The sequence below is a fragment of the Chiloscyllium plagiosum genome, unplaced genomic scaffold (assembly GCF_037043375.1).
Source record: "Chiloscyllium plagiosum isolate Xiang-an unplaced genomic scaffold, Cpla_swu_hap1 HiC_scaffold_29, whole genome shotgun sequence".
Lineage (NCBI taxonomy): Eukaryota > Metazoa > Chordata > Chondrichthyes > Orectolobiformes > Hemiscylliidae > Chiloscyllium > Chiloscyllium plagiosum.
In genome coordinates this window covers 26,219,352-26,291,440 of record NW_028270167.1, presented here as the reverse complement: position 1 = coordinate 26,291,440, position 72,089 = coordinate 26,219,352, and the positions used below count along the sequence as shown (strand labels likewise).

The following is a 72,089-nucleotide window of genomic DNA, read 5'->3' as shown; positions in this document are numbered from 1 at the left end:
TTTCAGTAACATTAAAGTTCTGTACTACCAAAAAAACTAATCTATCATTTCGGAATAATAATTACTACAAAACTCAAGACCAACTAAATGCAACAGTATAAATTGTTTGCTCGTTTAAAACAGTTCATTGTCTTAAGTTAGATTTACATTAATGAATGTCAAGGACAATAGTAGTCTCTTATGCAGTATTTGTCACTATGTTCAACAATATTTCAATGTTTTATTTTACAATATCATCAGAACAGCTTGAACTTTGAATAGGTCACAACAAACCACTTGCCTTCCTCTACATTTTTTCCACAGAGCTGGAGTGAGTCTCAAAGGTCTGCACAGATTACCAATAAATGATTTACTCACCTTAGAGAAAATGGAAATCAGCTTTCAGGAATGGTTTTCACATTGTTATGGCAACAAGCATCATATATATATATAAAAAGCAAGCTAAATTCAATCAAGTTAAGTTATAGTGGTGCTAAAGAAAAGCGAAAATAAAAATGGTATAAGGTGAGTCTTTTAGAGACAGATAATGGAAAATGTGAAAGCAGCAGTGTTAATGGATGGTGCTGGGATGGGAGAAAATGGAACACAAGTATTTGTTCTATTTCTGCAAAACATTAGGCAAAGCAATCACATCAGAGGAGCAGCAAAAGATGTCTTCCATCATTTCTCCAGTTAATGACTGCTGGAAATCTTTGAGAATCAGATGAGTAAAGTGTTGATCCATTTCTGACATCCATTGAAAGAAAAAAAATCTCGTCTTGTCTCAAAAAAAAGAGGCAATTTGTTTTATCATCAGGCACAATATTCTACAGCTTTAAAGTGCGGGCACTGACAAGAATTTCAATTATTTAATTACAAGGAAAATGAAAGGACTTAAGTGTTGTAATTTCAGGCTGCTGTTTCACAGAGCAAACTAATGTGTGCTCAAATTGGAAATGAAGCAAAATATGGAGAAAATTAAAGAGGCTTCTACTTAAATTGTGGGATCACAAATGGTGAATTAGTTTCTTGATATATTCATTTAAGTGTTTAAGTGGAAGGTTTTGTTGCTAATGTAGTAGAACGACATGGCAGGAAGTCTTGTCTGTGTGCCATTTCCATTAGTTCTAAAGGCGAGGTTGAAATTGCTGTCTGTTTAAAATGAATTTTATTGGAAATACAAGAATTGAACTGTAAAGACAGAGAAAGCAAAATTGGAAATATATTTCCCTTTGTTAATTTAATCAAAAAGCAGATGTGACTGAACTAGTGAGCAAGACCAGAAATAACCTCAGAGATGCAGTCAATATCACATCTTCATCATAAAATAAAGGAAATCACTAAAAATGTATTTTTATTGGACCAATTAAGATCTTGTTAATGATAAATTGTTGTCCTACTCAGATGACGTTATAAAGCTTGAGCAATAACGTGCCATATGTTTTCTGTGATCATGCAGTGATTTAAACATACAATTGAGTATAATCCATTTGTGGTTCATAGTGTAATGATCCCAGCATGGGGGACATCAACTCCAGACTAGGGAGACTTGGCAAACAGCTCTGTCCTGTTCTGAACTCCCTGAGACTCACCATAACAACTGACACTTTGTACTCCAACTCTGATGTCATCATCCGTGTGCTTTGAATTGAACCATACTTAATGTAGGCTTCTTGGGCAAGATCTTAATATTCTCCTCAGCATTTGGTAATCCTTTGATTTGAACACTGACTGGTTTCAATAATCTCAAAACTCAACCTCTCTCAATTCTATTCTCTGTTTCTTTTTCCATTTTAAAGCTATTTTACTGGGGTGAATCTAACAGTTTTAGGACCGGGGGAGTGTTATTGATTACAAAAACCTAGGGGTTCAGGTACATAATTCCTTGAAAGTGGTGTTATAGGTAGATAGGGTGGTGAAGAAAGGCATTTGGCAAACTTGCCATCGTTGGTCAGAGCATTGAGTATAGGACTTGAGACGTCATGTTAAGAGGATATGCTTGAAATGTCGACTCTCCTGCTCCTCGGATGCTGTCTGACTTGCTGTGCTTTTCCAGCACCACACGTTTTGACTCTGATCTCAGCATTTGCAGTCCTCACTTTCTCCTATAGCTATACAAGACATTGGTGTGGCCACTTTTGGAGTACTGTGTATAATTCTGGTCACCCTTATATAAGAAAGATGTTATTAAACTGGAAATGGTGCAGAAAAGATTTACAAGAATGTTACTGAGTCTAAAGGGTTTGAGTTATAAGGGGAGGCTTGGTAGGCTGGGACTTTGTTCCCTGGAATGTAGCAAGCTCAGGGATGACCTTACAGAGGTTTATAAAATCACAAGCGACATAGATAAAGAGAAGAGCCAAGGTCTTTTCTCCAGGGTAGGGGAGTCCCAAAACTGGAGGGCATAGGTTTAAGGTGAGAGAGAGAAGATTTAGAGAGTCATAGAGTCATAGAGATGTACAGCATGGAAACAGATCCTTCGGTCCAACCTGTCCATGCCGACCAGATATCCCAACCCAATCTAGTCCCACCTGCCAGCACCCGGCCCATATCCCTCCAAACCCTTCCTATTCATATACCCATCCAAATGCCTCTTAAATGGTGCAATTGTACCAGCCTCCACCACATCCTCTGGCAGCTCATTTCATACACGTACCATCCTGTACGTGAAAAAGTTGCCCCTTAGGTCTCTTTTATATCTTTCCCCTCTCACCCTAAACCTATGCCCTCTAGTTCTGAACTCCCCGACCCTAGGGAAAAGACTTTGTTTATTTATCCTATCCATGCCCCTCATAATTTTGTAAACTTCTATACGGTCATCCCTCAGCCTCCAACACTCCAGGGAAAACAGCCCCAGCCTGTTTAGCCTCTCCCTATAGCTCAAATCCTCAAACCTTGGCAACATCCTTGTAAATCTTTTCTGAACCCTTTCAAGTTTCACAACATCTTTCCGATAGGAAGGAGACCTGAATTGCACGCAATATTTCAACAGTGGCCTAATCAATGTCCTGTACAGCCACAACATGACCTCCCAACTCCTGTACTCAATACTCTGACCAATAAAGGAAAGTATACCAAACACCTTCTTCACTATCCTACCTGCGACTCCACTTTCAAGGAGCTATGAACCTGCACTCCAAGATCTCTGTGTTCAGCAACACTCTCTAGGACCTTACATTAAGTGTATAAGTCCTGCTAAGATTTGCTTTCCCAAAATGCAGCACCTCGCATTTATCTGAATTAAACTCCATCTGCCACTTCTCATTAAAGGGGAACTGAGGAGAAATTTCTTTACACAGAGAGTGGTGTGTATATGGAATGAACTTCCAGAGGACAAGTACAATTACAACATTTAAAAGACATTTAGACAGGTACATGAACAGGAAAGGTTTAGAGAGACATGGGCCTAATGCAGGCAAATGGAACAAAGTCAGTTTAGGAGACCTGATCGGTGGATGGGTTGGACTGAAAGGTCTGTTTCCTTGTTGTATGACTCTATCACTCAGTGTCAGTTTTGTTTAATTTGACAGTGGCTTTCTCCCCACACGGCCTATCAACTTTATTGCTACGTCTTACCAAACTCACCTCATTATCTACTTACCCCAGCTGCAATGCACCTCTCTCACTCAATTCTAGCCCCATTCTATCATCTGCTGTTCCTGGGAAACCTTGTCACTCAGCAGATATCCCCAACAGCCCTGATGTCTCAGCTATTTTTAAAAAAAGTTACTCAGACAAGCATCAGCAGTCTGGCATTAGCTTCTTTGGCAATTTAATGGCACAGCAGCCACAACACCACAATGCTCATGGCACATAGTTGACGTGGCTGATAGTCCCTGACACATAGAATTCTCTTCTCTCTCCCCAATTGCTGCTTAACCTCCAAGCTACACAGTTTTCATGTCCTTAGTCACACCTGTCTAAATACGCTCTCTGTCCTCAATGCCCACTTTAGAGCTACATTGACTTTGACCAATAGGGAACATCTCATACAAGGAAGTAATCAGACAATTCCAAACATCAGCCTTACTGACTGCCAGCAAAAGTGAACACAAAGTAAACAAATAGACATCGCTGTTCACCCCAACAATGCAAAAGAAATGCTGGATAATGACCAACAACTATTTCACAGCCCATGATTGTCAAATCCAGTTCTCATCTTCTGGACTGGGTTCCGATCAGGTCCTGCCTGGATTGTAGTGCCCCGTACAGCTGATATCTGTCACTCACAAGGAGACATGACCTCCCCCTCCCCAACACCCCCATGTCCTCCTTAGATAGCTGCTTCTGTTTCCCCAGTTCCTCAGTATCTGGCATAACACCTTTTCCAATTGTGCAGAGCACAATGTGCCTGGATGATGCAGCACACTCTGTCTCGAATAGATTGTGGATTCCCCCTTGCCCCACACAGACTAGTCCAAGCAACAGAACCACATCTTCAGCAGCTCCTCTGCCTGCTCCAACATAGCCTTGGTCAAAGTATGAGTGGAATTATATCTATGCTCAGTGTTATTCATGGGTTTGAGCAAGTGTTAGTAGCCCTGGTTGTACTGGGTGCTTCTTGACCCCAATAACTAGTCTTGTAAAGCTCCTGAGTCCTCAGCAAACTGCCGAGAGGTCTCCAGAATGTAGGAGTCTTGGCAGCTGCCAGAAGAGTGGACAGCCATCTCCAGGAAGTCGTAACGGTGCTCACAGATTACCGAGGCATGAATGGAATGGAACCGCTTTTGATTGATGAATTCCACAGCATTGTGATAAGGCCTTGTCGGTATCGTCGATGGCATTCTGCATGTGGGAGAAGCCAGGTATACTTCCAAGTGCTACTGTTCCAACTGTAGTACTGCCCTCGTCTTAGGGAATCAAAACGATCCAATGTGATCTTGCATAGATGGCGTTAGTCACTGTCCTGAAGCATTTGTGGATGAACAGCTGAGAGATCCCACATTAGTCACCCATTGTTTTCTGGAAGGAGCAATACGCTTGGAAGTTCCACACATTGTCACCTTCACAGCCACTGGAAGAGAATGGCCTCCCATTCCTGCAGCCCTCAGGTTCCACTCTTGCATCTGATATAGCTCTGTCACCAAGTTCCAGGACATATGGAGCCTGTCCTCCCATGATCCTACCGAGCTCCCATGGTGATTTGCAGTCCACACATTGCCTTTGCTTTGATTTGCAGAAGTAACTTAAGACTTCTTCACATGTTTTTAGTGTCTTTTCCATGATCAGTATGCATGATTATGCAATTATGCAATTATCACCCACATTTTTTCAACCTATCCACCAGTTTCCAGTTCTAGTAAAGGGTCTTCTTAGGAAACATGAACTTGGACATTCTCGTCACGGATATTGAAAAAAAGGTGTCGAACATTTTCAAGGTTTCCTGCTTTTATTTCAGTTTAAGTTTTGATTGCTACAAAAAGCAAAACAACTAAAGAACTTAAACTTCCCCATCCTTAAATAATACCTCCCATGGACATCCATAGTTCTTCCTTAAAGACATACAGAACTGACACCTAGTAAAGACCAACTGGACTATCAAGCCTGCCCCACGGGCAATATTGTTTGAAAGATCACAACTAAACACTTTTCCCAACAGCCCAAACCCCACCTTCTCTCCCTAAAATACCATTCCTTCCCTGAGATAGGTCATTTTGTGAGAGAGGGGAAAAATAAAAGAACCTAAGGTCAAAGTAGTCTGTATTCCAAAAAATTACTGTCCAACTCCTTCAGGCTCTCAAAGTCTGTCCAGGAGATGATCTAAACTAAATATTATCCAAACCTTGACACATTAATGTCTCATCATTGATTAGATTTCCTTCAGTGTGGAAACAGGCCCTTTAGCCCAATCCTGCAAAGAGTAACACCCAGACCCATTTCCCTCTGACTAATGCACCTAACACTATTTTAGCATGGCCAATTCACCTGACCTGCACATCTTCAGACTGTAGGAGGAAACCCACACAGACCCAAGGAGAATATGCAAACTCCACCCAGACAGTTATCTGAGGCGGGAATTGAACCTGAGATCCTGGTACTATGAGGCTGTAGTGCTAACCACTGAGCCACAATGCCATCCCAATCTACTGAAAATGAAATCCAGAAGTTGTTTAGTTCCAAATCACGCTGGCAAGTTGTGAAACTAAAGTAAATAAAATAAAAAAATAAATTAACAAATAATAAAAAATGAAAAATAAACAAAACAATAAATCTATGGTTACAACTAAAAAAAATCATTAAATCTGCCAGATTGTTATTGGAACTGAATTTACTTAATAATGTCGTTCTGGAAAAGAACATTGTCCCCACAGCCACCCACCAATCCCACCCCCCCACCAAACCACGTCACCCCCCCACCCCCACTCCCCACCTTACCCAGCCCCCTTCTTGCTTGGCTGTAGGCTACAGAACAATCAAGGATGGGGAGTAGATGTTGCTGCTGTTACTGTGTTAACTTATAGTTCAAAAATGAGTGTGACCTCCAGAGATAAAAGTGATTTTTCTCAACTTAGAAGGAACACTAATGAAGCTTCAAGGTTCTTAAAGGTGATGAATGTACTGCTTGACCCATTGCGTTTGTTCCTGAGACTGTCTCCTCTCTCTTTCATTGACTTGGGATTCTGTGCCTCTGAATTGGCAAGCAGCTTGAAATGTAAAGTGGTATGAAAATGTAGCCAAATGACCAACACTGATTGGACCACTTGATGTAGTTATCAGTCAGGCACAGCACATGACTCACTTTGGTTAGTGTTCAAAATCATCCCTCCCACAAGACTTTTACAGATTATTATTATGTTTTGCTTACACGTCAGGTTCAGTTAGTAGCATTCTCACCACTAGGTCTGAAGGCTATTGTTTCAATTCCCACCTCCAGCAGAATTGTGTACAGATCAACTATTTACCACAGTAATGAGAAGTGCTTTCTTTAGGCCGAGACCTTGTCTACACTTAGGGTGCAATTATCTCATGGCATTGCTTCTTCAAAGAAGCCAGTGACTTCTGATTTTAAAAATGATCTGAAAATTCTTATTTTTTTTCAAATCTCTCCATGGCCTTGCCTCTTCTTATCTTGTAACACCACCATATCTACAACCTTCTGAGATATCTATATCCTGTTAAATCTGGCCCTTTATGTGTTTCCAATGAAAAATTCTTCACCTTTCAGTGGCCATGCCTTCAGCTATATGGGCCTCAATCTCTGCAGATTTCTCCCTCTACCTCACCATCTCTCTATATTGTTTTCCTCCTTTAAGACACTCCTAGAGAATGGAGTATACAAATAAGGAGGTCTTGCTAAAGATACACAAGTCACCAGTCAGATCATACCTCGAATATTGTAAACAGTTATGATTCATTTATCGAAGGAAAGACACATTGGCATTAGATCTGGATTAGTGGTGCTGGAAGAGCACAGCAGTTCAGGCAGCATCCAAGGAGCTTCGAAGCTCCTTGGATGCTGCCTGAACTGCTGTGCTCTTCCAGCACCACTAATCCAGATCTGGTTTCCAGCATCTGCAGTCATTGTTTTTACCACATTGGCATTAGAGGCAGTCCAGAGAAGGTCCATTATGTTGATTTCGGGGACAGAGGAATTTTCTTATTTGGAAAGGTTGAGTAGGTTAGGCATGCACTCATTGAGGTTTAGAAGAATGAAAGGAGGCCTTATTGAAACATAAGATTCTTAAGGAGCTTCATAAGGTAGAAGTGGAGAGGTTGTTTGCATACGTGGGAGAGTCTAGGACCATCAGGCATGATCTCAGAATATAGGGGTTGTTTATTTAAAACAGCAATGAGGAGCAATTTCTTCTGTCAACATAGAATAAATATGTGGAATTTTTACCACAGAAGCTGTAGAGGTTGAACTGTCAAGTATAGTTAAGACTTGAGATTTTTAATCAGTAAGGGAATCAATGGACAAGGCAGGAATGTGGAGTTGAAGAATATCAGACTAGCCAAGATCTCATTGAACAACAGTACAGACTTAAAGGGCCAAGTGGCCTACTTCCACACTTATGTATAATGGTATTAAAAACTTTCTCTTTCTCCAGGCCTTTAATCATCAAGCTTAATATGTCTATCCATTCAGAGTCGATCTATCTGGTTTAATATTTAAACAAAACTTGGCAGTTCACTGTAATTCAGAATTAATGTGTGCATTCTGCATGGCAATGTCTCTTTCAATCAGAGTCCACTTGCCAACTAATCAGAACTCTCTTCTTGTGCAGTAAAAATATTGTTTTTTTCCTTGAATTGATATTCTTGTGAGTTGTCCTGATGAGGGAAGGTAAAAGATGTATCTTTTCTCAACAATATTCATGTTCTTTACTACTATACAACTTTTAATATCTCCTTAAATAGCTTAGAAAGCTACTTGGTGAAACTCCCATGAAGTACGTTGGGATGCTTCATTACATTAAAAGTGGTTTACAAATACAGGTTGTTGATTACGTTCTGATTTAGACTATTTCAATGTCACTTTTAAAAAAATCACACAAAAGATTATTTGCACTCATCAGAACAATTTGCAAGAATACTAATTCAAAGGAAAAAATAAAAGTGAGTTGGTAGTATTATAACCTTCCTAATGAGTACAAGAGAGAAAGCTTAATAAAAATGTTCATTTTGTTTCCCAAGGGATATTCATATTTTTGATGACTCCCTTCACTTTTCTTCTGCCCTTTGTCCATTATCTCTGTTACAGAAAGCATTTGATACCGAACATGGAATACTTTCAGGTAAGAGTCAAATATTGTTCTTAGCGCTAAAGGGATCAAAGGGTATAGAGAAAGTGGGGCTGAAAATGTGTTGCTGGAAAAGCGCAGCAAATCAGGCAGCATCCAGGGAACAGGATTCCTGAAGAAGGGCTTTTGCCCGAAACGTCGATTCTCCTGTTCCCTGGATGCTGCCTGACCTGCTGCGCTTTTCCAGCAACACATTTTCAGCTCTGATCTCCAGCATCTGCAGACCTCACTTTCTCTCCATCGAGAAAGTGGGAACAGGGCTGGATGATCAGTCATGTTAATATTGAACTATGGAGTAGGTTTGAAGGGTCAAATAGTCTGCTTCTGCTTCTACTTTCCCTGTTTCTCGGTTTTTATTACATCCATGAAGACACATGTAAATTTTACTGTGTTAGAAACACTGCAAAAACACAATGCATTGCTTTTGATGCTAATCCGAAAAACAAACATAATTTCAACACATTCAATCATGCACTTAAAGCTTGTACTTCCAAATAAACCTGTTGGACTATAACCTCGTGTTAAATGATTTTTAACTAGAGAAATAGAAACATTGAGAAATATCAGTTGAGTGAACGTATCCTTCTTCTCAGTAAAAAAGCTGAGACCAGATATGTCAAACCATTGAAATCATTAAAGGTCTGATTAGGGATAGTCAGCACAGATTTGTGCATGGGAAGTCATGTCTGACAAATCTTTTAGAGCTTTTTGAAGAGGTAACCAAGAGGTTAGATGAGGGTAGGGCAGTGGATGTTATCTATATGGAACTTAGTTAGTCCTTTGACATAGTCCCGTATGGTAGGCTAGACATCATGGGATCCAGGGAAGCTAGTTAATTGGATTCAAAAGTGGCTCGATGGAAACAGAGAGTGCTGATTAAAGGTTATTTCACAGATTGGAGGCCTGTGAAGATTGCTGTGCCACAGGGGTCGGTGCTGAGACCTTTATTATTTGTGATATACATAAATGATCTGGATGTGAATATACAAGAAATAGTTAGTAAGTTTGTGGATGATACAAAATTAAGAGATTAGGCTCATGATGGGGAAGGTTATCAAAAATTACAGAAGGATCTTGATCAGATGAAGAAGTGGGCTGAGGATTGGCAAATGCAATTCAATACAGATAAGTGTGAGGTGTTGCAATTTTGAAAGTCAAACCAATGTAGGACTTATACAGTAAATGGTAAGGTACTGAGGAGTGTTGTGGAACAGAGGGACTTAGGAGCACAAGCCCATAATTCATTGAAAGCAGCATCACAGGTAGACAGATTGGTGAAGAAAGCATTTAGCACACTGGCCTCCATCAGTCAAGGCAGTGAGTATAGGAGTTGGAATGTTATGTTACAGTTGTATAGGTCATTGGTGAGGCCACACTTGGAGCATTGTGCACGAGTTTGGTCACCCTGTTATTAGAAAGACTAAAAAGAGTGCAAAGAGAATATTGTCAGAACTAGTAGGCCTGATTTACAGGGAGAGGTTGGCCAGGATTGGATTTTATTCCTTGGAATTTAAAAGAATGAGGGGTGACCTTATTGAGGTGTATAAAATCATGAGGGGCATAGATAGGATGAATGCATGTATTTTCTTTTTCCCAAGGATGGCGAATTAAAAACTGGAGGACATAGGTTTAAGATGAGAGAGGAAAGATTTAGGAAGGACCTAATGGGCAACTTCTTTATGCAAAGAGTGGTGCATGTATGGAATGGGCTGCGAAAGAAAGTGTTGAGGCAGGTAAATAGCAACATTTTAAAAACATTTGGATAGGTATATAGATGGGAAGGGTTTAGAGGGATATGGACCAAATGCAGGCAATTGGAACTAGCTGAGTGGGCATCATGGTCAGCATGGACCAGTTTGGGCTGAAGGGCCTGTTTCCATGCTGTATTACTCTATGACTGTATAACTCTACATTCAAGCAATAACAGTGAGGCATGTTGCTAGTGAATTTCAGATGAAGCCTGATTTAAATGCTTGTCCATGTTTCACTATTGACATTAACAAGTTTGAAAACTACAACTTGGTAAACTCAATTGATGCCACATCAATTGATATTACTGTATCGCAAAAGGTACTCAGCCCTGGCAAGTACATTGATAACACAATCTAGGATGCTGGCCTTTTATCTTAATGTTATAGCAATAAAAACACAGGAAAGGTTTGTCTTTTGATTTCACAGAGCAATATTGGATTAAAAGACATTATTTGAAGATACATTTGGCAAATGCAGGCTTATTAAGTATGGTTCAATTGCAAGCTATCTGATTTAAAACCTGGGGAGAAGTATGAGCTAAACTGTAAATAAAATAAAGAATAAAATAGAAATAAAATAATTGGAGTCAAGTGTGCTCATTGGCACCTCACGTTTATTTTTTGTTCATTTTTTTCAGGCTTCGATTTGTTTCTATACTTTCGTCTAATGCTTATAATGGACTTACTTCTTCACTTTGATCTTCAGAACTGTTACTATTGCCAAAAGAAAAGGCCCAATAACACAGGTATGAAAGAAGGAAGGGGCTCCTTGGTTATTTGACGGAGCAAACTTTTCATTTTTCTTTCTGATTTAAACACATAGATTTCTATATAGCCCACATTTTTTAACAATGAAACATAGAACAGCAGATACTGGAGATCTGAAACAAAGACAGAGTTAACATCTCAAATCTAGTGACTCTTCATCAGATAATTTCTGCTCAGTGTTACCTCTGCTTTCTTCCCACAGATGCTGCGAGACCTTCTGTGTTTTGCCAGCAATTTCTGTTTTTGTTTCAGATCTCTGGCATCTGCTGTTCTTTGTTTCATTATAGAAAATGCAGGCTAGTTAATCAAAGGTGTATGTGTCTAATCAAAGAGGAATTAATATCAAAACAGCTAATTGAAGTGATTCCCAATTAAAAGCTGGAATGAGCCAGATGTTGCAATGTGAGGGTCACTATGATTTGAGGTGACTGTCAAGTAGTCAGAAATCTATACAACAGAAAGCAGAGTTAACATTTCAAATCCAGTGACTCTTCATCAGATAATCTCGCTTAATGTTAACTCTGCTTTCTTCCCACAGATGCTGCCAGACCTTTTGAGTTTCACCAGAAATTTTTGATGTTTGCATTTTTACAATGTAGGTAATAAAAGAACAATTCCTGTCATGGATAGGATAGTCCAGTGCACTGGAGATGTGCTTTTGACTTCATGAAATTCAGTTCAAATCTTGTTAAATCTGATAATTTGCAAGCTTCTTCTTGAAATTGCTTTATTTTGTAATTGCTCTATTTTGTCTGTAAAGTAATAGTATAGTATCATTGTTTTATCTTGTGCTTTAAGCCAATACAGCTTCCTGCAAGGAGAAACCAGTTTGCAATAGCTTGAGCTATGAGTATTTGCTGTACACTGTCCCTCAGGCTGCTTGCACCTTATCACTAGATAAGGCTCTTCAACTCGTTATATACTATAATACTCTTCTCTTTATATCTGTACATATTAGATTATCAAAAGTAGCTCTCAAATGAACAATTCAAAGCCTCTTTCTTGACTGCAGATTGGAAACTTCCCTCTTTGTGATATTAGACCTGTGTGATCAGTTGCCATCATGATTTACATGAATCTCATTATATCGCAAACACCTTACACAATATGCTGAAGACCTCTTGATTATAGGTGAGCTTGGGATAGATCTTAGCTTTGAGATTGTGTGAAATGGGTGATAGCAAGTCAGCAGCACATTTTACATCTCTCCCAGTTTTGGCCACCATTGTAGAAATATTATACATGAGAAAACATTGTTTTCAAAGTTCAGAGGTGAAGCAGTCAGGCAGTGTGATGTCTCAGGCAGTTTAAACATGTAAGACAAAGTCGAAAATACAAGGCTATATTTCCAGTGCTGAATAATGACCATGTGTAGATATGGATAGTAATACTGGTGAAGATATTTTGGATGGCTAGTTGCACCCATTGCCTGCTTACATTCGATTTGTGAATCTCTTATACTTTGTGTGTGGATAAGAAACCTCATTGCCCACTTATTTTTCTAGTTCAAACTGAGAAGCAACTATATCCAAGTGTCTGCTGCCACCACTTGATCTGTGATTTGGTAATCACACAGTGAACGGGCAATGAAGCCAGCAATGTGCAGCTGAATAGAACTGACTTTATGTGTGTCTTTTTGGGATGAGAATGCCATCATGGCATTTGCAAAATTCCTCTAAAATATCTCTGGGGTCAGTTTAATACATTTATTTATCCATGTAATTTAGATGGATTAACAAACCTGCTAAAATAACCCTCACAGGAATTATGTACAAATAAGGCAAATTCTCTGATAAAATTATGACTGAGAGCTATCTGAACCTACTGATGTACATTGTGAATGCATATTATAACAAAGACTAATGTTTGTTAGCATGCAAGCAAGCTGTAATTAGACACAAGTATTTGTATAATTTTTAAAAATGAGAAATGGCCAATGAATTTGGACCTCCAACAGCATAAAATGGTGATTTTTTAAAATTTTCTTATTGTCCTAAAAGAAAGTGAGAAATTTTATTATAGAGAAAATGTTGAATGTCAACAACATCCTGAGTCTCTTGATAATAATCAGATTCAAACTTCAAGATATTAATAAAGCTCACAAACTGACAGTATTTCCTCCTGACCCTAACATTTAGCGACCTTGCAATTATAAGGTTGGAACTATTGGATATGTATTGGGTATTTATTGTTCTACAAAACTATATTTGCATGTCTCCATGTGCAGGATGAGTGATGCAAAATTCATCAAGTCTTCAGAAGGCTAAAATTTCCAACTGACAATAATACAGAAATACTTAGCACATTTTAAATAGATTAACTCCACCATTAAGAATAGGAGAGAGGATTGTGATTTAAAGAGGTGCAGCATCCATTTACTATGATCACTTGCAGGATTTTCTAGGTTTCACTCTATCCAGAACATTCACTGTCAGAGGAAGATGGAGGCTTTCATTCTATCGCCATCAACACCATTTCAATCAGGCTGTGAATGATGAAAGGTGTTATTCTAATTTACCACTTAGTCCCTGCTGCAGTGACTATTTTATGAAATAATAAATCGTAATTTTCCAGACCCTGTTCAAATCAGGGTTGGAAGCCATACTTTCAGCTCTGATCAAACGAGGAAATACATAGCTTTTGAGGGTTCTGCATTGAACCTCCAGGGATCTGAAAAGGCTACTAAGCTGAATATTCAGCCATGATCATATTAAATAGCAGAACTGGCTCAAAGGGCTGAGTGGCCTACTCCTGTTCCTATTTTCTAAGGGCCATGAACATTCCCAGCTGAAACAGTGAAGACCAGACCAGGAATGCACGCAACCAGCAGTGGAGCACACCAGCACTGAAACCATACCCCTTTAAGTAGCACTTGCTTCCATATTCCAAGATATACAGCTCCTGAACATCCACTTTGACAGATGTTGAGAAAAGGCAATTGTATGCAGTAAGGGAGGTTTTATAGTGCCAGCTAACTGGGTTATGGAAGTGCCAGATTACTGGAGGAGCTAGGATGCCAGCTTGGTGGGGGTAGGGTGGCAGGTAGGTGACAGTAGGTAGGGTATGGGGAATGGGATGCTAAGTGGGTGAAAGGGCAGGGTGCCAGGTGTGCAGGAGTTTAAGATGGCAGTTAAGAGGGTGAGTGCTTAGTGTAGGACAGAGGGTGGTTTGAGCCAGGAGATTAGAAGTTGGTGCCTGTCCCAGTTTGGAGATTGTTGGGGCAAGTCATTTCAGGTCAAGTCCAGAGGCAGGAGCTAGAGTGTTGTTGAGTCTGGGTTTGATCAGGCTGGACGACAGCATGGGGAGGAGGGAGTGGATTTGGGTCTGGAGAAGATTTGTTGGCCTGGTATGGAGTTTGGTTATGGTGGGGTGAGGGACTGGAAGGTGAAGTTATTCTGAGTGATTATTGGAGGACACGCAGTCAGTCTGAGTGCTTGGAGAGGGAAATCAGTTTCATAGTTAGCCGAACATTAGGGAAGGTTTTAATCCCTCTAACTTTCCACGGTTAATGGTGCCTGTATTTGTCACCAAAAGTTTCACAGCTACGAAGAGTAGAGGCTCCTTTCTGAAAACATATCATGAATGGACCATTTATGCATCCATAAAAATATTGAGATGCATTGGAATCTGTATCACAAAAAATGTAGATTACTCTGCATAACAGTCCAATATTTTTATTAGCTATTCCAATTAATTATCATTCTTGAGTTTGGTGACCATAATCTAGAAACAAATTTATCACTTTTTCCTGTTTTTCCTGACAATGTTGGAATCTGTTCATCTCTGAGTAAGAGTTTGCCTGAGATTAGAGATAACTCCAAATCACCATTGTGAATGTGTTAATAGGTACTCAAGTGTTAGACACATTGGTTTAAGTCAGGTAGATAATCTCTTTACTTGAAACTCTTGCTCAATTTGATTTTAAATCCATCAAATAGGAGGAAGGCTCTATATATTCATAACATATACTTTCACAATAAAATTTCATGGACTCATAATTTTGAGAGTAAAAAAAAAACGTTAAGCAATCAAATAATATTTGGTGGGTTGACCAGAATTTCGGTGTAATAGATGTCAAAGTAAAAGAGAGAGTTGGAAAGGCAACGGGATTTAGGGCTGGGATTCTTGAGATTTAGGATGCTAAAAGCAACATCATCCAGCTTTGAATAGAGGAAAGAGGTGTTCGAGATTATAATGGAAGAGATTTGGAATGTCAGGGGATTGTGTGTTTAAGGACCATATATAATAGAGATAGTGAGACTCAAAAGGGTTCAAGGAGGTTAACAAGGGCAGGATGGTAAATGAAAGGGATGATGCAAGCATAAATACAGGCAGCCAACTTTGGATGAGCTAAAGTTTATGCAAGGTGGAAGTTGCAAAGACAGCTTAGGATAATCAAAGTAAGAGTTTGGGAGTTAACAAAGGCACGGACAAGGATCTGGGCTGAGCCAAATTTCTGATGGATGATGTCGCAGAAGTGAAAGCAGGTGGTCTTAGTGATGGAGAGGACATTAGATTGAAACACTAAGATTATGAGCATCTCAAATCTGTCTCTGATTAGAAAAGTAAGAGTAGCACCAGGTGACCACAGATTTGGAGAGTAGAGGAGATGTAACAAAGGTAGTTTAATCATGAGACAAACTGTTATAAAAACCAATCTACTTCACGAATGTCCTTCAGAGTAGGAATATTAGTTATGCCAGTATTACTAGCATTTTATGTCAGATTTATTAAATTAACTGAATTTAAATTCTACAGCTGTCTATGAGGATTCAAACTCAGGTCCCTAAATCATTTATCTCATTCTCTGAATTACTAGTTCAATTACGCTGCTACTGTTCCTGTAGTTTCCCAATCAACATATACACACAATCAAACACTAAATCTTTGAACAATTAACTACAACCCGGTACAACTTACAGTAAGGAATGTCTTAATCAAACCGTATACTACTGAGCCAAACTTCTCAAGAGGTTTATCTAGTTAGCTGTGGTGGTAACCCTACACAAGAATGCTCATAGGTTCGAAGTCACTTCTTGAGAATTTGGTTTCCCACCTACTGTTAAATCCAGTGTCAGTAAAATCTGAAATAAAAACAGAAATATGGAAATAGTCAACAGGTCAGGCAGCATCTGTGGACAGAGAAAAAGGTTGATGTGTCATCAAGCATATGTCAGCTGATGACAGGTTAACTCAGGTTTCCACAGATACTGCAGTGTTTCCAGCATTTACTGCTTTCATTTCAGATTTCCAGTATTCACAATATTCTGCTGTTCGATCACAGATTGGTGAGAAAGGTAGTTGTTCCTGTTTATAAGGTTGGAGGGATCACATAAACCTGGACTACCATGTAATCATCCCAACCTCATCTTCATTACTGTCGTGAAACCCCCTTGCAGGTGTTCATTATCATCTGTTAATCAATAGACTACTTCATTTCCCTCTGGATATTTTTGGGGGTTTGTTTTATCGCTCAGGAGAGGTTTTAATGATGCCACACTCTGAGATGATCGTGCTCCATGATTATTGAATGTGGCATCTTAATTGGTTCATGAAAGCAAATAAACAGGAATAATGAATAATTATACTTTTAATATTTTGGTTGCATGAATAAAATACATAACATTTGAGACTAATTTGTCACTTAAGTTGTATTTTCTGTTCTGCTCTTTGAAACAATGCTTGAAAAGCATGTTAGTGCATATAACTCAATTTACAGACGCAATTAATGTATTAAAGGCTTTATGTTTACTTTTATTTTCAGTCATCTCCTATCAATGCACCTTTGAAGGCCAAAGAAGTTGGCACTAATTAGTTCAATAAAATAGTGCAACATGTGATGGTTAATAAGTGATGCAGCCCATTGTACTGTCCTGAAGCCTAAGATACTACAGAGAGAGAGAGAGAGAGAGATGACAAGGGCTCTTGTCAGCCTTTGATGCAGAAATAAGCTAGATTTCTCAGACAAAGCCCTAGGTTCATCATTTTGAAAAGATGCTAGATTTTGTTGTAGAGTTGAAGCTAGAAGGAAGCATGTTATTCAGTAAAAAGAAATATCAAATTAGTCACTACTGTGAGCATTTTGCTGCAGTTCTTACATTTTTTGCCAGAATATAAAAACATTGGCCTAAATTTGGCATTTATCCAGGATACGTGGTCATGAGTAAGGACATAAAACTTGCAACACTCAGCAGAAAAGCCTTCTGACTGGACCATATTAATGGATGACATCTGCATTCTGGCATTATTGGATAGCATATAAATAGTAATTGTCAAGCAACAAAGACTTGCCAGCAGTTGGATTCTACAGTTTGTATCTGTTCTGCAATAACTGTTTTAAATTATATAATATCTCCTACATTGCTTAAGTATCCAGCCTAAAGCTATGTAAATATCAATCATTGTCTACTTATAAGATGATGTATAATCAAACTCATTTTTATCATACAACATTGATACATTCTTTCAACTCTAGAATATCTTGCCTGCCCTGAAGTAATAAACTATCAAATATAAATGGGAGAAAGTAAGGATTGCAGATGCTGGTGATTAGAGTCAAGAATGTGGTGTTGGAAAAGCACAGCAGGTCAGGCAGCATCCAAGAAGCATTCCTGATGAAGGGCTTATGCCTGAAACGTCGATTGTCCTACTCTTCAGATGCTGCCTGACCTGTTGTGCTTTTCCAGCACCACACTCTCGACTATCAAATATGTGTCAAAACTGACTCAACTCAACTGTATAAATCAATAAATGGCAAGCTTGACTTGGTCAGTACTGCAGGTTCCATTGGAAGGTTCCAGGTTCAAATCCGCATGTTAACCATCTTAATCGATGCAGTAAATTGAAGGTTATAATTGGCCTCTGTATTCTGAGACTGGGACTGTTGCTCTGGCCATGCAGTAACTTTCAGTGGAATGTCATGTATGTGAACATTGATGGGGACAGGATGAAACTTAATTGTGATTCCTTTTTACGGACAAACCATAGAATGGTTACAGCGCAGAAGATCATTCAGTCCATTACGTATGTGCTGGTTCTCAAAAGGAGCAATTCACCTTGTGGCACTTCATGCCCTCTTTCTTTAACCCTAAGAATTCTGTATGTTTAGCCAATAATCTGATTCTCTCATGAATGACTAAACTGGACCTACTATGACCACAATCTCAGATAAACTATTCCCATTCTAACCACTCACTGTGTGAGAAAGTTCTTTGTTCATGTTGCCATTGCTTTAATGGCCAATTACCTGAAATTTGTGACCTCTCATTCTCAATTGTTCCATCAATTAGGACAGCTTCTCTCAATCCATTCTGTCCAGAATCCCATGATTTTAAATACCTCTCTAAAATACCTTCTAACTCTTCATTTCTCCAAAGAGAAATGCCCCAACTTCTCCAACCTATCAATGTAACCAAAGTTCCTCATCTCTGGAACCATTCTTGTGAATTCTCTCTGCAACCTTTCGAATTCCTTCACATCCTTCCAAAAGTATGGTACGCAGAAATGGAAGCAAAGTTCTAGTTGAGGCCAACCCAGTGTTTTATGCAATTTTAAATTTCTGTGAATATCATGTCTCTAAAATTGGATTGTACAGTATCTGTTTTCCAGAGGTGGAAAAATACAAAGATGCAAACACCTTTCATCCCTTTGAACCTGCCCTGCCATTCAATATAATTATGGCTGATCTTCCATCTCAATGTCAAATTCCTGCTTTCTCACCATATCCTTTCTTGCCTTTAATATCTGAAAAATTATCCATCTTCCTCTTGAAAATATTCTGTGACTTAGCCTCCACAGCCTTCCCTGGTAAAGAATTCCATAAGCTCACTACCCTTTCAGTGAAGAAAACTTTCCTTATCTCAATCCTAAATTAACTACCCTACATCCTGATACTATGATCCCTTGCATCCCTTGAAACATCCCCCCTGCATCTAGTCTGTCCACACTCCATTTTACCTTAAGGGTTACAGGAACAGGAGTCGACAATTTAGCTACTTAGAGTCAAAGAGTCATTGAGATGTACAGCATGGAAATAGACCCTTCGGTCCAACTCGTCCATGCCAACCAGATATCCCAATCTAATCTAGTCCCACTTGCCAGCACCTGGCCCATATCCCTCCAAACCCTTAACTGTTCATATACCCAACCAAATGCCTCTTAAATGTTGCAATTGTACCAGCCTCCACCACATTTTCTGGCAACTCATTCCATATGCATACCACCCTCTGAGTGAAAAAGTTGCCCCTTAGGTCTCTTTTATACCTTTCCCCTCTCAGCCTAAACCTATGCCTGCTAATTCTGGACTCCCCCACCCCAGGGATAAGATTTTGTCTACTTATCCTATCCATGCCCCTCATGATTTTGTAAACCTCTATAAGGTCACCCCTCAGCCTCCGGTGCTCCAGGAAAAACAGCCCTAGCCTATTCAACCTCTCCCTATAGCTCAAATCATCCAACCCTGGCAACATCTTTATAAATCTTTTCTGAATCCTTTCAAGTTTCACAATATCTTTCCAATAAGAAGGAGACCAGAATTGCATGCGATATTCTAACAGTGGCTTAACCAATGTCCTGTACAGCCTCAATATGACCTCCCAACTCCTGCCAATACTCTGACCAATAAAGGAAAGCATACCAAATGCCTTCTTCACTATCCTATCTACCCTGAAACTCCACTTTCAAGGAGCTATGAACCTGTACTCCAAGACCTCTTTGCTCAGCAACACTCCCCAGGACCTTACCATTAAGTGTGTAAGTCTTGCTAAGATTTGCTTTCACAAAATTCAGCACCTCACATTTAACTGAATTAAACTCGATCTGCCACTTCTCAGCCCATTGGCCCATCTGATCAAGATCCGATTGTAATCTGAGGTAACCCTCTTCGCTGTCCACTACATCTCCAATTTTAGTTTCATCTGCAAACTTAATAACTATACCTCTTATGCTCACATCCAGATCATTTATATAAATTATGAAAAGTAGTGGTCACAGCACTAATCCTTGTGGCACTCCACTGGTCACAGACCTCCAGCCTAAAAAAAAACCCTCCATCACCACGCTCTGTCTTCTACCTTTGAGCCAGTTCTGTACCCAAATGGCAAGTTCTCCCTGTATCCCATGAGATCTAGCCTTGCTCACAAGTCTCCCATGGGGAACCTTGTCAAACACCTTACTGAAGTCCATTAGATCACATCTACCACTCTTCCCTCATCAATCCTCTTTGTTACTTCTTCAAAAAACACAATCAACTTTGTGAGACATGATTTCCCATGCATAAAGCCATGTTGACTATCCCTAATTACTCCTTGCCTTTCCAAACACACGTACATCCTGCCCCTCAGGATTCCTTCCAACAACATGCCCACCAACGACTTCAGGTTCATTGGTCTATAGTTGCTGGCTTGTCCTTACCACCTTTCTTAAACAGTGGTACCATGTTAGCCAACCTTCAGTCTTCCGGTACCTCACCTGTGACTATCGATGAATCAAATATCTCAGTAAGAGGCCCAGCAATCACTTTCCTTGAGTTTGTTCTGCCTTTCAGTTTGATAGTGACTGATCTTTTATTCCAACTCTGCTGCAAATCCCTTGATATCTTTTTGAGAATTTGGATGGAGCCTGTCTCATCACTAGAAACATCTCACTCAATCTGTAATCAACCTGTTCAGACATGTTATTATGCAGCAATGAAGCAGGTGGGACTTGATCAAAGGCCTCTGGCTCAGAGGTAAGGACACTACCAGTGCAACACAAGATCCCTTGCTCCATCTTTTATACTTTTTATGAGTAACATGACGAGATTCTCATGAGGCAGTGGCCAGTTGACAATTGATAGTGATTGAAAACTGTTAAATGCCTCATTGACAGCACAACTCACTTCATTAAAATTCATTGTTCTACCTTACCAAACTTGCTAAACATGAAACTTGACATGGTAACCAAAGCAGGTATCTGGCAAATTCAGTTTGCTGTTTGCTCCAAATGATCTCCACAATGGACAGCAACCTCTCAGGCCACATTCTATGAGCACTAGCCACTTGCAGCCCACATCCACAGATATGGCACATATTATGTGTCAGCTTCTAAGAACCCTTGTGGCACTTCTCCACTTCTCCAGTTGTACACTTCAATGTTGTTATTCAATGTCGGCAGTTATCATTGCAATGCTGCAGCAAAGACTCTGTGTACCCAGGGATACATAACTAGCTAATGGATTGGACCAGGCTGCATCTCAGGGTTTGCCCTAGCAAACACTTACTCTGAGCCTACCAGGATGTTCATCACACCCCTGCCTTGCCTTAACTTGCCTTGCCTTTTTCTGCATTGCCCTCTCTGCCAAAGAAACCAGTTTCATGTTTCTCTGTCTTGCATTGCCATTCAGCACAAACACAAAGGCAGGAAGCTTGATATGGTTGTCAGCAGACCTCAGTCAAATCAAACAATAGTCTCTCATTTGAGTCGGTCCAATACAGTAATTTAAGGGCAGACCCTAAGACCTTCAGGCTGGTCAGTCAGTATGTGCTTCACAATAAAGCTGAGAAGCTGAATGCTGGGCAGCCCACCACCCGTCTTGACTCTTTCTGTCTTACTGGGGACTATGTCCACGTGGACTGAGAGAGATGCAGCTATTAAGAAAGATGAAAGTGGGTGGCACAGCTGTTGGTTTTGATGCAGGTGAGGAAGTGTTCTGAGTGAGTGAGTAGGGAGTGCAGGTGGCAAGCAGGGTTAGTGCTGTCGGGATTTGGAGTGAGTAAGAGGGCGTGAGGAAAGATGTTGCAGATACGAGTGAGAGTGGGAGAGGATGACACTTGATGGGAGCTGGGAGTAGTGTCAAAGAAAGATTGAGTGTGAGCTATCAGAGAGAAGATGGTGACATTTATGCCAGTGGATTGCAGGAGGTCATTGACCTTCTGCCCTTGGTGCTATTAACTCCTCAAGACATCTAACCTGTGTGGCAGCCTTGGACCTTGGACTCCGCTGCTGGTCCTGGGAGAAGAGGAAGAGAGGCTGTGCACCAGCCCATCCAACACAATCTCCAGGTACTTGCCCAGACAGTGCGGTGCTGATTTCCCGTTCTGCCATGTCCAGGACATATCTGAACTGACAATGCTTGTCTGGGTGCACAACAGGCTTTGATAGAAGTTGGGGCAATGGGGATGCTGGAGAATTCAAAGGCATCCATTGAGTGATAAACTAAAATCAATAAGAGTATATTAAGCTGACAGCACTGGATAGAAGCCTGGTTACAGAGAAGATGAAAATAGGTAAAGGCACCATTTTTGGGGGATTCAGGTGGTTGACTTTGCTCTGGTATATAAGCTAAATATTCTTCTTTCATCATGATGTTCTAATTGTAGAAATGTTATTCTAAATAAGCAATGTATTATTGTAACATTAATGGTTTGGAATAGCTAAATAAGAGGACAGCTGAATAAGAGAAAATAAAATAGAAGATCAGAGTGAAAGCAGTGAAAATGCCATAAAGCAAAATTGTTCTTTCAGTAAAACGCCACAAAAATTCAGTTGAAATCTTAGTAATATACTTTAAAATCAAACAACTTTGATACAGAAGTTCTCAAAATTTGTATCTCAATCAACTGAAATAGAGTTAATTTGGGGCAGCTCTCAGACTAAACAAAAACATCCTCTTCACAAATCCATAGTGAGGTTGACAGATTTAGTTCTAACACTGTGCCAGGAATATTCAATGCTAGTTTTCTGCCTTCAACAGCTGAAAGCGTTTCACCAGTACGTATACATCACATGCTTCTGTCTTATCACTCAACGCAACTACAGCACAAAGACAGCATGGGCTCAATTAAAGCTTTCTGTGTATTGTTGCTATATTGGAATTGCAATACAACATGGTCAGTCTTAATGAGTGGGAGACTGAACATAATATTGATTGTGGAACTAGCCAATTTTCTTTTTGACTTCCTGAGTTCAGACTGTGGGGTTGCCATTACAAAGTGACAACAGACCAATGCACTTAGCACGACACCACCTATTGCTTTACTTTTCATTTTGTTAATTGGTTGACAGTGCCAGTGTTAAGGTTGCGGTGAATGACAGCATTCATAATGACTTCAAAAACTGTGAAGAACAACAACATAATGAAACAAATCACTGAAGGCGATCACACTCCCCCCTATGAGTGCTACTCCTTGGATTCCACAAAAGATAAGAATTAATGTGTCATAGTTTTAAAAACAGTACAGCCCGAATGGTAAAATTGGTTCTCCATTGATGTCAGTACTTACATAATGTAACTTCAATCTACAATCATTTGATTTTACAGTGCAACATAAATTGGGTGAACACATTGATATTCACTCTGTTATTTACTGGCAGGTGAGTTGTATCTACCATTCTACGTAAACAGAGTGTGAATATTTCAATTAGAATTCATGTTTCGGTTCCTGACCTTAATCTAAACCCCAGAGCATTATAACTGCAACATTTTAAATGTTTAGCTGTTGTTACAAGTGCTAAGATGGACCTAGAGTAAAACAGTAGGACGACACCTTCAACTCTGTGCCTAGTCAGATTCCAAGATTGAACCTTAAGCATCATCAATTCATATTTAATTAGCAAAAACATAGGTTTCAGGCTAAGATAGTTTCAGAAAGGAATCAGAGTGCAATTTATATATTATTGACTCTAATACTTTTATATAATCTGGTGTCAAATATTTTTGATGATGCTCATGTTAATGCACGGTTTTACAAAGTGTTGCTATGTTAAAGGTGCTATATAAGTACAAGATGTTTTCACTGTTGGTCGAGTTGTTCCAACACTGTTGTCCACTCCCAGCACCTGGAACTGAAATAAATATGGAAAGTAGTTGTTCATTTCCTTCAACTCTTTGTATTTAATTGACATGGGCAAGTCAAATTGAGTTGAATAATGCAAAGATAATGCACAGATTATATGCTTCTGTGTTTTTTTTTCAAAAACGTGTTTACAAAACCTTTTTGTCTTTGTCTGATAGTAATTAATGTTTTCTGGTATCAAATACTGGCTCCTTTCTAGGGAAATGCAACGTCAGTAGGAATCAACAGTGTTTGGCTTTTTGTGCAGATTCTGATATATGCAGCCTCTCTTGTTCCTGCCTCATCTGCATACCCATTCAACTAACAATTACTATCCATTTGTCTCTTTATTGAAATAAGAAACAAGGACATCTGTGTCCAATTACTGATGGTGTTATCAAAACATGCCAAAGTGCACATAATTTGCCCAACTTCCTGCTTGTTTATATATTAATGCAGATCTTTATGACCCTTATATACACAAATCAAACTTTATCCATGAAACTGCATTGTGCAGACACCATTACAAAATCTTTACCAAAATGTTCTCAAAGTTTCTAGACTATAATTAAAATTCACTATCAATATTTTGCCTACTGTATTTTGTCAAATGAATATGTGAAACTTATATTAGGCACTTCAAGGGGAAGAAGATTGCGAAAGAAGTCATACCGGACTTGAAATGCTAAATTTATTTCTCTCTGCCCATAATTTGCCAGACCTGTTGAGTTTCTCCAGCACTTTCTGTTTTTATTTCAGCACCTGCAGTACTTTGTTTTTCTATTATTATTCAGCATTTGCCTGACAGCATTATTAAAACAGTATACAGAGAAACAGAAGTAATAATTCCACTTAAAAAGGCAATATTTAAATCACAAAATATTTTGATTCAATAATCCCAGTGAATTTGATGTTTAGAATGTATTATTTCACTATAAACAGTTATCAGTTCACAGCTCAAGTGAGTAATTGGGTACTAAATATCTGAATGTATTTCTACAAATCTCTGAAACAAAAGACAAGTTCATTCATTTAAATAAATTGACAATAAAAAGGATTAAGGAATTGGAAATCAGCCCCTACTAAAATTTGCTAGCTGTAAAGGTTCAGTTGCATCATATCTGGCTCTTTTTAAGCACTCTTAATAATGATGCTATGGAGTTAATCGCTCTGAAACCTGAACAGTATATCTAGGCAGTCAATGCAATGCAGAGTTAGAACTGTACTGTTGGAAGTCCCATCTTTAAGTTAAGACATTAAACTGAAAATCTCTCCACACTTTCAACTGGGCATAAAAGTTTTCAGGGCACTATTTTGGAAATTAATAGTATTACCCCTCCATTACCATCCCAGTTGTTAGTCTTCAACCTACATCATTGCAGCAGTTTATTATGGACTATGATCTCATTGCTGCTCCCAGGAGCTTGCTGTGCACAAATTACTCTATGGCAACAGTTACAACATTTTAACTTGCTTTGCCATTGCTGTAAAAGTATTATTTTTGATGTCCTAAGATTGTGAAAGGTGGTTTATGAATTCAAAAAAAGTACAGATTGATCGACAGTACCTGGCTATTATTTTGCAGTTCCTCATGTTACTCACTGAGATCCCAGAATTTTTCTTTTTAGATTGCCTGTAAGTAACTGCCAGACAAGGAAACAATCACACACAAAAACAGGAATTGCTGGAGAAACTCAGCAGGTCTGGCAGTATTGGTGGACAAAGAAACATAATTTATGTTTCAAGTCCAGTGATCCTTTTTTGGAACTTTGCTTACTATGGTTACAACATGGAGTTTAGACACCAAACTGTTTATGTGAGCAGTGTAAGAATTCATGAGAATTATGATGATGACTTTTACCTACCAATATGACCTGCCTGAATGCAGATACAAATAACCAAATAATATATGGTCCATGTTTAATATTTTTATATGGAGCCCAAAGCTTTTTACTCCCACAAAAAGAGAGAACAAGGTCTTGCTTTCGAAAATGTTTGCTTTCCACCATCCAAAATGATATATTTCCCACCTTCTGCTAGTTAATTCCATCAATCAGGATTTATCTCTTTCATCCAATTTTTCCATTCCCTCATTTTCTCATTCTTTCAGCACAAGAGACTGCCTCTATACTTTTCTCTTGGACTGGCCCTGTTCCCATCTTTTATATGAGATATCATATGATACCCATGAATTTATGGTCTGCCGTTAAGTTTTGTCTGCATGTCTTTAATTGAAAAGAAGTTTGAATTGTTCATAGGTCATAGAGTCTCAGAGATGTACAGCACGGAAACAGATCCTTCCATCCATCTCGTCCATGCCAACCAGATATCCGAAATTAATCTAGTCTTATTTGCCAGCACCTGACCCATATCCCGCCAAACCTTTCCTATTTATATACCCATCATCTAGATGTCTTTTAAATGCTGCAATTGTACCAACCTCCACCACTTCCTCTGACAGCTCATTCCATACATGCACCACCCTCTGAGTGAAAAAGTTGCCCATTAGATCCCTTTTAAATCCTTCCCCCTCACCTTAAACTTATGCCCTCTAGTTCTGGACTCCCCGACCCAGGAAAAAGACCTTGTTTACTTATTCTATCCATACCCCTCATGATTTTATAAACCTCTATGAAGTCACCCCTCAGCCTCCAATGCTCCAGAGAACACAGCCCCAGCCTATTCAGCCTCTCCCTAGAGCTCAAACTGTCCAACCCTGGCAACATCCTTGTAAATCTTTTCTGAACCCTTTCAAGTTTCACAACATCGTTCCAGTAGGAAGGAGACCAAAATTGCACACAACATTCCAAAAGTTGCCTAACCAATGTCCTGTACAGCTGCAACATGACCTCCCAACTCCTATATTCAATGCTCTGACCAATAAAAGAAAGCACACCAAATGCCTTCTTCACCACTATCCTGTCAACCTGTGACTCTACTTTTAAGGAGCTAGCACCGATCCTTGTGGCACATCACTGGTCACAGGCCTCCAGTCTATAAAGCAACCCTCCACCACCACCACCTTTGAGCCAGTTTTGTAAGCAAATGGCTAGTTCTCCCTGTATTCTATGTGATCTAACCTTGCTAACCAGTCTACCATGAGGAACCTTGTCAAATGCCTTACTGACGTCCATATAGATCAAGTCTACCCCTCTGCCCTCATCAATCCTCTTTGTTACTTGTTCATAAAATTCAATCAAGTTAGTGAGACATGATTTCCCATGCACAAAGCCATGTTGACTATCCCTAATCAGTCCTTGCCTTTCAAATACATGTAAGTCCTGTCCCTCAGGATTCCCTCCAACAACTTGCCTATCACCGATGTCAGGCACACCGATCTATAGTTCCCTGGCTTTTTCTTACCATCTTTCTTAAATAGTGGCATCACGTTTCCCAACCTCCAGTCTTCTGGCACCTCACCTGTGACTATTGATGATCCAAATATCTCAGCAAGGGGCTCAGCAATCACTTCCCGAACTTCCCACAGAGTTCTAGGGTCCACCTGATCAGGTCTTGTGTATTTATTCACCTTTATGTGTTTTAAGACATCCAGCACCTCCTCCTCAGTAATATGAACATTTTCAAGATGTCACCATTTATTTCCCCATCCAAGGTAATGACACGTATTACACATGTCTCTTCTATGGCCAACACGTTCTGGAGTAGGATTCAAACCAGGAGTTTCTGGCTCAGATACAGGGACACTCCAACTGCACAAATGAAGTCAGTTTTGATTTTCCACATACCTAGGATGTGCTTGGATTGGACAACATGGCTGACCTTCTGCAATTTAACCAAATGAAGCTCCTGGAATTACAAACTGATTTTCTGAGTCCTTTCAGCCACTATTTTGTTCTTCATTATATTTTGAGGACAATGCTCTCTGATTAGTTTGTGTTGTTTCAAAGCTTCAGAGAATATTTTTACTCAGACATCACATAATGTCTGTGTGGAAGCCAAACTGACTGAATATTGTTCACTGATTCCCTGGAAAGCTAACTATAATTGAAACACTCTGAGAGGTCAGCAGAGCACAGCTGAGAAAAAGGCAGATTGTGAATAATGAGGATTTTTTTTATCCACGCAACCTGTCACAAGAGAGGCAGGACATCTAATGAGCAGCTGACAAGCTGAAATTACCACAAGAACGGTACTTAATGGTTGAAGTAGAATGAAAAATTGTGATAACATTTCATGGAGATATAAAGAGTATGGCTATATGTCACAAATCACATATATCGGCTATCATACATTTACTTCTGTGCAAATCTTTTCAGGACCCATTATGCTAAGAATGTCAGTTGTACATTGTGTCTTGAATAGACACTCGAAAGAACTATTGGTATGCATTTAGATAAGATATTAATTCTAAAGTCTCTTTCAGATGACCATAAAAGATCTCATGGTGGTCTTTAAAGGAAGAGTAGCAGGGACTTCTCCAGAATTCTGGCCAATACTTATCTCTCAACAAAACCCTCTAAAACGGTTTATCTGATCCTCGTCACATTACTCTTTGCGGAGCTTGTAACAAGTTGGCTGCTGCATTTTACAACTTTAGAATAGAAGCACTTCAAAAGTCCTTCATTGGCTGTGAATGGATTTGGGCCTTCCATGATAGTTTTTTTTTCTATCATTAACTCAGTAATTAAACAAAACATATTGATTACAATGTTTTAATGAGGTTTTATAAAATGACACTGAGGGAATTATTTGCAAAGTGTATACCCAATTTTATCTGCAAATAGACAATGAATAGAAACCTACCTCATCATCAATTTATTTAACACACGTGATTCAGATTCTCAATGTCTATGTACATTCAGCAAATTCCTGCCTTCACAAACTTAGCTTTTGCTAATCGCCTGTTTTTGTGGCAACTCATTGTAAGAAACACAATGGTTTCATGTGATACATTTCTGACGTTTTGTAGTTAGCTCTGCTGACCCAAACACTGCAAATCTGTCCACTATGATTTTGTGAGATATGGCTTGCCTGCTGTAGAATTGTTTCAGAGACCGGATCAACATAAACAGCACTTTGAAAGGTACAAGTTATTTTATGCATTTTCTCATCAAATTAGTAGATAAAAATATTTTAACTCTTTTTACTTAAGAGTTTTTGAAAAATTTTCAATTACATTAACAGTCAATCATTTAAGTTAAAGTGAATTGTTTTAAAGTGAGAATGTGGTATATTTGAAAAGAATATAAGGGAGCATTTTTTTCTGTTTGTATATTCAGCACATAGTGCAAGTTCAAATGTTGCACTGAGGCAAGGTATGTATAAGACATACAAGAATAGCTTGAATTGCAATTTGAATAATAAAATGAACAATTATATTGATCATATTATTAACTCCAGAAGTAATTTTAAACAATAAATAGTTTTCCTTTATTTAGTCCAGATTCTGTCTTATTTGGAGTTTGCTTCACTCAGTGGACTACAGGAAGAAATGAATTCCTAAGTTTGTATCGACACCACAGTTTATAAAGACTGACTTATAAACTGATCAGCCCAACTCTAGTGGTTAGCCTGTGAAAGCCCATTTATTTATTAGGTTTCAGTTGCCCTATTATTAAAACTTCTTCTGCACAAAAGTTTTTAAGATAACTCAGCATATTCCCTAACTCCTGGCCTTCACAGTCCATCCCCGATAAACGAATATCTATGCGCTTTTATGTAACTAACAGAAATATTTTGTACTATGATTGAAAAAGGAATGAAAGGGAACAATATCACTTTAAAGAAAGTTATTTTGATTGTAGTACTTCAGTCATTATTCTGAATTTCATGGTTACTTTATTATGTTTAAAGTTATAGAATGGTATAACATAGATATTACTACCTTCTTACGTCCCATGACCATTTTTCAAATTGGTCAGTCATTTCTTAATATGCATTGAGGCTCATTAAAGTATTATGTCCACCTTTGATTTCTTTTGAAAAGATGTGATTTTCCATGTTATGTTGTAAACTCTATAGCCAACAGCAATAAAGGAATAGAATGTTGTTATAATACTACAGATCAATCCACCAAACATAACTCGCTGTCTGGTTTGGTGGTTGAGGAGGAAACACTCAAATCATTTAAAAGGAACCCAAATTAGCACCTGAAGTGCAAGGCTATGGACCAGGTCCTGGGAAGTGGGATCGGAATGGGCAGCTCATTTATTCAGCCACCACAGACACATTGGATTGAGTGGCTTTTTTTCTGTGCCATAACACTTGTACAGTTCAATGGTTCTAAAGTAATGTGTTTAAAACCATGTGAAAAAGAAGCAGATCAATTCTGCCCATATAATGCAGCAAAATCATAAAAACCATAATCCGATTTACAATTACCAGTAGCTGCAGAGTAAATCTTTAGTAATATTTTATGTGATAATGTCCTGTCAAAGGTTATTTAAAGCATGAGATTATAAGGTAGAAACTATATTGATGAGAATATTTTCATCATTTGAATCAATTATTTGCTTTTGAGTTTTGAATCTGATCCATACATTTCATAAAATATTGATGAAAATATGTTGTATTTGCAAGATATTAGTCGCTTTTAAATCAACAACATCTTTAAAAAGTCTCTGTGAAACACAGTGTTATTTAATCAAAGGTCAATATTTATATTTATATCTTAAAGTTCAATGGATCAGGATATCACATGGATACTGTTGTCATCGCCATTGAAAATATGCATATCAATCTCTGCCATCAGTATCTGTACACTTTTCCACTCTCAAAATCATTATCTGCAGATACTGGAATCCAGAGTAGACAGGCAGGAGGCTGGAAAAACACTGCAAGCCAGGCAGCATCAGGAAGTGGAGAAGTCAACATTTCAGGTGTAACCGTTCTTCAGGACCGGGGGTTGGTGTAGGAGGAGTTGCAGACGGAGGGAGGGTGGTGAAGTGGGGATAGGTGAAGACAGGTAGAGGGTACGACCTGGTTGGTCAATGGGAGGAATCCGGTAGGTGGCTGGGAGGAGTGGAAGAGAGGGGCAGGAGCTGGGAAAGGAGTCTGGGGATGGAAAGGGAGGTTATTTGAAATTGGAGAACTCAATATTGAGTCCTCCAGGCTGTCGGCTGCCAGGAGGAAGATGAGGTGTTGTTCCTCCAATTTATGCTTGGTTCATTGTGGCAATGGAGGAGGCCAAGGATGTTCATGTCAGAAAGGGAGTGGGAAGGGGAAGTAAAATGGGTGGTAACTGGGAGGTCTGGTCGGCCCCTGTAAGCCCCGTTGAGATGCTGATCGAACTACTCCCTAAATTTAGGTTCGGTCTCCCCAATGTAAAGAAGACCACATCAGGTGAACCTGATGCGGTAAATTAAGTTGGAAGAGAGGTAGGTGAACCTCTGTATCACCTGGAAGGACTCTTTGAGGGCCCTGGGTGGAGGTGAGGGAGGTGGTATACCGGCAGGCTTTGCATCTTTTCCTGTTCCGGGCAAGGTACCTGAGGGTTAGGGAGACTGGGGGCAAGTGGCACACACCAAGGACCGGTGAAGGGAACGGTCCTTGCAGAAGACCGAGAGGGGTGGGGAGGGGAAGATGTTCTTGGTGGTGGGGTCTAATTGGAGTTGGCGGAAGTTTAAGGATGATGTTTTGAATGTGGAGACTAGTAGGGTGGTAGGTAGGGACAAAAGGGATTCTGTCTTTATTGCATTAGGGAGGAGATGTTTACAGCAGTGGAATGGGGAATGGAGGTGGTGTGGTGAAGGGCTATCTGGTTAACAGAGGAAGGAAAGTTGTTCAAAATAGGTGAACATCTGGAATGGAAATGTCTCTTCGTCCAAACAGATGCAGTTGAGGTGGAAGAATTGGGAGAACAGGAAGACGTTCTTGTAGAATACTGGGTGGGAGGAGGTGTAGTCCAGGTAATTATGGGTGTCTGTGGGTTTATAGAAAATGTCCATCTGGAGACTGTCACTGGAGATGGAAATGGAGAGGTCAAGAAAGGGGAGGGAGGTGGCCGAGATGAACCAAATGAATTTGAGGGCGGGGTGGAAGTTCTGGGCAAGTCAATGAACTGCTCCAGTTGAGCCTGAGTACAGAACTTTGCACCGATGCAGTCATTGACATAACGTCAGAAGAGTTGGGGTACAATGCCTGTGTATGTACTGAAGAGGGACTCTTCAACGTAGCTGACAAAGGGGCAGGCATAGCTGGGACCCATCGGGTACCCATGGCCACCTCAACCACTTTGGTTGATGGTTCAAAGAAGGGGTTAATGAGCAATTTAAGAGTCATATCCTATCACTTTTGGTATTTAACTGACAGCAGGAAGGGCAATCACCTTGCATCCAGGCCAAACAGCGAACCCTAGTAGGATTGCTTAAAGACCACCAGGTGGCTGTGCTGGATAGAGATGGGGATCCCTCATTCAAAGACATTTTGTGCTTGCTTGAGGGACCTGGCATTAGAAACCAAGGCAATCTTTGGAAATCCAATCTCTTGTCCTTAGCTGAATGCATAACCTTCAGTTAACATTGGGGTCCTGGTGGCATTTCCTATGGTGCGCGGCTGACAGATTTGCTGGTAGGTCTCTGGTAATGGGATTTCCATCCCGGTCACTTAAATTCCTGTGGGTCACTTTCCAAAAAGGATGCAACACCCACCTCTCATCAATTCTGTAGCCAGACAGCAATACCCCCGAGGCCTGGTTTCAATACCAGACAATGTGCCCATACTGACAATAATAATTACCCCAGCCCTCGACTTTGTGGTAATTTGGGGGCAAACCCCAATATTTCAAAGCCAGCATATACTTTGACAGTTGCAGAAAGGAATCAGGACATAAAGGGTTACCCTTGATATGCTCACAGCTCTAATGGTTAGGAAAAGTGGATAATATTCTATGAAACCAAGAGAAACACTATTTTTCATTGCAATAAAGTATTGGGCACACTAAAGGAATTTGCTACATGCACAGTTAACTTGCTGACATTTGTGGAAATTGAAATCACTCAAAATATATAAAGTTAATAACAAACTGTACCTTTTGTTTTCTACTTCCTCTCATAGGTTGCATCTCCAAAACAAAAATGTACAGTTTCATGGGAGGAGGCTTGTTCTGTGCTGGTGTGGGCAATATCCTACTAGTTGTTTCCACAGCAACGGATTACTGGATGCAATACCGCCATTCTGGCAGTTTTATGCACCAGGGATTATGGAGATATTGTGTGCCAGGAAAATGCTATCTGCACACTGACAGCGTTGGTAAGGAGATCAAAAGCAGACAAGAATAAGTTCATAGTAAAGCAAATGAATACACTAACTTAGGAATGCCATAAATGCATTTCTTAAATCTACCAAGGATTTGTGCTGAAGTAGAAGGGTCATTGAATACGACTCATGGATATTTGAGATTTTGTTTGTACATAAAGAATGGCAATTTGTGTTCAGGTTACTTTAAGCTTCTCAAACCAGACAGGACATTTTTAGAAGGTGATTGTTTTGTGAGTCAATATAACATAATTATAGCATTCCTGCTGGTCTGGTTGATAAAGGCTACATCCAAAGCATGTACCAGTTTCAGCTCCAAGGTGTGCTGATCACAGATGATAACTACTTGAGTTATGTCTTTAAAATTGTTTCAAAGGTAGTCACTGAGTAGGAGACATATTTAAAAAGAGATAGAAAACACACAGAAATGAACGTACAAACAGAACTGGAGATATGCCTGCTCGATCAAGCCCACTGTATCAGTCACGGTATCATCACTTGAATTGTATTTAACAATTATATAGAGATGCAAAACACATTAGAAAAAGATAATTGAAGACAAGCAAATAGTCACAGAGAAAGAAAAGAAAGTATGTGAGATTTACAAAGAGAGAAGGGGAGTCTAGCAGGTGCAATGCAAGAAGAAGATTAGGAGAGACAGAACAATTTCAAAATATGAAGGTAAGACATCAAGATGAACAATAAACATAGTATTTTTTCATAACTTATATATAATGCTGCAATACATTAATCAGTGAAATCAATATTTATATTTTAAAGTACATTATTATCCATTTCCCAATATCCAATTTTGCACACATAGATATTTGCAGAAAATCACAATCAGTCCCCACTTTGTTCAACCAGCAACTTACTTACACAGATACAAAATCAAATCATAGTGTGTACATGTCAGGTAATATTTTGCATTTGACTCTTCATCAGAAATTACAGTTTTCCTGTTCAAATACTGACTTGCCAACTTCACATTTCTTGAACTTCATTCTCTCTTTTCCCTCTCAAATTATCTGTACAGTCCTGATCATTTAGATTTTCAGCTCAGCCTTTGAATTTGATCAGTTAGGGAGTCAGAGAGTTATACAGCATGGAACCAGAACTTTCAGTCCAACTCATCTGTGCCAATTAGACATCCCAATCTGCCTCAGTCCCATTTACCAGCATTTGGCCCATATTCCTCTAAACCCTTCCTATTCGTACACTCATTCAGATGACTTTTAAGTGTTGTCATTGTACCAGCCTCCAATATTTCCTCTGGTAGCTTGTTCCATACACACACCACTCTCTACATGAAAAAGTTACCTCTCAGGTGCCTTTTAAATCTTTCCCCTCTCACCTTAAACTTTTGCCCTCTAGTTTTGGACTTACCTACCCTGGGAAAAAGACCTTGGTTATTCAACCTATTCATGTTCCTTATGATATTATAAACCTCTATAAGGTCACATCACAGCCTCCAATGCTCCAGGGTAAAAAAGCTCCAACCTTTCATTGTAGCTCAAGCCCTCCAGTCCCAGCAAAACCCTTGTAAATCTTTTCTGAACTCTTTCAAGTTTAACAACATGTTACATATAGCAGGGAGGCTAGAATTGAATGCAGTATTCTAAAAGTGGCCTCACCAAAGTCCTGTACAGCTGCAACATGATGCCCGAATTACTACAGTCATTGCACTGTCTAATGAAGACAAGCGTGCCAATGCCTCTTCACCATCCTGTCTACCTACAACTCCACTTTCAAGGAACTATGTACCTGCACCCTTAGGTCTCTTTGTTTAGCAACACTCCTTAGGGCCTATCTTTAACTATATAAATTCTGTCCTGGTTTGCCTTGTCAAAATACAACAGCTCATATTTATCTAAATTAAGCTCCATCTGCTATTTCTCATCCCATTGGCCTATCTGATCAAGGTCCCGTTGTACTCTGAGGTAACCTGCTTCACTGTCCAATTTTAGTACTATCTGCAAACTAACCATGTCTCTTATATTCACACTGGGAACATTTACATAAATGACAAAAAGCAGTGGACACAGCTTGTGTCACACCACTGATCACAGGCCTCCAGTCCGAAAAGCAATCCCCTACCACTACCCTCTGTCTCCTACCTTCAAGACAATTTTTTATCCAAGTGGCTAACTCCTCTCAGATTTCACGTGATCAAACCTTACCAACCAGGAAAAAGTAAGGACCGTAGATGCCAGAAACAGAGGTCAAAAAATGTTGTGCTGTGCTTAACCTTACTAACCAGCCTACCATGCCAAGCCTTGTTGAATGCCTTGCTTGAAGTCCATGTTCTTTGAAAGAAAAGTCTATGTTAAAATGCTGAGAACTGTCTGACTATTGGGTCAAATCTTCAGGTCTCCTAGACTGGACATATTTCTGAAGTTGGGTATTAGACGTCTGCAAAACTGTGTGGGAATTGCCTGGGAAGTTTCAATTATCTTTAAGGCCTTGCTCTGAAGTCTCCTCTACAAACATTTCCAATTCTGACATAGAGTCGGAGACTTCAGATTGTTCCAATACTTTTATCTGAATACTTACCCATGAAATGTTAGACAGAAAATAATCAAGTATAACTCCTTGGTAGCTCCAGAATTAACATCCAGATCAATCACAGTGGCCTTATGATTACACCTTCCATCCCATCAGCCTGCTACCCAGTTGACCCAAATGGACAAATCCCTGTCAATTCTTTCCCCATCTACCCAACTACACTCACCCCGACACAACCCTGTTATCCTAAGTAACTCCCTGAGATAATTACTCCTCCACCTACTGAACCTCAACCTCCACCTCCACCTCCACCTCCCACCATGATTAACTCCCCCTGACTGCACAGCCAACTTCCCAACCCAGCCCACCACCTTACCGATGTATTCATCTGTCTACTGTCTCAACCCACTTAACCCACCTCACTCACCTCACACACCATTTCAGCATCTATCTTTCTCATCCATCTATCCACTCACCACACCCTCCTACCTACCTCAGCCATCCTACCAACTTACCCACTCACCTGCCCATTCACTCATCTATTCACTAATATTCAAGAACTGGACATTTGGATGTACAATATGGCACCAATTCCTGCAGCAAGCAGTATATCCACTAAAACATTGTTTCCAGATGGAGAAGGTGCTCCACATTTCTGGAAAAAAACAAGCTTTGGAGGTCCCGGAAGAAATGCTGAGATGCATTATCTCTGGGGAATTTCCAAATAGTGCGGCATTCTAACAATGATTGTCACTTCTCAGAAGATCGGAGTCATTCAGTATTGTGTGAATATGTGCCTGTAGTTCAACAGAATAAAATAATTCTACTGTGGATTGAAACAGTTTTAATTGGCAAATAATAGAAGAATAGAGGAATTAAAGCACAATAAATTCACTGCTTAACTTACAAATATACATCTAGTGGATAACAATTTACTTGCCTTTCTAATTTATTTTTTATATTATTAAGTGGATTTATTTCTACTAATGGATCACAGTAAATTACTATTTATCCAAATTAATTATAATACAGAAAAAGCAAGAAATACTCAGCAAGCCAGGCAGCCTCCGAGAAAAGAAACAGAGTTAAATTTCAGACTGATGACCCTTCCAGAGTTTATAACCAGATGAAACAATCACTTCCTGGAGAATGTTGCTTGTTGCACTCAACATCTTTCAACATTTTATTATAATAGTTGAAGCATGTTCAGGCTCTGGTGTTATCAGAGGTGTTTTGCTTGCACTGTCTAACTGTTGAGGCATGCAATTGTATTAACATGGTAAAATTTCTAACATTATCATTAACTATCATTAATTCACTTGATAGTTTAATAGGGGTCAAAAGCCATCCATTTCAATAGGTTTGTAAATAACCGGTCTGTAAACTGACAATGAAATCCTTTGTTTATTTCAGTTTTTTGCCACTAATGGTTATGGTATTTAAACAGACTTTATTCTGATGCATAATGATAATTAACTAATACTTTCCTTTGGCTTTCTTGGTTTATTCCAGCTTACTGGGATGCCACTCGAGCATTTATGATCTTGTCCCTCCTGGCGGGCATCATTGGCATCATTATTGGCATCATGGCATTTATGCAGTACTCTTCTTTCAACAAATTTGATAAGACGTTCGCTGCAGGTGTCTTGTACTTTATTTCATGTAAGTACTGTGAATGATTTCAAGCATCATAGACCCATGAAACCATTTAATTTTCTTCAATATGTCTTAACTGTTAGCCTCATTATGCCTCTCCTGTTTTTTGTGTGGCAGGTTTGTTTGTGTTGCTAGCCATGGCCATTTACACAGCTGTCACCGTGAACTATTATGGTAAACGGTATGGCCATTGGCGCTTCTCTTGGTCTTATATCGTTGGATGGGTGGCTGTGGTGCTCAACTTCTTTGCAGGTAAGACATTATCTTCTGTGAGAGAAGAACTTCTGAACCATCTGTGCAGCTTCTCTCCTTCTCTGTGCGAATAGTGTTACAATAGATTATCAAAAGCAAAATCACCCTTGAATTAAGGTCATTGTTTCACATTAAAACTGCATTCTATTGCTCTTTCTTTCTCATGTAGGAGCTAAGTGTGAGTGTGGTATATTCTTTCACCAGCAAAAGAATACCACAGCCAAGTCTACCCTTCATCTGACCAAACAGTTTATGCAGATAAAATATCACCAGACAGAAAAAAGGAGAAGCAGCTCTGGCTAGATCTTACCTCCCAAAGCCACTGAGGTTAAGTATGCCAACCAGCTGAAATCAGTTAACTTGACAAAGAATGGACACTGAAGACTTTCTGACGTGTATGGCACAATTCTACACTGGACATATATAGGGAGAGCTTCAACAGTGAACTTTTTTGAAAAAGGCTTGTTAGAATCAGATCTCTAAATAAGAACAGATACAAAGAAATCATTATCACCAAAGTTTCCTCTCCTTTTTGCTACTTCCTAAAATATCTCCTTTGTCAAATAGTAGGGCACCAACAATGACATAAAGATGGATAACAAGGCATGATATGGCAATGTATTGCTTTCTGAGCTAGTAAATTGAACCAGCAGGTTGGTATGGATCCATCAGTATGGATTTAACCAATCTGTTAAATCCAAAAATGTTCAGGTCCGCTTCACTCCCTTAGTCAAACCGAAATGAAGTGAAAGATTTCCTTCCTCAATGTGACAGACCGTGAACTGGAAAATTTGGTATGAAGGCTGTGATTGACCAGGAGAACCAAGAAAAGCCAGAAAAAAGATTGGAATGATCACAGCTGAGTTCAGATCTCTGACTTCCTTCCTGTTAACAGAAGTCCCTTTGCAAGAATACTTTGCGGTCTCCACACTTTCTCCAGTACTCCAAATGTTGGTTAAATCAGGCAGTGTTGATATGTTTTGTAAGCTCCATGTTTCTCTGAAGGGTATTAACAAACACAATGGCTTTTTCCACAACACTGCAGCTGCTTTGTAATGTCTTGGTCACTTTCAGGTTCGTTGGATTGAATTTTGTCATTTATCTGGAAGTCAGGGCTGCAAGCAGGAGAAAGCCCACTTTGCTGGGTGGTAAAATACTAGAATCATATTGTTACTGCCAGCACCAGCCATAGGCCTGATGGCTCTGTAGCATCAGTCGCGCTACTAGGCGAACATGAGGACTGCCGATGCTGGAGATTAGACTTGAGAGTGTGGCACTGGAAAAGCACAACAGGTCAGGCAGCATTCAAGGAGCAGGAAAATTGACATTTCAGACAAAAGCCCTTCATCAGGAATGAAGTGAGAGATTTCCTGATGCAGGGCTTATGCTCAAAATGCTGATTTTCCTGCTCCTCGGATGCTGCCTGACCTGCTGTGCTTTTCCAGAATCACACTCTCGACTCAGTAGCACTACGGGCAATCATTGCTGGGTCTGCAACTCTTGTGAGACGGCATTTCAATTGCAATGCGCTCTTAGAGAGAAGCAGCGAATTCCTGTGGGGAAGCTGGGATCAGTAAGTGCATAGATCAAGGAGGCAGTGGAACTTATGGATACATTATGAATATACAAAACTTAGGAGTAGGAGTAGGCATTTCAGCCTCTCAAGCCTGCTCCATTGATCATACCATCATGACTGATTTGATTGTAATCTCAAATCCACATTCCTGCCTAGCCTTGATTACCTTTCAGCCCCCTGTTTCACAAGAAACTGTCAACCCTTAAAATATTCAAAGACTCTGCTTCTTCCTCTTTTTTAAAAAGAGATTCCCAAACAGTCTTTCAAAGAGAAAAAATTTCAGCCTGTCTCTATTTTAAACAGCAACTCCTAATTTTTAAACATTGGCCCCTCATTGGACAGTCTCCCATCAAAGGAAATATTTAACCCGAATACTCTCCCCACCTTCCTTGTCAGTAGTCTTGAGACTTTCAAATGTTTCAATCAAGTCACCTTTTACTCTTCTAACTTCCAGAGAATATTAGTCCAGCCTCGAATAGAATTGAATAGAACAGAATAAAATAGCCTTTATTGACACATGCACTCAGAAGTTTGTAATGTTGCCTCTCTGTACCATTTTAGTTACAGAGTACCTAGTTACAGATACTTTATGTGTTAGTACAGAGATTTTTAAAATGGTGAGCATGCGAACTGAGTTTAGAGGTCCAGAATGAGAACAGAAGTGACCATAAAATACTTAAGTTCCAGTTCCTCCCCAATATGAGTCAGTACCTGCTGGTTCCAGGGCACAAGGCCATGCTGCCTCATGTGGCCCTCAGTCCAGGACTTGCTTGGATGCCATTATACCTCAGGCTGCTTGCTCTGCCGTCACACCAGTAATCTGCCCATTCACTCTGCTGTACCGGTAATTGGCCCACTTGCTCTGCCACACTGGTAATCGGCCAGCTTGCTCTGCCACCGCACCAGTAATCAGCCACCTCGTTCTGCTGCACCAGTAATCGTCCCACTCACTCTGCCACACTGGTAATCAGCCAGCTTGCTCTGCTGCGCCAGTAATCGGCCAGCCTGCTCTGCTGCACCGGACATCAGCCAATTCGCTCTGCCATTGCACTGGTAATTGGCACACTCGCTCTGCCACCGCACCAGTAATCTCCCTGCTCGCTCCGTCACACCAGTAATCGGCACACTCACTCCACCATTGCACTGGTAATTAGCACACTCTCTCTGCCACTGCACTGGTAATCAGCACGCTCACTCTGCCATTGCACCAGTAATCAACCTGCTTGCTTCACTGCTGCACCAGCAATCGGCTGCACTACTCACTCTGTAACACCAATAATCAACCTGCTCACTCTGCCGCTGCACTGGTAACTGACCCACTTGCTCCGTTGCATTGGAAAGCGACCTGCCTCCTTTGCCACCGCACCAGTAATCAGCCCGCTCACCCTTCTGCAGTCTCTGGACTGGGCTTGCTTGCTTGCTCTGCTCTGCTCCTACACGGGCTCCGATTACAGCCCGACTACCTTGCTTCCACTGTTCAGGCAGGGCATCAAAATTGGGCGGAGGAGTGGGTGGGAGAGCAGGAAGGAAAAAACTACAAAGAGGAGAAAAAAAAGGAAAAAGAAAAAATAATTTGGGCAGAGGAGCTCCAACCAGAGCATCCTGCTCTGCCACACTCTCGAAGATCTCTGTTTCAGGTCTCCAGAACAATTGTTAATTCTTTCTAACCTTTTCTTCTAAGACAACCCACTCATTCCAGATATTAGTTCAGTAGACTTTCTCTGAACAGCCTGCAATGCATTTACATCCTTCCTTAAATAATGTGACTAATTGTGTACACTGTAATCCAGATGCAATCTCATTGGTCCAGATAATTGAAACATCACCTCCTTATTTTCCTATATAATTCCCCTCGTGATAAATGAGAACATTCTATTCACTTTTTTAATTGCTTGCTGAACCTACAAAGTCACCTTCTGAATTCTTGCACGAGGATACTGTGAACTTTCTGCATTTTTTCACAATTTCACTAATATGTTTTAGTTTTATTTTTCCTACAAAATGGACAAATTAACATTTTTTCACATTATACTCTATTTGCAACATATTTGCCCACTTACATAACAAACCTGTATTTTGTTGTAGTCTCCTTACCTCCCCATTACAACTTACCTTTCAGCCCATCATCTAAATCATAAATCACAAACTATTGAGGTTCCAGCACTAATCCTTATGGTACACCACTCATTTAATGACACTTAGCTGAAAAAGACCCATTTGCACCTACTCTCTTCCAGCCAAACTTCTATGCATGTCAAAGTGCTCCCTGTTCACCATGAGTTTTCTTTCCACAATAAACTTTGATCTGACACCTTCTGAAGTGACTTCTGAATATCAAAGTACAGTAGATCTACCAGTGCCCATTTGGCCACAGCATGTTTCCTCCTTAAAGAATGCAATAAATTGGTTAAATCTGATTTCCTTGTCACAAAATTATGTTAACTTTGCTTGATTATATTAAACTTATCAAAGTGTCCTGCTATAACATCTTAAGAATAGCTTCAATAGCTTATAATATCTTGCCTATGACAAATGTTAAGCTAACTATCTTATAATTTCCTGCCTTTTACCTCCCGCCCTTCTTCAGTAAAGGTGTTACATTTGCTATCTTCTGATCTAATGGGACTGTCCCTGAATCAAGTGGCTTTGGAAATTTAAAACCAACACCTTAACTATTACTAGCCACTTCTTTTAAGACCTTGGGATAATGTCCATCAGGATAATGTCCTCAGCACTTTGTCAGCCCATAGCTCCAACAATTTACTCAGTACCACTTCATTGTTAATTGGAACTTTCCTCACTTTTACCCTTCCTTCCCTTCCCTGATTTATCTCTTTTGAGATGTTAATTGCATCCTCTGCAGTGCAAAATACCTGTTCACTTCATCTGTCATCTCCGTACGTTTCAGGATTAATTCTCCAGTCTCACTTTCTATCAGACCAACATTCACTTTGTGAATTCTTCTCTCTTATAAATGTTTTTAGAAAAGCTTACTATTGGCTTTCTTATATTTCTGGCTCGCTTTCTCTCATTCTCTAATTTCTCCCTTCTTATTCATTTTTGTTATTCATTGCTTTTCTAGCTATTCCATACAATCTTCTTCTAACCTGCTAACTGTCTTTATATATTATATGCTTTTCCCTTTTGTACTATATTTAACTTTCATATATTGGAATGCATTATTCTGCATATTCTGAAATATCCCCGGAAACATCTTCCCCATCACTATTGACCCATCCTTTAACTTAATTTGGCAATATACTTCAGCTCACTCCACTTTCATGCTCACATGATTGCACTTTTTTTTCAAAAAGAGCCCAGCAACTACTATTCTCTCCCAATGCAAAGTTCAATCATATTGTTGTTGTAGCTACCTTGAGACACCTACACTATGAGATTATTAATTAATCTTATCTGATTATTCAATACTAGGTCTCATACAACCCACTCTCTAGGCAGCTCCAGAACAAGCTGTTCTGAGAAACTATCCTGAAAACATTCTTCAAACACTACTCCCAGGCTACCTTCGCTCACCTGACTTTTCCAATACATACATGATTGGAATCTTCCATGATTATTATCATGCATTGAATGAAGAATCAGCGTACTGTGTTATTGGGAGGAGGCTTACCATTTTAACGGTTGCCCCTTCATGGACCATCAAGGAGAGCTTCCAGAACCTACTGAAAGGTCTCCGGGGATTGCCTGATGGTCTCTCCATGTCACATGGGCCCCCAAATCAAAATGCCAAAGATATGGCAAGTGTCAATAAATTGGACACGGAGAGTCATAGAATCATAGAGATGTACAGTATGGAAACAGACCCTTCAGTCCAACCCATCCATGCTGACCAGATATCCTAACCCAAGTCCCATCTGCCAGCACCCGACCCATATCACTCCAAACCCTTCCTATTCATATACCCATCCAAATGCCTCTTAAATGTTGCAATTGTACCAGCCTCCACCACTTCCTCTGGCAGCTCATTCCATACACATTGCACCCTCTGCGTAAAAAAGTTGCCCCTGAGGTCTCTTTTATATCTTTCCCCTCTCACCCTAAACCTATGCCCTCTAGTTTTGGACTCCCCAACCCCAGGGAAAAGACTTTGCCTATTTACCCTATCCATACCCCTCATAATTTTGTAAACCTCTATAAGGTCACCCCTCAGCCTCCGCAACTGCGGGGAAAACAGCCCCAGCCTGTTCAACCTCTCCCTTTAGCTCAAATCCTCCAACCGTGGCATCATGCTTGTAAATCTTTTCTGAACCTTTTCAAGTTTCACAACATTTTTCCGATAGGAAGGAGACCAGAATTGCACGCAATATTCCAACAGTGGCCTAACCAATGTCATGTACATCCGCAACATGACCTCCCAACTCCTGTACTCAATGCTCTGACCAATAAAGAAAAGCATACCAAACACCTTTTTAACTATCCTATCTACCTGCAACTCCACTTGCAAGGAGCTATGAAACTGCATTCCAAGGTCTCTTTGTTCGGTAACACTCCCTAGGACCTTACCATTAAGTGTATAAGTCTTGCTAAGATTTGCTTTCCCAAAATGCAGCACTTCGCCAAATCAGCTTTGGTTAAGAAAAAGAAGGAAGCATATGTAAGGTATAGACCGGATAGGTCGAGTGAATCCTTAGAGGAGTGTAAGGGAAGTGGGAGTATACTTAAGAGGGAAATCAGGAGGGCAAAAAGGGGACATGAGATAGTTTTGAATTAAACTCCACCTGCCACTTCTCAGCCCCTTGGCCCATCTGGTCAAGATCTTGTTATAATCTGAGGTAACCCTCTTCCTGTCCACTACACCTCCAATTTTGGTGTAATCTGCAAACTTACTAACTATACCTCTTATGATCGCATCCAAATTATTTATGTAAATGACAAAAAGTAGGGAAACCAGCAACGATCCTTGTGGCACTCCACTAGTCACAGGCCTCCAGTCTGAAAAACAACGCTCCACCACCACCCTCTGTCTTCTACCTTTGACCCAGTTCTGTATCCAAATGGTAAGTTCTCCCTGTATTCCGTGAGATCTAACCTTGCTAATCAGTCTTCCATGGGGAACCTTGTCGAATGCCTTACTGAAGTCCATATAGATCACATCTACCACTCTGCCCTCATCAATCCTCTTTGTTACTTCCTCAAAAAACTCAATCAAGTTTGTGAGACATGATTTCCCATGCACAAAGCCATGCTGGCTATCCCGAATCAGTCCTTGCCTTTCCAAATACATGTACACCCTGTCCCTCAGGATTCCCTCCAACAACTTGCCCACCACCGATGTCAGGCTCACCAGTCTATAGTTCCCTGGCTTGTCCTTACCACCCTTCTTAAACAGTGGCACCACGTTTGTCAACCTCCAGTCTTCCGGCACCTCACCTGTGACTATCGATGATACAAATATCTCAGCAAGAGGCCCAACAATCACTTCTCTAGCTTCCCACAGAGTTCTGGGTTACACATGATCAGATCCTGGGGATGTATCCATCTTTACCCTTTTCAAGACATCCAGCACTTCCTCCTCTGTAATATGGACATTTTGCAAGATGTCACCATCTATTTCCCTACAGTCTATATCTTCCATGTCCTTTTCCACAGTAAATACTGATGCAAAATACTCATTTAGTATCTTCCCCATTTTCTGCGGCTCCACACAAAGGCCGCCTTGCTGATCTTTGAGGGGCCCTATTCTCTCCCTAGTTACCCTTTTGTCCTCAATGTGTTTGTAAAAACTCTTTGGATTCTCCTTAATTCTATTTGCCAAAACTATCTCATGTCCCCTTTTTGCCCTCCTGATTTCCCTCTTAAGTATACTCCCACTTCCCTTACACTCCTCTAAGGATTCACTCGACCTATCCGGTCTATACCTTACATATGCTTCCTTCTTTTTCTTAACCAAACCCTCAATTTCTTTAGTCATCCAGCATTCCCTATATCTACCAGTCTTTCCTTTCACCCTAACAGGAACATACTTTCTCTGGATTCTCGTTATCTCATTTCTGAAAGCTTCCCATTTTCCAGCCGTCCCTTTACCTGTGAACACCTGCGCCAAATCAGTTTTCGAAAGTTTTAGATTAGATTACTTACAGTGTGGAAACAGGCCCTTCAGCCCAACAAGTCCACACCGCCCCGCCGAAGCGCAGCCCACCCATACCCCTATATTTACCCCTTACCTAACACTACGGGCAATTTAGCATGGCCAATTCACCTAACCTGCACATTTTTGGACTGTGGGAGGAAACCAGAGCACCCGGAGGAAACCCACGAAGACACGGGGAGAACGTGCAAACTCCACACAGTCAGTCGCCTGAGGCGGGAATTGAACCCGGGTCTCTGGCGCTGTGAGGCAGCAGTGCTAACCACTGTGCTACCATGCCGCCCAGTTCTTGCCTAATGTCGTCAAAATTGACCTTTCTCCAATTTAGAACTTCAACTTTTAGATCTGGTCTATCCTTTTCCATTATTATTTTAAATCTAATAGAATTATGGTCGCTGGTCCCAAAATGCTCCCCCACAGACACCTCAGTCACCTGCACTGCCTTATTTCCCAAGTTTTGCACCTTCTCTAGTAGGTACATCCACATACTGAATTAGAAACTTATGGGGATCAGTTGGCTGCTGAGCACCTCATTTCCTTCTGCTGACTATATGCGGAAGGGAGATATTACATTCTCCTTTTCAGTTGGCAGTTAAGATCTACCCATACTACTGTGGCAGTGGAGACACATATAGGATACGAATTGCAGATTCCTTCCCTAAAGGGTATTTATAACAAGCAGTGAATGTTTCATGAATACCTTTACTGAGACTAGCTTTCAATTCCAGACTTTAATACCATGAGCTCTGTTGAGCAGATCTGAACCCATGGCCTCAGAACACTACTCTGATCTCTGGATTATTAGTGATATTACCATTATACAACCATCATTCTTTCACAATTGCATGAGTGAAAACAGCAAATGATGAAGATCACGGCAGATCAGGCAGAATCCATGGACAGAGAGTAATCTAATGTTCCGTGTCTCGATGACTCTTCATCAGAGCTGAAATGAAGTGTGGAGGGGGCAGCATTTATGCTATAGTTGGGTGGGTTGGGTGGGTGGGTGGCGAAGATTGCTGGTGGAGAAAAGATGTTGAAAGTTCAGGTGAAGTGATCGGAATGTGAGAATGGCAGAACAGCGATATATCTAACTACCAAACTTGAAAGAGAAGACAGTCCACTTTGGATTATTTTTAAATCATTTCATATTCACACTTTCTGTTGTACTGAATTGATGGTAAGACATAAGTATATTGCTTCACTTCTTTCCTAGGTATCTTCTACATGTGTGCCTATCGTATGCATGAGAGCCCACAAAGCTCAAATTCTCGCTAATATCCAAAATCGAATCATCTCATGAAACTGAGTTATGTATTGGACCATCATGATGCAAGGAGACCCAATACTATGAAGTGGTATTCTTTTCATTCTCCTCAGAATGCTATCTAGTGAAATATAGACAGAAATTAAAATAACTTCCAGATATGTTTTCAGAACTTGGCTGTAGATTTTCTCATTAGAGCTTTTGACATTTCAAAGTTTAACAAGGCATGAACATATTCTGCCATAATTTCAAGGATGTTGTGTGAATTTCCCCACAAGGAAAGGTTATCCAGTTTTCAATGCCTTTCACACAAAATATATCTATTTACTAACTTTTTAAATATAGCTGAAGTAGGCAAACATTGAAATTAATACAATTGCTCTCATTTTGTTTCACCTAACAAAAGTTGCTTGAACATCTACTAATATTGTGAAAACATAACCTTCTACTTTAGTCTTGATAATTCATTTTTGTGAACGTTTATATTTATGTATAATCATTCAAAGGATGCAGGCACATTAGCAAGGTTGGCATTTATTGCCCATTCCTGGCTGCTCTATGGACATGGTGTAGAAATTTGACACAATGCATGATATTCTAGGTCACTTCAGAAGGGGGAAAAACATGAACCACAGTGCTGCAAGAGTGGAGTCACATATCAGCCAAAATAGAGATGAATAGAGACAAAAATAATTGCAGATGTTGGAATCCAAAGTCGACAGGCAGGAGGCTGGAAGAACACGTCAAGCCAGGCAGCAAATCACAAATTGGAGGAACAACACCAGAACTTCCTCCTGGGCTGCCTACATCCCGGAGGACTCAGCATTGAGTTCTCCAATTTCAAATAATCACTCTCCCCCCCCACCCCCCCCAACTCCCTTCCTAGCCCCTCCCCTTCCCTTCCACTCCAACCTGCCACCTACTAGATTCATTCCTCCCATTGGTCAACAATACTCTCTGCCTGTCTTCATCTATCCCCACTTCACCACCCTGCCCCTGCCACCCCATTTATCTGCAGCTCCCCCTGCACCCACCCCCAGTCCTGAAGAAGGGTTCCACCCGAAAAGTCGACTTCCCTACCTCCTGATAATGTCTGGCTAGCAGTGTTCTTCCAGCCTCCTACCCGTCTACTTAAAATATAGATGAGTGACTGACTTAATTTTCAAATGAAATTAGGGAACCAGTCAGTCTTAGTAACAATCCAACAGCTGCAGGGCGCTTTTATCCATACCCGCGTTTTAGTCTTAAATCCGATTTTTCAAAACTGAATTCAAATTATCAAGCTACTTTCTTGGGAAATGTGCTCATGTCCTCTAGATAATTACTGTAGATATATGATACACAACAAAGCAATCAGACAACTGTCTTATGTTCTTCAATGTTCACCTGAGCTACTTTCAATGTGATATAATAATGGAGATAACTACAATCTATATCTTAAATTACAGGCTTTTTAGTACAAATTATATATGAATTTACTTCATGTCACATTAATTCAAAAACAATGTCCAGTGCACCAAATTATTTTCCTTAGTTTCTGTCATCCATTGAATTTCAAAAGGTTTAACTGTTTCCGTGCCATTGTCATTACATTAATATCCTGGGGGACCTTGGCTCCCAATATTCACTCTTACAGACTAAAATTGCAGTGGATTAAACCACCCTTAGTTACTCACCCTAAAGAAAATTCCCAATTCCTTTGAATACAGAATACTGATGCAAGCATAAAATGTTCCCTTGTGATCAAAATGTCAACGTTCAGGGCAAAAAATTAATTTCCTCACTGTTTTCTATTGTGAATGTATTTGTGTTATGCAATTTATCTTACTATGTCCAAACAATTGATTGAGCTCTGATTTTACAACAAAAAATGCAGATTCAAATTGTTTCCTAAATTTGCTTTAATTGTACTGGCTGCCCATTGACAATGATGTCAGAAATGTGCCTAATATTGGTGCAACATAACTGAGACATAAGACTGCAAGAATGCTGAGGCCAACAACAGTGTACATCAAGGAAACCAAAGAAGCTGATCACAGACATGTTCCAGACCACTGCAGAGGAAAACAAAGCTAACCTGCTACTTAGGGAGAACTTCTTTACCAGCTTAACATTGAATGCAGATTTGTCTTTCAATATACTCTGTGCAGTAATTGTTTAAAACATATCTGCCATCATAAACGCTGAGCGATCTCCTGTTATGAAGTGATGGTCAGCTCATGCTAATATATTGTGCTGCTTACAAATAAATGTACTACTGTGCTTACAATGATTTACATTTTATTGATTTTTAACACATGTAGTGTAATTACTGACCTAACGATAGTGTAAACTGTGGTAGGATTAATGTAGTTACAGAAAATAATGGTTAAATTATGTTCAGCTCAATTTTTGAAACTGCTGTCAGATTCAAATACTCTGAACTTCATCCATTGATAGTTATATGGCTGTTCTGACATGATAGGGCTTTATCAAATGAATAGAATTAGTCAAGTTGATACATTTGAAAGGAAATTAAGAATGCATCTTTTCTGAAAAGCTATACACAAGTATAAATCCCAAGCTATTTTTCCAATAAATTGATGAAAGGCGAATCTAAGAGATTCTGAAGATAACACAGGTCACTATTTGGAATTGTCAGCCTGCCTTTCCTTTATATTGAGTAACCAGCATCCATGGGATTCGTTTTGAATAGACGCTTGTTCTATAATTTTCACATTCACTGTTAATGTCAGGGAAATCAGCAAAGAATGGTAACAATAACAACTAATAACGCTAAAAACCACACAACACCAGGTTATAGTCCAACAGATTTAATTGGAAGCACACTAGCTTTCGGAGTGATGCTCCAACTAAACCTGTTGGACTATAACCTGGTGTTGTGTGATTTTTAACTTTGTACACCCCAGTCCAACACCGGCATCTCCAAATCATGACAACTAATAACGCAGAATATTATGAACAAAACAACTATTCATTCTTAGCTCACTGCTAACAAATACACATAGACTAATACGATATAAATGTGTAAGGATGATTACAAAAACACATTTAATTCTTGCTTCAATATTAGATTTCATGGTTATTCCTTGCTTATTTAGCATTCTCATACAGGTCAACATTCCAAATTGACTGCACCAACTGGAATGGAGCACCCTCTAACACAATCATTGTGCTATTACAATGCAATACAACATGAGCTGTATTTGGAATTCAACTCAAGAAGGAAAGAGAGTGTTTGAAGTGGAAATTTACAGCTAGAGGGAACAAGAGATGGAATCCTGTTCCATAAAGGTTCTCCTTACACACCATCTTGTTCTTATTAGTAAGAATTGACAGAAGGTCAAGTGCCTTAAAATCTGACTTAGTGTTTTCAAAGTGTCAAGAAAACTTAGGATAAACTGTTACTGGAGAAGCCGCTATATCATAATGGGGCCAAGCCTTTGAGTATTAATCTGCAAATCTTTCCATGAAGCCTATGTCAGGCAGTAAGAGTAAGAGAGGTGTCGTTTTGAGCATAAGCTCTTTATCAAGAATGTGAACCCACATTCCTGATGAAGAGCTTATGCTCAAAATATTGACTCTTCTGCTCCTCGGATGCTGCCTGACCAGCTTTGGTTTTCCAGTGCCACAGTTTTTGATTCTGATCTACAGCATCTACAGTCCTCACTTTCTTCTAGTAAGAGCAAGTCACTCATAACCATGTGGTTGTGGCAGCATAACTGCTCATGAACAAAAGTTATCCTCATTCTGAGGAACACACACATACAGAGTCAAGAAGACAACTCAACACTAGCTGCACCACACCCCAGCAGCCTACATGGCAAATACACTCCTTGTCCATCACATAAATAGCCATGTGTCAAAACCTACCTGTAGTCCCCAATCTCATTCAGTCTGCTATCCTACTTGTATTTGCAAAGGATCAGACCATAAAACTGAATATAAATTTACCTCTAATGGTACCAGGAGAATGTGCTTTGGGAAATGCTGGCAGAAAAGGAGCAGCACGGTGGCTCAGTGGTTAGCACTGCTGCCTCACAGCACGAGGGACCTGGGCTCGGTTCCAGTTTCGGGTGACTGTCAACTCCACATTCTCCCAGTGTCTGCATGAGTTTCCTCTGGGTGCTGCAGTTTCCTCCCACGGTCCAAAGATGTGTAGGTTAGGTGAATTGACCATACTAAATTGTCCATAGTGTCCAGGGATGTGTAGGTTAGTTAGGTTCATGAGTCAGGGGTAAATGTGGAGTAATAAGGCAGGGGAATTGGTCTCGGTGGGTTACTCTTCAGAGCGTCAGAGTGGACCTGTTGGGTTGAAGGGTATATTTCCATACTGTAGGGATCCTATGGAAAAGCCTAGCAAAAGTAGCAGTATAGAGGTACAGTTAGGAGGACAGCATGTCTGCCGTGACAGCTTCTGTAAAACTGAAACTCATCCCTCACTCTGGCTGAATGCAGAGGTTATTGCATGATTTATTGCATGAATATCTTTTCCCTCATTTTATGCCTTATTTATAGCATTTTTTACAGTATCAAACCACCAACAAAACATACAACAGTGCACATATTAAAGTTTTAAAATGTGCTGTCTGATTTTCCTTCACTACCACATTTTAGCAGTCTTTTAAATCTGAAAAGTGTCCATAGCTCTAAATTTAAAGTTGCTCTAGAATTCTTCAACATTGACTGCGGACCCCATAAAGTCTCATGACATCATGTCAAAAATGGGTGACTGATGAATCGATATGCTCCATGTTGAACATCATGTGGTGGAAGCATGGAGCATGTCATTGCATAGAACGTATCCTGGGTGGGGGAACCTCATTGTCCATTACGAAGACTGACCAAGCTGGTTGAATCCTGAAGGACATCGCTGCTAGTCAGAGTCTGTGTTAGATAGTAAGGGAACCAAAAATAGGGAAAACCATACATGACGTCATCTTGACCAAACTGCAAATGCATCAAATTGAAAATATTTCCCATTGTGTTTGTGCTAGTGTCACAGTGCTGAATGGCTGTGGACCATCAGGAGCACCATTCAGACACACATAGGAGCCTCATGGCCCCAGTATATCCACCACTCAACCACTATCATCAATTTGGAGTCAATCCTACTTCAATGAAAAATACAAGAGGACATGCAAGGAGCAGCACCAGGCATATCAAAAAATGAGATGACAACTTGGTGAAGGATGACCTGTGTGCCAAACAGCATTTGCAGCAAGTGATATAGGTAATGATTCCACAATCAAAGGATTAGATCTAAGCTATGTAGTCCTGCCGCATCCAGGTGTGAATGGCTGTGGCCAATTAAACAGCTCACTGGAGGAGGAGACTCCACAAATAGCCCCATCCTCAATCCAACACAGAAGCATTTGCAACAATGTAAGCCAGAAGTGCTAAGCAAATGTTCCATCACTCTTTCCTCTGGAGGTCTCCAGCAACACAGATGCCAAACTTCAGCAAATTCAATTCCCTTGATGTGATATCAAGAAACATGCCAAAAAACTGTGAACTCCTACACATTCTGGCAATAGTACTGAAAGCCTGTGCTCCAAAAGCTTCTGTGTCCCTGGCCAAGGTATTCCAATGCAGCGACATCAATGGTATCAACCTGACAATGAAAACTTGCCTTGGTATATCCTAGAAACAAAAGGCAAGAGAAATCCGATCCATCCAATTACTATGCCATCAGTTTACTCCGGATCATCTGTAAAAAGTGAAGGAAGGGGACATTGACAGTGCTATCAACAGCATCTGCTCAGCAATAACCTTCCCACTTATGCTAAGCTTGGATTCTGCCAGGGCCACTCAACTCTGAACTTCATTAACAGCCTTAATCCAAAAACAAAATAAAAAGAGCTTAATTCCAAAGGTGAGGCGAGGTGACATTGACATCAAGGCCATTTCTCACCAAGTGATATCAAGGAGCCCGACCAAAACTGGGAACAATAGGATAATACTTTCCATGATTAAAGTCATCTAGGAGAAAGTGAGGACTGCAGATGCTGGAGATCAGAGCTGAAAATGTGTTGCTGGAAAAGCGCAGCAGGTCAGGCAGCATCCAAGGAGCAGGAGAATCGACGTTTTGGGCATGAGCAAGGCTCATGCCTGAAACGTCGATTCTCATGATTAAAGTCATACCTGGCACAAAGGGAAATGGGTGCAGTTGTTGTAGATCAGTCATGTCAGCTCTGGAGTGCTTCAGGGGAGTGTCCTAGGCCTAACCATTTTCACCTTTCATTTAGCAAAAGGACAGAAGTGGGGATGTTTGCTAATTACTGCACAACATTCAGTACCACTTGTGACCCCTCAGATAATGAAGTAGTCCATGTCCAAATGCAGCCAAATTCCAGATTTTGGCTGACAAGTGGCAAGTAGCATTCACGTTACACAAGTACAATTCAATGATGATCTCCAACAAGACAGTATCTGGACATTTAATGGTTTTACCAGGTGATTGAATCCCCAACTATCAATATCCGGGGAGGTACCATTGACCAGAAACTGAACTCGGAGAAAGTGAGCACTGCAGATGCTGGAGATTAGAGCCAAGAGTGTATTGCTGGAAAAGCACAGCAAGTCAGGCAGCATCCAAGTGAGCAGGAAAATCAATGTTTCTGGCAAAACCCTTCATCTGAACTGGACTTGCCACAGCATTTGTCTAATACCTGAGCCTTGTTGTCACAACAATAAGACCTATTGAACTTTATTTAAAAAAGGGATGCCAAGATACAATGTGTTAGTATATTACCTTCTCATTTCAAATGTCCCCGTTTGAATTATGCCCTGTTAGTAAGATAGAATAAAGCCTGAGTTATCCTTAGATTCAGAAGGGTATCTGAGCTCAGTATATTGGATTCTGAGGATGGATCACTGGTGCTCTCATACTTGATTCTTGCCACTATATTAATTGTAATCTATTGGTAAATATGACACAAAGATTATATGTGGACATATGCTGGAGTGCCATTGTTGTTATTTATTTTATCATTTTCACAATAATGAGGTGCTTTTGAAGTGCAGCTGTTGCAGTGCAAGCAAATCTTGTCATTAATATATGCAAAGTTGCTGCATTGTAAATGCACCTCCAGCCTGACTAGAAATTGAAAATTGAATTGTCTAAGTTACTCATGTTTAAAAATTTAACAGTTGAGCCATTCAAACAACCCCAAAGCCTTGAGTGTGAATTACAGGAGGATTGCAAAATTCACCAATATTTGGGAACTCAAACCTATGAACACACATTTTGCTCATGATTATCCTAACCATGTATATGTAAGTTCTTTCTCCTTGTATTTTATACTTTGAAAAGTCTACCTGCTATATTTGTTTTGATTTGTATTCTCCACTGCCATAGCTTGAGCAATAATAACCATATGAGCAACCTAATCAGTATCTTCTTTTCTCCTAGAGAATGGATGTTGGGATCATATGAAGTTTGAGTTATTGCACAAGTCCTGATGAGTGTAATGGAAAATGTTTAAGCAATATCTAGTTCATGCCAGCAATTTTACTGTGTTGTATAATTTAAACCTCATAGTGTGCACTTCTACATTTTGCCCTCTGCCTGGCATTCCTTTACTAATAAATACAAATTTAAAACAATTATAGTTCATCAGTTCTCCAACCATTTGGGATGCATCAAATATAAATCTTTTATAGAATAACTTCAGTAAAGATGAAGCACAAAATTACGTCTATATATGTTCCAAAGAAACAATAGTGAAAAAGAGGACAGAGATTTTGCTGGTGGGAAAGGTGACTGTTAAGGTGCAACCAGACAGTGTTTCACTAACAGTTTCACTAATCTTTAATTTCATTGATTTTAAAATATCTGTTGTTCAGATTTTTTGATACGTGGATATATTGATTTTTAAATATATTCCAGATTTTATCAAACAAAATTACTTAATGTGGGGTATTATTATGGAATTTACTAAATCGGACCTTCTCCCACTCACTGTACATGTCTGTCATTCACACTTTGCCTTTATCATTCTGCAGTGACAACATCTGTAAAAGTGAAATTCAACCCAACCTTCAGATGCTTCATATCACAGGCTTGTACCCCACTCTAGTTCACTGCAGAGGTTATTGCAATGATTTAAATTCACTTTTCCCCTCATTTTTTTGCCTTATTTATGCCATTTTAACAGGGTCACCTCATCAACAAAATATACAACGTTAAAGTTTTAAAATGTGCTTTCTGGTTTTCCTTCGCTACAACATCTGTAGCATTCTTTCAAATCTTGAGAAGTGTCAGTGCCTCTTATGATGTGCCTACGGCTGCCCGGTGGGATTGAGCATCCACACGTGGGGGAAGCGGGGAGGGGGAGCGGGCAGGGGGTGGTGGCTGAAGCGAGGGGCCAAATATATGGAGAATACAAACGTTTGCTGCCATGGCGCAACACACAAGACTCAGTGATGGTCACTCTGACTGGGAATACCCCTTGTCCTAAAGTCCTTGCTGAAATTCAAATTCTAAGAAGTGAGTTTGAGTAAAGTCATATATTTACTGAAATGCTCAATTTTAAGCTGAGAAAGTTGACCGTCACAACGAGGTCAGACAGTGGTTAGCATCTAATAAGTTTGCAATGCGTAAGTATTTCACCTGAACTAGAATCCGGCGGTTCAAGGTAGAATTCCAACAAGGTAAAGGGAATTACTCGTATTTTTCACCTTGATAATAGTGTCGATCAGCTGTCACACCTAAAGGAACATTTAAAATGATGCCCGAGAGATTACTAGCGGATAAAGTATTGAAACGTACCATTAAACTGAATTTTAAGTATTCATTGTCGAAAATTAAAGAATCAAACAGTCATGCCGACATCGCTTGTTCTGTTTCCCGATTCGAGACAGCCCCGACAATTATATGAATCAAATAGTGCAGGGGAAATAACAAGATAGGTCAATCAACAATGGTAGAGGTGGTTTATTTAACAAAAAAACTATGATAAAATGGGCTGTTTCGTGGTAAATTGGTTTAAAAGATCGGTTTTTGAAGAGCAGCAACTTTAAAAGCAAAATTTCACATTGCTGCTCGTTTAATCTGCAATCTTGAATCGTTTTCATGCAATATCGCTGCGTTTCAAAGGCACTGACACTTCCTGACCGGGGCTAAACCACCAAGCACAGTTTGTATTGCCTTGGATTTGTTTTGTTTTGTGTACCCTTGCTGTTGTGAAATTCTGATACACGGTATTCCGATTCAGAAACAAGTTACATTTTTGTCCGCGTGAGAAACCCGCCCGAGTATTGGGTGAGTTTCCGCAGTAATGTATTGTTGCTCAATAATCTCAATTTATACATCTCAGAGAATAACCATTTTTAATTTAAGCTTTCCTCATCATTTCGGCGCTTTCGCCTGATGTTCCCCCGACGGGTGCCCGGCTATCTATATGCAATGCCCCTGGCTCTGCCCCTTCCTCCCAGTTAAGGTGCTACTGTAACAAAACCCCATTCTGAGCACATTCGGTATGTAGCTCGGTGCCTCTTTGACAAAGCAGTTGGGTGCATTGCTGGAGGGTTTTGCAGCGACGCCTGAGTCGAAGCCAAACTTGAAAAGTCGCCACAGGGACCATCAAACCACGCTTAGTACTTCCCCTTGTTGATTTGTCTGTTTGTTCCGCTCATGTTGCTTAATTCATTTCGAAAACGGTTCCTGAAGATTTTCGAGTTCTCAGATTTCAAGAAGTTGGGGAAGATTGGTCTTTATTCGCGTGAACAAAAAAAAAATGCATTCTGCATTCAGCTTTACAACTGACTGGGTTTTAACTCACAAATAAAAAAGGATCTACATTACGCCGACAGGTACTGGAGCAGGACAGAAATAAGATTCGCTCCTTTGTGCTGTATTGTGTGAATTGTATCGATTCCCCATTGCGTTGGTGACTTCTCCACACCAAAAAACCGCTACATTTCAGAAGGTGTTCACGAACTTATCCAAAGCTCACGTTAGTTACATAAATGTCCCATTTAACAACAAGGTTCCAAATGTACTACTCTAGGTCAGAGTGAACGAAAAGAAAACCCCCAGCTGCTTCCACTGCAGACAACACTCAACAAATCCTGGGAATGCCCCAATGGTTCCTCTTGATTTGTCACTGGCGTGCTGCATTCTGCTTCCATGGATATCGACAGCAGATGTATCATTCATCAATTAGTTATTAGCTTACATTCTGGCAAAGATTTTAATCTTGACCTTTTGGCACTTGACAGCACCCAGCTTGCCCCAAGTGAAGAATTCACCTTTCACACCCATTGGAGGTTAAGTGGAGCACTGTGAAACTCCAAATTCAATGTATAAAAGCCGTTGCTTTGCCTCCTCTTTTGCAATTCCTCCTCATCTTTTCAGAAGTTCCAGCTGGAGGAACGATCTCTCCCGTGTAGCTTTAGGCCGTGCGGTGCCCGATTGTGCTTTGGAGATTTGATTTTACAAAATCCGTTGAGATCGATGTGCAAAATGTGGACTCAAGAAAGTGAATCCTCACAAGCCTCGTATATTTTGTCAAACAGTGAACTGGATTGTTTAGAGGCATTTTGTGGCCTCCCCTAAATAACTTGACTTCCAAAAGGAAACGTGGACCCAAGGCGTTCAGATATCATTTAGAAAACGCTGAGCAGACAAATCCACTGGATCAATGATCCGGATATTTTAGGGCTATGAAGGTGACAGGAAACTAGCGGATTAATTGAACAATTAAAAGGGGTGTGTATAGCTGATTGTTTTATCTGTGGTACTCAGAAGAGTGCGTCTTGATCAGAGTATTGATAGCAACTCCCGAATTGAGATCTAGATGTTTGGGTTAATATCTTAACATTGAACTGTAATCTTTATCAATGATGTAAGTTTTTTTTTAAAATGCAACTATTCTAGATACTGTGTAATCAGCCTGTTCGGAGTTGTTATTGCACACTTCTGTAAACAATTGGACTATGAATGCAAATCTGCTGGCTCAGAGGTAGGGCCACGACCACTGTGCCTCAAGACCTCCTCCTGTAACCGTTGTATTTAAACCTGTGTGAAGTGTCAGCACAGTGACAACAATAAAGGAATCAGCTACCGTTACGGCTGCCTGTTGCACTGGAGTTCACCAATAGGCTCAGACAAGCAGTTGTTACTAATCGCAGAAGCTCCTTTCAAAGTCTGTGTCGCTTTAGAGAAAGGTGGTTAGGTTGGGGGGCTGGGGGGGACGGGGCGGGTGCTGTGCTCCGAAAGCTCAACAACAGGCGTTCCACTTGATGAGATAGACAATAAAGCAGCTTACCTCTTATTCTCTACTCTGACGGCATTGACAAGCTGTACATTGGGACAATTTCATCACCATTAATTCATTGACACTCCCATTTGGCCTTTACAGCAAGTTGTTACCGTCTTGTGTGTGTTATTAATTAGCCTCACCGTATGCCGTGTGCAGGCTGAAGCCTGCCAGTGCACATACCGGATAGAAACATTAAACACCTATATGTGCATGTGCCTGTGCATGTGCGAGTTTGAAATTAAAATAAATGAGATGTGACAGGAACAGTAATGCATTTATTCTGCCGCACGTGATTTTCAGACCAAGGGTCTAATCCAAATTCCTCTCATCTAAGCCAACATCCAAAAGTTGCTTTACTGGCTGACAATTCAACGTGTAATTATTCAGATATTCTTGTTTACCAGCACTGCGGTCTCTTAAAACCTTCATCTTTTCACCCTCATACATATGGAAGACGTGACTTCCACTTGGTGAAGTAATGTTCTTTTAAGACTAATTGAATCCAGAAATTAATTTCTTCTACCTGCCTGATCGGATGGAAAGGCTGTCCCGTTGCCCAAGGATTAGCATTTTCGCAGTCTAACATCTTCCTTAATTACCTAATAGCATGGGGCTGCGAGAATTCTGCCTCCGTTCAACCACTTTCCGCATTAATAAAAAAATGATTGGAACTGTGATGGCAACTCGATTTCAACAAATTAGCGCGGGCACTGGGAGATGGAACAGAAGTACCTTCTTGTAATTTTCCCGAGTTTAATGTCAATAATTACACCAATTTGATGGGAAATGAGCTGAAATTAACCGTCATTCGACTGAGCCCTGCGTTGCAGGGAAAGAGAGCACAGGAGCGAGATCGGGAACAGGAAAAGAAGGGATGTGAGGGAGGGGACGGGGTGGGGATAAATCAGGGAGGTTAAAGGTTAAGTTTTTAATGAAAATGTCAATTCATAATTTTCTCATCGCTTCGAGGGAAATCGTGTATAATTACATGAAGTTAAAGTCTATTTAAATAGACGGAGTAGAAACATATATTTCGAGAAATTAAAAGGAGCAACGTCAGATGAATAGGATAGGGGGAAAGAATTATTTAAAAAGATTAAAGCATTTCAGGTTAAATGTACAGATATTACAATGTAAACGTGAAACCTGGTATACGATCTGTTGTGTGCAGAGAGGTGACACTCAAACAGCAACTGCAATAAGAAGGTGAAGTTTAAATATAAAATGTATTTTTTTTCCCATGAACCACTTATTTATTAAAATTGCTGCCCAAGAAACTATTCTATTTAACACAGTTCAGGGGACTGGGAAAATGGTTTGATTTTTTAAAACGTCGGCCACATTTCAGAATTATTTTGCCTCATTCGAGGATTAGGCATTGTTCTTGAAAACGGTCAGGGATAATTTACCCAGATACAATAATGTCGACGTGAAATGTGATGACACCTATTCAGTTGTACGTTTTTAAGACTCAAAGTTCTCCGGACAGGCCAATGCCTTTATCACAGTCGCCGTGTTGTCACGGCACAGTTCCAGAGGCACACTGAGAGCAAAGACATGTGAACAAATCAGGCTGATAATCTGCTTCCACCTCGCTGCCAGGGCTCAGCGACACACCAGCGCCATGAACACCTCATCCCCCACCCCCCCCCCCCCACCCCCAACCCCATCAATATACCTACAAGCCCCCAGCTCACTGCGAATGATGCACAAGGCACCGAGATTGGGTGACAAAGGAATTCTGCGGTCGACCACTCCTTCCGCGAGTTCTCTACATGCTGCTCGAAATTACAAACTGCTGCACGATTCCTTCTAATATTAAATTAACTCGAGTGTAAATAGCTCACCAACCTGCTGGACTGCAGTTTAGATTGACTACAGACTGGCATTTACTGCTGTCCGATCTAAAGTCTAAGTACAGTGAAGTTATCTACTCAAGTGTCTTAGTGTCACTTGTAATTGGAATTGGATCATTTAGTGGACACTCAGTGACTTTCAAATTATTGCTTTTCTGTATTTACGAAATCTATGGGGCGGGGTGGTGAGGTGAGGTCTTGTCTCCAACAACCGCCAAGAAAATTATGGTCACGAAAATAGAATTCGCTGATTTCATCAAAGCCTGCTGTATTGGCGGTTCGTTGGCTGGATAGCCGGTTTGTAATACAGAGCAAGGTCAACAGTGTGGGTTCAACTACCACATCAGCTCATGAAGGGCTCTCCATCTCAGCCTTCCGCCTGAGGTGTACAGGCCTTCAGGTTGAACTACCACCAGCAGTTGTCTCTCTCTCTCTGATGAGAGAGCAGCCTCATGGTCTGGTTAGACGATAGAGGCACCACCTTTCCACCAGTGATGCCTGGAACACCATCATTTGGCACATATTACAACCCCGACACGGTCCCACCCCGCCGTCTGTCCCACTGCAATAACCTTTTGCAACTGGAGAGACAGAGTAATCAATTAGAGGAGGAGAACTAGGTCAATAAGGAAATAAATCTCTGGAAATTATCTATTTGAAATCCTCCAGGCAAGCGATATCAATCCACGGGAATGTTTTTTTTTTGGAAATAAGGAACATAGATGTGCAATCACCGATGGGGGACCATTGCATTGACTTTCCGATGGCACAACATGCCTTTGGACAAGCCTGCTTTCTATGCATGACCACAGCCAATTGATTGGACTATCTTGATACTGAGAATGGAACACTTTCGTACCAACACCTTTCGTACCAACATCTGATTTGATCAGGAATGAAACTGGACAAAAGAAGAGAGAATAAAGACCCGCAGATTTAAACGCTCTGTCGTGACAGGCGGGGCTGGATGAACACAGAGGTTCTTCGAAACTTTGAACTGCAGATAGTAGAAGAACCTCGGAAGATGGTAACTTCGAGAATCTGGTTATGATTCCACCTTGGCACTCACACATCAAGTTACAATAATTCCTGCTGAAACACTCTTTAATCATTGGATTATTTATTACAGAATCACGGGATTCTTACAGGGTAGGAGGAGACTATTCGGCCGATCGTGTCTGTGCTGGCTCTCGGAAAGAGCAATTTAGCTAGTGTCATTTTCCTGCCTTACCCCAGTCTTCTTTTTCAAATAACCGACAAATAGCTTTGATAGAACCTGCCTCCACCATATGCTCGGATGGTGTATTCCAGATCCCTACCACTCATCACGAGGCAAGGTTTGACTTAGTATTTTCTCAGAGAGTTGCCGCACCATGATATTTAACAAGTAAATAGTTGGATACATTATTGAACAGCATTTGGTAAACGTCAATCAGCTTTTAAAAAATTTGCTGTTATTCCTGCAAATAGTAGCAATACCTTTCTCTGAAAAATACAAAAGACAATTGGCGTTCAAATAGTAACAGCTAAATCCGTAAATTTAAATAATTATTTTGTGACTGTTGTTACATTCTGATGTTCAGTCAGGGATTAAATTCTGCTATGGCCATATATCGTTTAATAAAATGCTTCCAAATATCAACTGGGGTTGCAAAATATTTTTAAAAGTCTAGGCATGTAATTGGAAGGTATTTTAATGAAGACCAATACCTCTCCAAACTGGACAAAAAGCAACTAATTGCTGATGTTGGAAAACCTGACTCAGATCTAGACGCCACTCCACAAAGCTCTTAAGCGAAAAATGGACAGTTAATGCTTTGAGGAGATATCTTTCTCCAGGACAGTCCACACTCTCCACAGATACTGAATGATCCACTGAGTAGATCCAGGACTTTGTGTTCTGGCCTAAACTCCACTCGCTGTGGAACAGGGACCATGGGAGAGTGTGTGGGACAAGGGGTGATGGTCGATTAGCTTGGATTGAGAGGGGGCTAAATGTTTTCATACTGTGAATCAATTGCCTTCTTTACCTTGGAAGGTTGCGGCCAAGAAAGAGGCGCTCCGGGCAATCCTTCATCAAGCAAATAACTATTCTAGCCCCAGTTTCCGCACTTCACCTGTAGTTTTTCACAATATAGCATTTCAAGTGATTACTGAATTTGATAGGTTGTATTAAATGATTTCTTAAGGAATAGATATATCATAGAGAGGCAAGCAGCCGAGAAGATTCATACAATCCACACCCACTGTTAAGTCTTATGTGAAGCCTATTAGCGGCGCAGAGGTAATTTAGTAGAGGGAAGGGAAGCTATTTTATATAGAGGGTAGGAATCATTTCGACAAATTAAAGACGGGCGCGTTTTCGTTCGGGAAAACAATTGTCAGAATACAGTAAAAGTGTTCAAATACTTAAAACGATGATTTGACTGAGCCGGGCCCTTTCAGCACCAAGGCTAGCTCCTTGTGAATGAGCGTTCCCTGCGCTCAGATCCCCAGCAAGGATGACGACCAATTGCCATCCTCCGCCCTGCAGCTTCGCCATTGGCTGAGGGCAGTCCTATCTCCCGGTGAAGAGCAGGTCTTACTTCAGTCAATAAGCTCCCAACCTCCTGCGAACCTGTTGCATGTAAAGCAAGGCATTTCGCCCGAGTCTCGGCAATAAAAACAGGAGCTGAGCTTGTCAGAGGAGTTGACCCGCTACAAAACAAACGGAAGTAACACACTTTAAAAAAAAACCCGAAAGATTATCCCCTTGGACTGACAGCAACCAACTTAGTGGAGAAATGAATCTGAATTTCACATCCCCGATTCAACAAGTTTCTGTCCAACGGCCAACGTCTTTCTTCATCGAAGACATTTTACTGCACAAACCCAAGCCATTGAGGGAAGCCCCTCCCGTCTCCTTTGCCAGTTCCTTGGCATCCCGCGTCCCTTTGCTAGAGTATGGATACCCTATCGTGCCAACCCCAACCATACTGGCACCTCATCCACACCACCCACTCCACAAGCCGGAGCATCATCACCCATACTTTCTCACTTCGCCTGGTAAGTCTTGCTTGTTCGCCACTCATTGCTAACTGAATGATAGAACATAGTTCGGAGCGCTGAAACAGGTTTAACTCCTGCAAGAGTACTCTGTGTGAGCCGAACAGCATCCCTCTGGCTGGACACAGAGTATAAGGAGGAGGCCACATTAAGCGGGGGCACGCATTCTTCCAAAGAGTTTTTTTCTTCGAAACTAAATGTTATCCGAGGTTTAATGGAATGCATGACGCTGTTAACATTTGCGCACAAGAAACGACACAGTCGCGCAATTTAGGGAAGCATTTACGAATCTGGGTGATAACGCCATTTCATCACGGTGACTCAGTGGTTAGCACTGCTGCCTCACAGCACCAGGGTCCCAGGTTCGATTCCAACCTCGGGCAACTGTCTGTTATGTGGAGTTCGCACATTCTCCCCGTGTCTGCGTGGGTTTCCTCACACAGCCCAAAGATGTGCAGGTTAGGTAAATTGGCCATGCTAAATTGCCCATAGTGTTAGGTGCGTTAGTCAAAGGGGAACGGGTCTGGGCGGGTTACTCTTCGGAGGGTCGGTGTGGACTTGTTAGGCCGAAGGGCCTGTTTCCACACGGTAGGGAATTCAGGCAACATTCGATAACTTGTACCAAAAACAAACCAAAAAGAATTCCATTGATTCCAATATTGAGTTTCAGAATCGGGGGTAGTGAGCAGTTGCTGGCTCAGTGTTATACTGACTCTGAGGCTGCTCTTCCTTTCTACGGAAACGCGTGCAGAAAAAGATGTAAGAAAACAGGAAATTGTAATTTATACATCATTTTTTTTCTTTCAAGCTATGTGACAAAATATCTTTCTTTTGAAGAGGGCATCGATTTCGAAGTGAATTTGTTGCAATGGCTTGTTACTGTTCTTTAATTTGAAAGTAATCCGATTCTCGACCAATACAATACCCAAGGGATAGCTAACTGTAATTGACGATTGAAACAATCGTTCACGTTGAATATTTTAAAAAGTTTTTAAGATTTTTAGCATCTTTTTGAAATCCCCCCCTTGTTTCGCGAGGAAATCTGAACATATTAGTTTCTGTAGTATTTAAGACAATTATTTTAATTATGTATTTCAACCCAAATGAAGGGAAAATTAGACTGTAAAATGATGTTTCTAAAGCTGTTCTCAAACAGTTCTGTCACTTGAAACTCCAGTAAAACTGGGATTCCAACATTGGATCAAAAATGGACTCTTTTAGAAGTATGTGAATTAGGAGAAAGCATAGGCCATTGGGCCTCTCAGGACAGATCTCCCATTCAATTCGATCATGAATGATCATCTACCTTAACGCCATTTTTTGTTTTCTCCTTGTCCCTATATACCTTGGCAACTTTAAACATCTGGGATATATAAAATGATGTCTCGTTTTAGAGTTGAGGGAACTCTGTCCTCCTCAGTTCTACCGTGAGCTCTCTAAACTTTCGGTTACTCCAACGGTGTTACACTCGGATAAACTACAGTGCATTCTTTGGGAGCCAAGGTGAAATCTAAAATAAATTTCCAAAACTAAATAAAATAAAATAAATAAAACGAAATAAAACTAAAATAAAATAAATTTCCAAAATTCTTTGACTCAAAACGAAACTTATTCGGTTTTGTGTAAAGTGTTTATGGAAAATAAAACCTATGTGAAGCACAACTGAACGGTATCATAGTTAAATTATTACCAGTCGAAAATGGGGGAAATCAATTTAAAATCTACAATAAATGGATAAAGCTGCCATAGATGGTGCTGTTAGCGTTTTACTTAAAATATCACATACAAAATTAATAAGTTTTATTTCTTTTTTCATCGCTCCTGAATGTTTTGAACCTAAACTGTCAATCAAGAAATAAAACACTGAAAGGGAGATTGAGGAGACTGTGCCGTCACTCTAGCTCAGTTCGTGACAGTGAGCTTATCCTGAGCAAACACTGATAGATATATGTTAAAACAAACTGAAGTGCAATAAAGCACGGACTTTTGCGGAATTTTCAGCAAGTTAACAATCAAATAGTGGAGGTAGATTTTCGCCCTAACTCACGGGAACCAATCAGGGAGCGAGTATAACCGAGAAGAACATTGGCATTTGGCTACCAAACGTTATTTGACTTTAAAGGACTGGGAATCAGAGTTTAGAATACTCGAGAATCGAGGTTGTGTTTCAAGGGATTTAACCGCAATCAGCTCCCAATTGCATCCTATTTTAAGATGTTGTTTTAAATTATAAACAAACGGATCGATTGTAGGGTGACACGGCAGAAAATAGCTAGTGATGGAAATGTAGCCACTGATTCATGTGAATCTGGACACACACTGCTATAATAGCAGGACACACTGACCTGCTATTATATGGACACTAAACCATTCTGTGTAAACTATTCTCAACTTGAAGTGTTACAGATGAAGGGGTGGGGTGGGCGAGATGGAAAGCTGTCTGGGTGACTGCTCACAAAGGCCAATGCATTGTGCCACATCTGGTTTCAAGGTTTGAATGAAACTCAATAAATCCATCGAAATAATTCCAGCTAGATGCAAATATATCTGCAAAATCCTATTCTGCAGCTCTGATACGACAGGCCTTACAGATACAGCGGGATGTTTGATTGCATTAAATGTATCCAGACACTTCAAGGCCAATTGGTTCGATGAATCGGCATTTGTGGAAAATGAGTCTGGAAGATTTTACAGAAATGGGCAGGACAATTCTTTAAACAAAACGGTCGCAGTGATTCTAATAGAATAACTTGCAATAATAAAAATGAAGTCATGGAAGGCTACCTGATACATTTATAATCGATTGTGATAATCAGGTATTCACACCGATTTTTAAAAGGACGGTCAAAATTGCCCCGTGCACGTAATCGGCGGCAAGTCAATTGTTTGCTTTGATTTAAAAACCTGCTTCGTTATTTTATTGTCCACCATTAGAAGCTAGATGCAGAATTTGTGCTCAAACACCGAAGAATACGATAGGACATCTTCAGAATATGTGTTATAACTTGTTCTGCCCAATTTTAGAACAGAGCTCATCAAAAACCTCCAAACAAATATTTCGGAATTATGAATTAATTTTACCAGGGTTAAAGAGTTGCACGATGTTTTTTTTTTAAGCTATGTTCAACAGTGGCTTGGGAAGGTTATTCATGTTGGGAGTATTGTCTCGTTCGTAATCAGTAGGTATGCATATGCCAGCTCTATTCCAACACCCCCCGGAGCTCCCAGGCAAACACTGCAGGCGGAGGAAAGCGAGGACTGTCTTCTCGGATTCACAGCTCTCAGGCCTGGAGAAACGGTTCGAGATTCAGCGTTACCTGTCAACCCCAGAGAGGGTGGAACTGGCGTCGGCACTCAGTCTCTCAGAGACCCAGGTATATCCGGGTAATAGCCGGGAAGCAAGCAGTGAGAGGGAGATGGGATTGGAATGGGGGCAGAATAAAAGGAAATAGAGCAGTAATCTATGGAGGGGCATTATACTTCGTCTGGCATAAGCGGACTTAATACATTGAAACACAATCATGCAATGCACCACTCCATTGATAAATTGAGAAATGAGATTTTCAAACGAAAATCAACTAAGATATAAAAGTGGGAACAAATTGTTGTAAAGATGTCTTGATCTTTGTGCAATTAGATCATTCACAAGTCAGCACTTGGTTATTGATCGAGTGCTTGGATATTTCTGTGTGCTTAAAGCGATTTTCAGGTCAAGTTTGGGGTTGGATGTTTCAACCAAATCGAATAGCGGCTCTCTATCGATCACGCGGTCCTGAGCCCAGGAAAGACGTGATTTAGGACTGAACTTAGTTCTGACAACTCGTAATTAACTTCTTCTCTTCACAAGGCTGGAGGCAGTGAAAAACACAAACACCTCCCCAATTTGATTCAACTCCACATCTTTCACCCACTGTACAGACTGATGCCAGAGATTTAAAAAAACCTCCCTGTCCCCCGGAAAGAAACCTGATTCGAAATAGCAGAGTAACACACACACTTTTACACTCACCAACAATGTGTCGGAACAAGGAACTCAACCCAGTGCTCAGAATGCAAACATTTAAAATGTCATCGGTAGGGTCTGAAACGACCTCCCAGATGATAGTGAACTTAGAATCAATAACCATACAAACTCGTCAACATAGAAACAGAAAGGAAGTGTTTCACGTGGATAAACAAAAGAAGCTGCAGTGAACGCTGACTGACAATTGTTCATATTTGAGATTGTCTTAATCGGAATAGGCTGCAAATGTTCAAAGTTAGTTCAAAGAGAATTGCATTTGGAATTAAAGCTGCCACTTCTGAAATTAAATACTAGACAAACGTACAGTCATATCCTTCGAGTAATTTCTGACGCCGGGAATGTCGAGGTTTGAGATACAGGAGTGCACTGTTTTGTTTCATTTACGGGATGTGGGAGTCGCTGGCTGAACCAGCATTTATTGCCCATCTCAAGTTGCCCTTGAGAAGCTAGTGGTCAGCTGCTTCTTTGAACCGACCATGAGTTAATATTACATTTATTTCCACAAATCCAGACCGAAAGTAAATGCTGTTAAATGTTGCCTTAACCTTTACCTAAATGTATAAATAGTTTAGATAACTCTTTCAGTGATTGATCACACCATGCGTTCCTCAACAGATAGGCTGAAAGATTGACTACACTACGGCGTGTTCATCTTTATATACTTTTAGCAGAAATAAGTCATTAGAACTATTTCTAAAAGTACTGGATTTGATTGTGCAAATTTTACCAGTGGCATTTCAGTACGAGCTATCCGTCCAATGTCTCTTGCATTCGAAATTTTCCTCAGGCTCGTTCGTTAAAGATTTCTGCCCCACTAAATCAATCCAATCCGTGCAGACATGCCGCCTCTCGCAGACATACCTGAAGATAAAGTAAACTCACTGGGTCGATAACGGTTTTCACTTTTCCAAAGAAATTCCCTGAGCTTTTTCTCGGTGCATTTTCCAGGTCAAAACATGGTTTCAGAACCGACGGATGAAACATAAAAAACAACTAAGAAAGACTCGGGATGATCATGGTCAGAAAAGCTCCCCCGCCGGGGAGCGTTGCCTGGAGTCCAGCGTCAGTGAGGCGGCGTTAAACCAGAAAACTTCCTCAGACATAAAGCCTTTAAGCAGCCAGAACGCCTTTGTGTTGGAGGACCGTGAAGATGATGTGGATATAATAGAAGATGATGATATTTGTTCTGCCGATCACATAATGTAAAATAAAATTAAAACATATAAGATCACCGAAATAAATGCTACACGGCAAAGAACTTTATGTCTCCCAGGAAATGTGTTAAAACTGTTGGGTTTGAGAGGGGACACGGTGTTACAACACTGAATTAAATGGCAAGCCCTGAAACATGCACTTCGAATAGTCTACAATTCCGATGTTCTTCTCTGTATATAGTTAATTTACGCAAATCTAATATTTATTTCCAGTTTATTGTTGCAAATAAATTCGGCTGCAATGATGCCTGATGTTGTCTATACTATATTAACAGCTGTTAGGCCTTTTTTTGATCATTTTATAGCACTTGTACTGTAGAATGTCTGCATTTTGTCAATGATTTCAAATTATATTCGTGTCAATAAAATATTCATTTGCAAAAAAAAAGACAAAATCTAGCTGTCAACTTCAATGGCAACGCTGAAAGACAATTCACCAACAGTCTGAATATTCGGATTTGCTGTTTTTTCTTACAAGTGTTCAACCGATTTTGCCCACCAATTCAAAACAAAATATAGATCTGCAAGTAAGATCCGAAAACGTAAGACCAACCGATTGATGCGGATTCGAGTTAGAATCTACGCCGAAGGAACGCGGTTTCAGAATTGCGCATTTATTAAATTTGTATTTCGCTACAGTTTCTGTTATTAACAATACAACCTAGTTTACACTTCACTGCACGTTATTTCCAGTATATTTGCATTATCAAGTGTGCATTTTTAATACTCCGATAAAAATTAAAACCAGATGACATTTCTTATACAATAGAGCATATAATTTAAATAATGCGCGCGCGCACACACATATATATATATATATAAGCACACGGCATTTTTCATACAATATACAGTATATGCAGTTATATGCTACCTGAAGATAATCCATGTGTTGTACCGTGGATAATATATACTCTGAAATCTTCTCCATATAGCAGACATCGTGCTCCACTCCATACACACTGATGTGTTAGTTGTCAATATTCCACGGAAGAACACAGGATTGTGTCATTAAAACAAAAGCAATATCGCACAGGAGTTGAAAACAAATTTCTCGCCCTCTAAATCCTTCTGTTTCCAGCTCAGCACAATGTTAGCCTTAATAGGTTAAGGTCATTCTTCGGCATTTCGCTGAATCCCCTCTGTATTAGAAAACTTCTGAAGATGAAAGGTGAGGTATGTGCATAACATAATTCGTAATTTTGTGATGATACTATGGTTTTAAGTAATATATTTTCTCCCCTTATTGAATGAAGTAAGCTTGAGACTGAGAGCAGCGTGCTCCTAAACCAGTAAACAGCTTGAGAAGCCTTGGTGTGTTTTTTTCTAAAGCAAAGCAGCCTGAATGGTTGGAATCAATCTCCCACAGAACCAGGATTTTTAGTTTTTGCTTTCAGCAGTTGCTGGTGTTTTGAAGCTGGATGTGGAAGCTCTTATTCCTCTCTCTGTTTCAGCTAAAAGCTGGGATTCTAAAAGCTAGAATTGCATGCGAGACAATTTATTTTACAGAATTTGTTTCAGCCAAGGGTGTGTTTATAGGATGTTATGGCCTGCAACAGTTAATTAGTAGTAGTTAATATGCTATTTTCTTAAGCTTTTTGATAGAATTATAGTTAAACCAACTATTTTTAATTTGTCTGTATTTTTATGCTACAGCTAAAATAAAGTGTGTTTTGCTTAAGAGCAGGTAGTTTGACCAAATGAATTGCATCTGGAATGCATTGTCTTACACTTACCTTTCAAATACGAAAATGTTAGGGTCTAGACTATCTTCTTAATGCATTTTGAGGAGATTCGGTTTGGTCCATGACAATTTCCTTTAATAATGTATGCACGAGCTTCGACTACAATAAGAAATGAATTGAAGCTGATCATACTACACCACCTTCCAAAATATCTGACATTTACGCTTGACCTGTTTGGTACGATTCAGTTTTCAGAATAAACTGTCAATCATTTCAGGCGGAGGTATTTCCAGAATTTTGTTTTTTGTGAAAATGTAATGCTGAAAATACACTTTTAGCGAACACAGATAGCCCAATTTTCAAGGGCCATAAAAACTCCAGGACATGTTCTGGCCTCCATGGATTCTGAAGGAGGCAAGGTGTTGGAACATAAAATAAAGTTAATCCAAATATTTGTGGTGGATAAGGCTCTCCAGGTAAGACTGCAGGCCAGTGAAAATCTCCATGTTCCTGTACACTCTCCACATTAACTGAATTTAACTTCCTTGTTAGAATGTGTCCCCAGCTCATTAGCCTGGGGTCTTTAAAATACTACTTCAGTGGCATGACTATTATGCAAACCCAAAACCCCCAAACCCACTGCCCAACAACCCCCCCCCCACTCCACTGTTGACCCTGTGATTCAGGACCTAGCCCACCATCCTTAATTGAACAGAACTTAGAGGGTCTGCATTGGCCACCTCCATCCAAAACCTCTTCCCAGAGTCCTGACTCAATTCCTCAACTGCACTCGACTTTCACATTAGGATTTGCACTCAGAAGAAAAAAAAGTACAAAAGTTCACCCTTTTGTACACTAAAGCGATCTCCAGTTAAATCCTACTAACCAAAGCATAGTTTTAGAAAACATATAGGTATTTAACATTTTTTTTTTAAAAAAATGAACTACAGATGTTGGAAATCAGAAACAAATTCAGAAATTGCTGCGAAAACTTAGCAGGTCTTGCAGCATCTGTGAAGAGAAAGCAGCATTAATGTTTTAGGTCCAGTGACCCTTTTTCAGGCCTTTCATCAGGTTCTCAAAAGGACTCACTGAACCCAAAACATTAACTCCATTCTCTCTCCACGGATGATATCAGACCTGCTGAGTTTTTCCAGCAATTTCTGATTGTGTAACGACTGTACTTCAGTTATCAGTCCTACAGAATGACAGGGCAGTCAGTGGTTCATTAGACCTCCACAGCAGGTTAACAATACATTTTCATCCAACTCTCATTGCAACAAACTTGTCAGTGGTACAAACTTTAAAAAGTTACAGAAAAACAATGCATTAAGCATGGAACAGACTTCATAACTTTGCACTTGTCTTCATAGCATATCATATGTTTTAGTCAAAATCTACAAATTAACCTACACATTTTTTGATGTGGAATATAATTCTAAGAGTACATAGGCTGTTATAGTAATAAATATTGTGCATTCTTCACAAAATAACAATTCATATTCAATCATCACATTAGTCATTTTGTAATGCTGCTGTTTATTTTCCAGTGTAAAAATGCTATCTTAGGATTGAATACCTGCCTCCAAAGCCATTCGTCCAAATCCAAGAATTGCATTAAGGTCATCCATTGATGTCAAGAAAGTGGATTATATTAATAATTTTCACAAATGGTGCATTAGCCAAGCACAGTACACATTCTGCCTCTGTCTCACACAAACTCACAGATACCCACATTACTTTCCTCATAATTTAAAGAGTTAGAAGAGATGTGAGATGATAGATACAGAGAATCTTATGTGGGAGTACAAAATAATTAGATTAGATTACTTACAGTGTGGAAACAGGCCCTTCGGCCCAACAAGTCCACACCGACCCGCCGAAGCGTAACCCACCCAGACCCATTCTCCGACATTTACCCCTTCACCTAACACTACGGGCAATTTAGCATGGCCAATTCACCTAACCCCTGCACATTTTTTTTGGATTGTGGGAGGAAACCGGAGCACCCGGAGGAAACCCACGCAGACACGGGGAGAATGTGCAAACTCCACACAGAGAGTCGCCTGAGGCGGGAATTGAACCCGGGTCTCTGGCGCTGTGAAGCAGCAGTGCTAACCACTGTGCTACCGTGCCGCCCAGGCACGGTAATGAAGGGATATAATGTTACAATTAATGACAGAGCATTAAGTGTAAACATTTTCCACACAATTCTCTGCCATGTGAAGCAATAGGTACTGGGTGGAGTTGGAATAGTTAAGACCGAGATGGAAAGAGTTTTATTTGGTAAGTACTACATGACATGGAGATAGCACGGACAAGTGGAGTTGAGGTGTACATCAATATTTATTATAGTCAGCCCAGGCTTG

At 40.2% G+C, this 72,089-nt stretch overlaps 2 protein-coding genes across 3 annotated transcripts; both read left to right on the top strand.

Annotated features, from left to right (window-relative positions):
- Positions 1-28,967: 28,967 nt before the first annotated feature.
- Positions 28,968-48,904, top strand: lim2.1 (lens intrinsic membrane protein 2.1). Its single transcript, XM_043676821.2, has 5 exons — positions 28,968-29,095; positions 33,067-33,261; positions 37,285-37,434; positions 37,546-37,680; positions 46,582-48,904. The coding sequence occupies exons 2-5, from the start codon at positions 33,087-33,089 to the stop codon at positions 46,641-46,643; spliced, it is 522 nt and encodes a 173-aa protein (XP_043532756.1). The 5' UTR covers positions 28,968-29,095; positions 33,067-33,086; the 3' UTR covers positions 46,644-48,904.
- Positions 48,905-62,538: 13,634 nt separating this feature from the next.
- On the top strand, positions 62,539-68,166 carry bsx (brain specific homeobox). Of its 2 annotated transcripts, none has more exons than XM_043676820.2 (3): positions 62,539-62,800; positions 65,984-66,174; positions 67,773-68,166. In XM_043676820.2, exons 1-3 carry the CDS (start codon positions 62,539-62,541, stop codon positions 68,028-68,030), a joined length of 711 nt encoding a protein of 236 aa, XP_043532755.1. In that variant the 3' UTR covers positions 68,031-68,166. The 2 variants fall into 2 exon arrangements, with proteins under 2 accessions (XP_043532755.1, XP_043532754.1); XM_043676819.2 differs by having other exon boundaries at positions 65,981-66,174.
- Positions 68,167-72,089: the final 3,923 nt, after the last annotated feature.

What these genes read in the sequence shown, in the direction of transcription:
- lim2.1 (XM_043676821.2), top strand. Translation starts at nt 33,087, where the DNA reads ATGTACAGTTTCATGGGAGGAGGCTTGTTCTGTGCTGGTGTGGGCAAT. An exon ending in TCTGCACACTGACAGCGTTG is followed by an intron (nt 33,262 to 37,284) that starts GTAAGGAGATCA and finishes GGTTTATTCCAG; the next exon opens with CTTACTGGGATGCCACTCGA. An exon ending in TGTCTTGTACTTTATTTCAT is followed by an intron (nt 37,435 to 37,545) that starts GTAAGTACTGTG and finishes TTTGTGTGGCAG; the next exon opens with GTTTGTTTGTGTTGCTAGCC.
- bsx (XM_043676819.2), top strand. Translation starts at nt 62,539, where the DNA reads ATGAATCTGAATTTCACATCCCCGATTCAACAAGTTTCTGTCCAACGG. An exon ending in ATACTTTCTCACTTCGCCTG is followed by an intron (nt 62,801 to 65,980) that starts GTAAGTCTTGCT and finishes GTTCGTAATCAG; the next exon opens with TAGGTATGCATATGCCAGCT. An exon ending in TCAGTCTCTCAGAGACCCAG is followed by an intron (nt 66,175 to 67,772) that starts GTATATCCGGGT and finishes TGCATTTTCCAG; the next exon opens with GTCAAAACATGGTTTCAGAA.